Here is a 71,184-nt window from a genome sequence, read left to right as displayed (position 1 = left end):
TACCTTCTACTTCTCAACCACCACCACCACCACCTGTAACTCATCAATCATCTTCACAACCGTCTTCTATATCTCCACAACCACATCTTTATCACACACCAATACAAGTTCCACAACACACAACGCCTCAAAAACAACAACAACAATTTCCCCGTTTTTACTTTCCCTCAACACAACAGGAACCACAATCTTTTCAACCTTCTTTTTACAATTCCTTTGGTTTTCAAAATCGATTTACGATCCCGTTTCAAAATAGCAATAACTTTGTCTCTGACAAATTAGATGGAACAAATTATCTTGTATGGAAAGATCAGATATCCTTTATTCTTATCTGCACCAATCTTTATGGATTTGTTGATGGAACTGTTCAACCTGAATCTCCTATGGTGATGATAAATAATACTCAGATTGTGAATCCGAATTATCTTGTGTGGTTACAGATTGATAGATTTGTTGGATCTTGCATTAATGCTGCAGTTGATAGATCATTCTCTTTTGAGTTACTTGGTAGAACCACCGCTAGAGAAAAATGGATACATTTGGAAAAATTATTCAGTGATCAATTTCTTGCTCGAAAGTCTTTGTAGCGGTCTCAGCTTCACTCAATCAAGAAAGGATTTTCAACGGTTTATGATTTTCTTCATCAAATTAAAACAATTGTGAACTCTCTTGCAGAAATTGGAGAACCAATTCAGGACTCAGATTTGGTAATGTATACTCTCAATGGTCTTGGTAGAGAGTTTATTCATTTTGTTGTTAATGTCCAAACCCGAGAACCACCTCTTTCCTTCTCTGAACTCCGATCTCGATTAATGAGTCATGAACAATTCTTAAAAGAACAAGAGTCAGATTCATTTTCTCCACTGATTTCAGATCCAACAAACTCCGCTTTCTTTGTCAAGAAACAATATCCCTCATCCTCATACAATCCTGGTTTTCGAAAACCTATGCCTTCACATAATTCATCTTCAAATTCTCAGGCTAGTACTTCATATGCTCCTCCAGGTTTTCGCAAAACTGAATTTAACCCTAAACAGAAACAGATTATTGATCCTGATGAAATTCCTTGTCAAATATGCCTCAAGAAGGGTCATCTTTCGAATCGATGTCGATTTCTTTATTCTGCATCTAGAAATAGTTCAGCAACTCCACATAAATCGTTTCTTGGTCTTGATCTAAATACAGGTAGTGGTTCTTCTTCTTCATCTTGGTGTTCACAAGAGTTTGACTTCAATGTACAATTTCCTTCTGATACTGCTTATGAAAGTGGAGGATATTGGAGTCATAGCCAATCAGGACCAATCTGGATTCCTGATTCAGGAGCTTCTAGTCATATGACAAATGATGCTTCTATTCTACAACATCCTACACCTCACTCTGGCACTGAACAAGTTATGGTTGGTGATGGGAATCTCCTTCCCATTTCTTTAGTAGGAACTTCTACAATATCTACTGCTTCTAAACAGTTTAATCTACACAAAGTTCTTTATGTTCCTCATTTGCAACATAACTTAATGTCTTTGGCTCAATTTACTAAAGAGAATGAATGTGTGTTCTTGTTCTATCCTTGGGGATATAAAATCAAGTTTTTGAAGAGAAATCTTACTCTTGCTAAAGGAAGGATGCAGAATGGTCTATATCCAATGCTCTCAGGTCACTCTGCTACTCACTCATCTACTGCTGCTCCACTACATAGTGCTGCTCTTACTACTACAGTTGCTTCTTCAACTTTATGGCATTCAAGATTAGGACACCCTGCTCATAAGATTCTTACTAAGCTTAGTACTACTAATGACATCAAACTATCTGCAAAATGTATTTCTTTGTGTGTATCATGCCAACTAGCTAAGAATAAGTGTTTACTTTTTCATGCTAATGGAATTCTTTCTAGTACACCACTTGAACTGATTCACTGTGATATTTGGGGACCTGCTCCTGTGCAATCTAATCTAGGTTACAAATATTACATTTTATTTGTTGATGATTGTACTAAGTTTTCTTGGATTTATGCATTAAAGAATAAATCAGATAGTGTTTACTGCTTCAAACTGTTTAAATCTCTTGTTGAGAATCTCTTTGAAGTTAAGATTAAATATTTTCAGTGTGATGGTGCTCTTGAGCTTATAAAGGGACCTTTTAGAGAATTTCTTGATTCAAATGGTATTGCCTTAAGAATTTCTTGTCTTTACCTTCATCAACAAAATGGTTCAGCTGAAAGAAAGCATAAACATGTCACAGAGATGGGGAACACTTTATCTTTTCATGCTTATCTTCCTAAGAAATTCTGGTTTGACTCTTTTCTAGCAGCTGTTTTTCTTAAAAATAGACTTCCCAGCAAGCTTCTTGACTACAAATCTCCTTATGAAGTGTTATATAAATCTAAACCAGTTTACTCTCTTCTTAGAGTGTATGGATGTTTATGTTATCCAAACTTGGTGGCTTATAGGAAGGATAAGCTCAGTCCTAAATCAGCTGCTTGTGTCTTTTTGGGATACAACATTCATCATAAGGGCTACAGATGTATGGATTTAAACACTCACAGGATATATGTTACTACTCATGTTGTGTTTGATGAACATAAGTTTCCTTTTGCTACTTCACAAGTTCTTGCTCAAGCTTCTTCTTCAGTTATTCCTTCAGTTGAGGCATCTCCCATTGCTTCTACTTCACCAGCTGTATCACCTGACATTATTACTTCTTCATCAACACAGTCATCTAGTCATATTGAGTCAACTGGCATTGTTGATTCCATCACAGCTGAGTCTCCTACTTCTGTTATTACTCCATCACCTGAGTCAACTGGCATTGTTGCTCCTTCTTCAGCTCCCTCTGGTATACACACAAGATCTAAGTCAGGTATTCATTTACCCAAAGTTTTATCTAAAGATTTTGTAGTAAATACTACTCTCATACATCCAGTACCTCTTGTTCTTGCTACTTTGCTTAAACCACCTCCTGAACCAAAATCTTTTAAAGAAGCTATTAAGATAACTGTTTGGGTCAATGCTATGAAAAACGAGTACACTGCTTTGCATGAGAATGATACTTTTATTCATGTTCCCTATCATCCTTCCATGAATGTACTTGGTTGTAAATGGGTTTATAAGACAAAACTCAATGCTGATGGTACTATTGAGAGACACAAGGCCAGATTAATGGCTAAGGGCTATCACCAGGTAGATGGTATTGATTTTGAGGAAACCTTTAGTCCAGTTGTTAAGGCTACTACCATTATATGTGTCTTAAGTCTAGCTCTCTCAAATAACTGGAGTATGAGACAACTTGATGTGAGTAATGACTTTCTTCATGGATACTTAAAGGAGAATGTTTACATGGAGAAACCCCCTGGATTTGTTGATCCAGACCATCCTTCATATGTTTGTCAGCTCAAGAAATCCTTATATGGACTTAAACAGGCCCCAAGGGCTTGATATGAAAGATTTAGTGGATTCTTGCTTAAGTCTGGCTTCATCAATTCTACTTGTGATACTTATATGTTCATTTATCACAATAATTCAGATAGAATGATTCTTTTGGTGTATGTGGATGATATCATTCTTGTAGGCACATCTGACTCTCTCCTTTCATCATTTATTACTTCTTTAAAGTCTGAGTTTGCCATGAAGGATCTTGGACCATTACACTATTTCTTGGGCATTGAGGCTTCTTTAGATTCTTCAGCTCACAAGATGCTTCTTGCCCAAAATAAATATTCTGTTGATCTCCTCAGGAAACATGATATGTTAGGATGTAAGCCTTGTAAAACTACAGTTGGTTCTGGTCCAAGAGTTTCTGCTTATGATGGTGATCCTTTCAAAGATGCTGCCTCTTATAGAAGCTTAGTAAGTGAACTTCAATATCTCACACTTACAATACTTCACATTAGTTTTGCAGTAGACTATGTCAGTCAGTTCATGCACAATCCTACAGATGTTCATCTTCAGCTTGCTAAACGTATTCTCAGATATGTTAAAGGTTCTCAGGGTCAAGGTATTACTTTGGGATGTGGAAACTGCTCAGAACTTACTGCATACTGTGATAGTGACTGGGATGGTTGCCCTGACACAAGATAATCCACATCAGGATATTGTGTCTTTGTAGGTGGTAATTTGGTTTCTTGGTCTTCCAATAAACAACACACTATTTCTCGATCCTCAACTGAAGCTGAATATAGAGGCCTTGCAAATGCCGCAACTGAGATTCTCTGGCTTTCATATCTATTTGAGGAGTTATCTGTGCATTTATCTCTTCCTTGTCGCCTATATTGTGACAATCTTGGTGCTGGCAACTTGACGGCAAATCCAATTTTTCATGCACGAACTAAGCACATTGAGTTGGACTCTCACACGATACGAGATCTAGTTACTTCTGGTTTTCTAAAAATGTCTTACATTCACACGCTTAGCCAGATTGCTGATGTGTTTACAAAGGGCTTGTCCAAGTCTCAGTTCAGTGTCTTGAAGGCCAAACTGATGCCTGCAGTTCGTGCATCAGTTTGAGGGGGATGTTAGACTTGTAGTAATCCGTACTATGTACGGATTCCATCTATGCAGTTAATCCCAGCCTTAGGATTTAGTTAGTGACTGACAACTGTTTATATCTGTCATAACAGAAATAGTGACTGATCACCTTCTGTACCAGTCACAGGTGTTATTTCTTTTTCATTGATGACAAGTCTATATAAGACTTTGTCTTGTCCTTTGTTTTGTAACTTTCACTTCTTAATGAATCATACTTCTCACAAGTTTGGAACATCTTAGTTAAATCAGGACAAAGATTAGAATTATCACTCACATCAAGCTCTGTTAGTTGAGGAATATAAGGAACTGAACCTCGTAGTCCACAACCAGATAAGTCAAGAACAAAAAGTGAAGTTAAATTAGCAATCTGAAATGGGATTTTGAAACTCATTATGTATGGGCCACTCATTATATAATTGTGACTCATTTTGAGAACCGATAGACGAGAAAGATTGTGAAAATCACGGATGGGAAAAATTGTGGTAGACATAAAGCAATAAGAGATATCTAGATACTTTAGATTGGCAAGATATAATGTATGATCTGCAAAGTTCTTTTGCGAATTTGTGGCCGTATATAGATCAATACCCCTCAAACTTAACGCTTTCAGATTTTTTAAGCCTCTCACCCATTTTATAGATGATAATTCCACGCATGAGGTATGATAATGGAAATAATCCCCTGTGCAAGATAAATCGAGATAGCGTAGGGATCTTAAGTTGGTAAACTGTATTGAAATAGATGCGGAAAAGTTAGAATAAGAGAGATCAGTTAGATTGAGAAAGCTGAAGTGGGATTTGTGACTCCTGAAAATTGTTGAAGGCGAGATCAAGATACTTTAGGTGTGTAATATTGAAAAGGGAATGCGAGAATTTACCATGTAGTGCTTCTGTATATGGTGGTGGCATACCACAGTGATGTTCGTAGGAGTAAGTTTCAAGGAATGTGTTTCGTAGGTTTAGAGCTGGCAAACGGGCGGGGCGGGGCTGGCTTGTTACGGGTTACACGGGTTCGGGTTAACACGAGTCAAAACCCGCGGGTCGATATTCTTCACGGGTGGTCATTTCTTCAACCCGCGGCCGTAGCGGGTTAAGCTTGCGGGTTTACGGGTTAACCCGTTTACATTGCAATTTAATCAATAACTCAATCAGTTGAACCACAACTACACTGCATCTTCATCAAAACCATACATACGAATCATGTCGAATCATTGTTGTTCAGTTCATCAAATGTTTCACTCAAGTAATATTATATAATTAAAATGAACTAACTACTAGTTAAATTAACATTCAATTGCATCTCAATTCAGCATCACCAACTAAACAACTTCATCTCCATCATATACCCCATCACCAGTTCACTCTATAACTGCTCAAACCATCACTTCAATTCAAAATTAAACTCCACATCCCATGTATCTCAAGTCTCAACATGACCTGAACTGTAGCCACTTCCAATTTTCTTCCCCACAGACCCAATTCCAAATCAACTAACCCTAAATAGGATGAACCCTAATTTCTTACTCAATTCCTACATAAACTGAATTTAACCGCAAAGCATCTAACTATTCTTCAATTGAGAACAAACCCAAAACTAATTACTCAATTATCAATCAAAAAACACAAGAAATATACATTAGACAGAAACCCTAATTTACCTTTTCAAAGACTCGTCATTGAATCAACTTCAAAGCTTCAATTAACATCTACCCATGATTCTTCATCTATCAATAGATCCATAGTTCATTTTCTAAGTCTTCAGAACATCAATCAACTTTATAAACCCCAATTCAACTACAACAACATTAATACCTTCATCTCCCGAGTTCAATCAACTTCAGTTCTAAATTCATCATCTTATATTCATCATACTAAACACGTTCTTATGAATTTCTTACACGAAAATTAACTCAATTTTTTGAATTGAGATCGGCAGAAAGAAAAAGAAGAACTTGAGACCAGAAGAAAAAGAAGGCGAAAGAAGAAGAGAGAATAAAAATGAATTACTCTCGACTTTTGGGAGATATGGAATATGGATATGGGTAGACAGGTTCACGGGTTGTACCCGCGGGTTCACGGGCCGGGACGGGTTAACCCGTTTTCTCACAAGCCAGCATTTCTACAACCCTAACCCGGCTTGTTTAGCCACCAGCCGAGCCGGGTGCGGGTTTTTTACGGTCCGGACCGGGTAAATCCGCGGGTTTTGGCTTGTTTTCCAGCTCTACGTAGGTTGATGGAGATGACGTGAAGAGTCATGGGAGCACTCAATTCCATGCCAGCGGCAACAACTTTCGTGTTGGCTTCCCTCTTGCCACGAAGACAAACGGTTTGAAGGGTCATCCAAAGAGGATTTGAAATCTATAAGTGCTCTCCTCTCATGTTCATGGCATCCATGACTGGTTAGCGGGGATTCAGAGATGCTGATCAATGAAAAGATCAAGAAATGAAGACGGTTGAGTAAAAGATGAGGAGATATAATATGAGTACTCTTATTGAACAAATTCATCGTTAGTTGTCTGAAATTAACTGAATTAAACTGTTATCGATAAAGTATGCAGAAAGAAATCCAACTTGTTGAATAAATCTCAAATCAGTTAACATAGTAACATTGCTCATCATTTATAAATGCCTCGATGATTAATATATGTAGTCACTTCCTGTAGAAAATGATTATTTAACTTGTTAAATTCGTAGAAGTTGATTGAATATTCATTTATAGACTGTGATGGACTAAGCTTGACTTGGAAAATTGCAGCTGTGAAATTGCAGTGAAGCTTCCATTCAACGACTCGCGGCAGTTTACTGATTATAAATTTTGTATCATTTGACTATCAACATCAATATTAAGGTTTAGACCATTAACATCCAAATATATTAGAATCCCAGCTGTGAAACTGAGTATTAACACCAATCACTATATTCGTTTCAATTTTGAAGATTTGAAACTTACATTAGACCAGGAAAAAGGAATGGAGACTTTAGAGATTGATGATAAATTTACGGCATTGATTGTAAAAGATAAACCATTTTTTTTCTTTCTTTTTTGGTTAAAAAATGCACATGACCTGCAAACCTAGGGTCCTACTTTTCAAAGACAAAAGAAAAATTGAGTATTATTGCATTTCTTGCAGGTACGACGATAGTGACGAGACGAACCGCTCGCACGAACCTCTTGGAGGAACTAATGGCGTGCCATCCGAAGGACTAGACGTGATGGAACCAGGAGAGCTTCTGCCAAACAACATCTGTCCAGGAAAATGACAACCCGATAACCAATATCGAGAAGGACTAACATATAACTTTGATTCCGCCAAAAAAGATGCCTCATCCGAGGACAGAGATGAAATTCATCTGACTCAAAATGGAGGACTACTGAACCTAGTAGCTAACATCACAGTGAGAAAAGAGGACTCATCTAGCCATGACAACAATACTGCCACCCTTGAGGATATTGTTAGAGGATTGCTCGGTCGAACTCACAAGTGTTGCTATCTCAAGATTGTTGTCAAATTTTGTTGATCAAAACTATATCTTGATTTCTAATATACATTTAGTCAAGTCTCGGATTGAGATAGAAGTGTGTAATTGAGAATTGGATATCACTGCGTTCTACCGTTTGAAGGCGAAGATCAACAAGAGCTTTGGAGAACTTCAACATCAAAAGGTAAGTGAAGACTGAACCACCTGTTTCTCAAGTTTTTACCTTTCTATCTATGAGATATTTTCGCATGACTAAGTTAGACACTCATGATTAGCAGAAATTTTGAGTCAAGTTTATCTTGAATATCGTTCTCGAAATATGACTAACTAAGCTTAAGAACATTTTTTCGTACTTGATGAATTTGGTTAAAAACAATTTATTGTTTATGACCTAAATTATGATTCAAGATTTAATCAATTGAAAATAGCTTGGAACAGTGATATGTGTCATTGATGTTATTCGGGAATGTTTTGAATTGATTATTAAAGAGATATAGAACTACTGTTAATCTGGATAGATGACAATATGTATACCACTTCACATAATGAGAGAACTGTTATAAGTTCGTAGCCGCAATACATGTACCCAGTACACGTACCTGCATAGCTATAGTTCGCAACGACTTTTTGGTACGCATACCCGACATCCATACCACAAAAAGTCTGTTGACTCGTGAACTAGGAAAGGTATGCATACCTAGTATGCAGACCGAAAAAGATCTGTTGGTTTTAAAACTGAAAAGGTACGCATCCCAGTATGCAAAACCATAAAAGATATGTGAGTTTTCTGAACTCGTTCTTGTCTTAAGGGTACACATACTCGGTACACGTACTATGACAAAAATATTCGCGAACAGGTACAGTACACGTACTTACCCTATCGAATAGTTTCAGATGCATCAGAATTATTTCTATGACATGATTGGCAATTGAACAACTCTCTAAAAATACTATCTAGACATTTTTGATCATATTGTGACTCAAGAAAAGTCTTAAAGTGTTATATGAAAATGGTTAAGCATATAGTTCGATTAGCTAGTTTCGTCTAACCTTTCATGAAAAAGTCATTGTACACATTCTGTTATGGTGCATCCTAACCAGAGTGTATATTCTGCTATGTAAAGTCAAGTTTTTCATCTCACGGTGATTATTGATAGCTTGGATCCAAAGCTACCTTATCTTAAATTTAAAGAAACCTTGACCTTGAAAGTCCATATAAGGAGAACCTCTAACAACTTGGATTATTGAGTCCCTGACACTGTTCTTGTGTGTCCTAGTTGTAAACTAGAGTCGTCCTCTCCTTCAAACCCTTCTAGGGTTTAACGACTTAAAAGACTTCACCTAGGGATTCGTGATTCCAGGTCCAACTATTTTTATCTTGATAGTTCGTGTATCCTGATCTTTCTTTGATTGTTGAGCTTACTCCAACAAACAAGATTGATAGAAATCACAAAGTTCTTCATCTCAGACTTTGTGATCCACAAGTTTATACTTGTGAGGTGAATAATAATCTAGCATTACTAGAACTTATTTTCGTAATATGTTTAGTATTACTAGAACTCTCTTAAACACTTCTAAGGCTTCATTGATTACCTAAACACTTATGTGTATGTATCATCATTAAATTTTTAGGTGTTTAAATGAACACCAGATAACTTTCAGTTCTTTGACTGACTTTCCGAACATTCATTATAAACGGTTCCATAATCGAACCTACGTTTATACTCATTTATCGTATTTTGAAGACCGAAAGTGTTTGCTTGATTCTGAAATTATCTTAGCTTGAATTCTAACCTAACCTTGGTCTTTGAAAACTATAAATAGAGCATATCTGTCAACTGGGAAATTCAATCCCTGACACTTTGTGTCCTAGTTGATTCTAGAGTCGTCCTCTATTGACATGGGTTTCCCCTATTGAACATTATTAGGTCTACGACTAAAAGACTTTTCTTTGGGGATTCGTGAAGCCAGGTCCAACTATCTTTACCTCGATAGTTCGTGAATCATGATCTAAGTTTTCTATTGCCGAGGTTTTCGTAATCTTTTTCAGGCAAGATAGATAGTAATTACAAAGTTCTCTTCGTCTCAGACTTTGTGGTTTCTCAAGATAGATATCTAAAGACTGATCTTAGTTTATCTTTCGAAGATTTCTCTTGAGAGGTTTTAGAGCATTTATCGGTTGAACCCACCAAGCGTTGGTATGTCAAGGTTGGTTGTCATATTTTAGTATCAAACTTAATTAGAGTCGCTTGATTAAATGTACTAGAGTCAACTTCGTTTAGGTTAGACTAGAAAGTCTAGTAATGTTTATACATACAAGTATTACTCTAAAGACATGAAGATCGTGGAGACGTATCGACTACAATAAAGACATCATCTTCCACTTGAAGTTAGTGATACTGACTTGACTTTTTTCCATGTTTATCGTTGTTTTCAAGTCGTTTAAGATTGAAAAAAATAACATGTGAGGTTATATTTAATACTCTAGTATTAGACTTGGTCATTTTATTATGATCAAAGTGTCAAGAAAGAATATTTGATTACGAAGTATAATGTTTATCTTTTGAACTTCGTAAATGTGACATTGTTACTTGATTGTATATTGGATATAAATGTGATTTCATCCTATAAAACTATGTTTAATTACATATGTTTAAAGGAAGTACATATACGAAACTTTTTTCGTAATCAAAAAGAAATTAATAGCGTTTTGGTCCGGTTTTCATTGAAGATCTATTGAATGACCAATTCAAACCTAAGTAAGAACTTTAGTAGAACCAATCTTGAATTATGTTAAGAGTTATGGTAGATACGATCTTTACCTAGTTTGGGATAAGCGGTAGAACCGTTCTTGACTTATGTTGAGAGTCTTGGTAGAAAAAATCCTTACCTATATTAGGAGTCATGGTATAACCGATCCTAGATTTTGTTAGGAGTCATGGTATAACCCCTATATTTGGAGACTTGGTAAAACTGATCTTAATTAACCTATGTTATGAGTCATGGTAGAACCGGTCCCAATAGCAAAACTGATCATTTATATTCACATATTACTTTACGACTTTGTATGAGTTGGAATTAATTAGGGTTTGCTAAATCGAAAGTTCTAGATGTCGACATAATTTGAATATGAATATAATTCTTATGTTTTATTGTTCAAAGATATTATGTGATACTCAAGGTGATCCCAGTCCGGAACATTGTGAATATTTTAAATAAGATTTTCGATTATATGTTTTTTATTTTCCAGCAAATCAAAACATATCTCTTGGAAAGTTATATTAGTTAAGTTCAAAACTAATATTAGATATTTTATAATAAGAGATTTTGGAATTACAGGTTGGATATTAGTTAGAAATGTGAAAAACCGAAACTAGGTACTTATTTGCATATCTTGAGAATGTTTTCAGTTTTATAAATAGTTGAGTTTGCATTTCTTGCAAACTATCCTAAGAGCCACGCAAACTTAATTCGTGTTGTTTCTATCCTGAGAGAAAAGTATCCTAATTAGGCGAAATATCTTATGACCGCACGTTTAAAGACTTATGTGGGATCAAGAAGCTCTACCAGTACCATTTGTGGGAAACTATATAATTGCATTGTTATTTTAATTTTCGATTATTGATTTGATTGACTAAGGGTTGTTAAAACTTTGATTGCACCTAGTTTGATTATTCTTGAGATCATTCTCTTCTTCCATAAGGGTCAGTCAAACTAGATCAATGTATTGACGTGATATTTAGAACCGTTTTCATATCTAAAGACAACTTGTGATCATTCATTTGTTAACAAACTCTGTTCTGTGTGTGAATCGATCATACGTGGATTCAAGTTTGTGGTATGCAGGTAAAAAAGAAGGCAATTAAAGATTTGAAGACAATAAGATTTTCCTTATTGGTTTTCATATCTTGTGAGTTTTGTACACATCTTGATCAGCTGGGATCCGACTTAGATCCATCTTATCTTTGATAGATTTGATCATGTAGTCGTTAGATCGGAAACTATCACTTGGTGGTATTTTTCAATATCCAAATCTGATAGTTGTGAATTCGAATCTAAGTTAGTGATTTGGATTTACCTTACCTGCCAAAGGAGTTTACTAGTTTAAATGGAAGATCCTTTGTCAAAACTCAACAAATCTTTTCTCAAAAGATTATTGGAGTAGTTACCATACAACTTTGTTCTTTTACTGTTTGGAAGACGATCAAAATGAGTTTAGTACTTAAGACTTTACATCAGTAAAGAAACTCAAGATAGTGATTTCTATCTTGGGATTCACGTGCGTGACCAGACGGTCGTAGACGTAGGGATACTGAGGGAAGTAAGTAACTAGAGGTATATTACTTGGTCTCAACTATACGAAGTTGGATTTGCTCTTTGTATAACGGCTTAATTATGAGAGTATTCAAAACTATACTAGTCGAGGGTTTTTCTGCATTTGTGGTTTCCTCGTTAATAAAATCTTGCTGCATCATTTACTTTACTTTCGCATTATAATTGTTTTGCTATAATAAAGTAAATAACACTTGTACGTTAAATCTAATCACTTGACATTGACCCTATAGTCAATTGGTCTTGTGCCATATCTGTTTTCAAGTGAATACCTTGTTGTTGTATTGTCTCGAATTTTTCCATAGACGACCACAGTTGATATCAGACTTATAGTTTGAAACGAAAAAGCGTGTGTATTTGGGTTCCCTTGTAATTTCAAGATGCGGTTAAGAATCTAGGATTCTCTTCGGGAGTCGTAAGTTCCGAATTTCTGAGTTTTGCTAGCAGCTATTCCTAGACGGGATTCATAACCTCCACAGTTGGTCGATTTCCACCGGGTCTTTCCATTAAGTTCTTTATCAAGTTACTTCCAACTTCGACCACCTAGGTATTTACATCAAGTTTTTCTACCCGGGTCCTCTATCTAGGTCTTTAATTTCCAGAATAAGGGAAAACGAAAAGAAGATTTAACAAAATATAGGGGACTGACGGTCCACTAATCATGCCGATCAGTTTCACAGTCCAAGACCTATAACTGGCACCGCGCTCGCCTGTGCTAATCATTCATCATAAAATGAATGCTACAACCGAGACATACAACTATAGTCATTACATCATTCCCTCTTGAGAGAAACCTCAGTTATGGTCCCGTGACCAGTGTTTCAGAAGTGATGTTTTTACAACTGACAGAAACAAAAGAGGGTACTGTAAGAACCAGGCTCATGTATCAATCAATGGGTTCAGATTGCAAATGAATCAATCACACTGAAATCCTTTATCAAACATCGATCCAACACATCAAATGGTCCAAAGACCAAATAAGACGTATTACAACGAGTTCATCTGAAGCTATTTTACGCTGCCATGTATGAAACGATAAAATGGGATCAATTGGCAAGGGATCAATACATGGGTCATGTACCATTCTCTTCGTATGGATGTTCTCTATGACATATCCAAAATTCAGGTTGATCCGTGGGTCAAACACGGGACATCATCACTGCTGAATAATCTTGAAATTATCCGGGAACCTTTTGTTCCGTTCATTTGATCCCCTAAACGAGATCAAAACTCAAAAAGCTTCTTTGAAAATCTAGGAAATTTCATGGGCATGAAAAAGCTGGGGTAGTGAAAAAGCGGGGGTCTAACAAACACACCCAATATTTCACTTAGCAATCTGTATGGACTAACTCCAATTTAATTCTGAGAGCACCAACTAATAAAGCGAGCTCAATCAAGCCCAATTTAGTCCAGATTTGAACACCACACTGTATTAAGTCGTTACAAACACTAGCCTACTATCAAGCTAACTTCGGACTGGAATGTAGACAAAACATGTCATATCCAATAATGGTTAAGTATTCTAAACTATAATTTCAATCATTGAAACTTTTTTAGAGGATGACAATAGCCGTTTTCACACACTATTAGCATCAAAGCAATTTTCAAGTTATTGAAATAATCATAACGAAACATTCCAAGTCTACACCAAATGATTGTATCACACAAACCACGTAAGATGTTACTCGGCAATTTTCACATGATCATTTTTTGACTTGCGTCAAGAATATAAGATGAACTTGGTCGAATAGAAAGCTTACCAACACATATTTTGAGAAATATGTAAGCAAGTTAAACTCAGCTCGAAATCTCAAATGTGTATAATAAAAAACTATATCGTAACACGACTTATGTCTCAACATAGGAGATAGAGTAGAAATATACTTTCCAAGTGATAGATGAGTTTCAGTCTCCACATACCTTTTGTTGATGAAGTTCCACAAGCTCTCCTTAGTAGTTCTTCGTCTTCAAATGATGAACACTGTGAAATATAATGCTCAACTACACAATCTATATCCTAGTCCGAGACATGTATAAGTAGACTATAAATCAAGACTTATAGTTTTGATCACTAACATTGACAAACATGCTTGAGAGAGCAACGCATGCGAGTTCGACCGAGTAGTGCTCTAACAATCTCCCCCTTTGTCAATTTAAGTGACAAAACTATCAATACATATGGATTACAAAATAAATAAAACTTTGTAGCTTCTCATCCAGATGCTTGATATCCTTGGCATCTTCAACAAGACTCGAAATCTACGTCACTTCCAAGTATTCCATAATTCTAAACGTGTTCAACTCAACATCATAGTTTTTGAAGATCCGTAGCGATAACAATGAGAAAACAATTGCTCTTAATCATTGTTATACAGTGTCATAGTATCATTACACAACATCAAATTTCAATTATATCACAACTTTGACAATAATACTATGGTGATATGTATCACTCCCCCTTAGTCAATACTTCATCTCGACATGAAAACCACTCCCCCTTACATAATGATCCGTAAACCATATGTATTTGTAGTATGAAACTACACACTAATTCTCCCCTTTTTTTCAATATAAATTGGCAAAGGTACGAAAACTAGTGGGATCTTCATAAAATTTTCATAGAGATACTTCATGACCAAAAGAGAATAACATACCAACTTATTTAGATACAATCATATAGCCAAAGCTAAATGCATTCATCAAGGAGTTTATAAAGATACAAGATAACTCCTACAATATTCCATAGCCGCACTCCCCACAAAGATTTGGAAATTAAGCAAAATTTCAAAAAGAACTCCCCCCCCATAAAATGTCATTCCCGAAAGAACAACAAGAGCGACCTTACTTTTACGAGAAAAGAAGGATTTCTTTGGACATAGCCAAATCACATGAGAATCATGAATTTGTATCCAAAGATCACAATTGAATTAGCCACACAAATGATCAATTCAATTGGCCATGCTCGACATAAGAGAACTTACGTACCAACACAGTATATGCACAAAGATGTGGATCAGGGAAGGACCAATACTGCGGAATAAACAAAGATTTATTCTATTTTTCATCACTATTTGCACAGTGACATATAATAAACTTAATCTTTGTAAACAAAAGTTCATCCCATCTTCCATCAATACTTGCATAAAGACATAATAGGCTTAACGTTTGTTTGTCAAAAGTTCATTCTATCTTTTATCAATACTTTCATATCGACATATAATAGAGATAACTTTTGAACAAATATGGGACAGTAAAGGTTCACGGACATAAACAACATATCCCATAAAAATTTTCAATATATGAAACCATAAAGATTAATATTGCAAACATCATCTTCCAAATAACTTATTATTTAAACAAATAAATCTAAAAACATTGAAGATGAAAACGTTGGAGATAGCTATGTGTACTCACAATAATGGCTATTCCAAACCCTAATTATCCCTCTTAAAAAAACACAAGAATAAAATTCTCATAATAAATTTCCTAGACAAATCACTTAGACACGATCAAAAACCAAGAAACGGACAAGGGCGAGTTCATCAGATGCTTTCTTTAATTCCTTCTTCAGAAAAACTAGGTTCTTTGATGCAATTTCAAGATGTTCACACACGACCTCAAAATCTTGAATAAGATTTCCATCCAATTGAAGAGGCATCTGGATTGGAAGATCTTTTTCATGATCAATTGCTTGTAATCAAATAATGGGGATGGGATCATCATCAAGTTCAAAGTATTTAGCATCATCAAAGTTGTCTTCCTTTTTGCCAAATGATTGTATCTCACAAACCATGTAAGATGTTACTCGACAATTTTCACATGATCATCTTTTGACTTGCGTCAAGAGTATAAGATGAACTTGGTCGAAGCGAAAGCTTACCAACACATATTTCGAGAAATATGTAAGCAAGTTAAACTCAGCTCGAAATCTCAAATGTGTATAATAGAAAACTATATCGTAACACAACTTATGTCTCAATATAGGAGATAGAGTAGAGACTTTCCAAGTGACAGATGAGTTTCAGTCTCCACATACCTTTTGTTGATGAAGTTCCACAAGCTCTCCTTAGTAGTTTTTCGTCTTCAAATGATGAGCGCTGTGAAGTCTAATGCTCAACTACACAATCTATGTCCTATACCGAGACATTTATAAGTAGACTAGAAAACAAGACTTATAGTTTTGATCAGTAACATTGACAAACATGCTTGAGATAACAACGCATGCGAGTTCGACCGAACAGTGCCCTAACACCATGCCTTTTCAGGTTCAACAGAGCAATGCTCTAAGATTATTTTCTAAATTTAATTTTTTTTTGTAATAAGAGAAAACCCGACATCACAGAATACACTTGGATTGGTCAAATATGTTTTAATGTTATATTATGTGCCTACTAATGCGCTTTCATCAACCTCTCAAAGTAAGGGTTTTAGAAATGAGTGACTCCTTCCTAGTGAATTAGTGTGGCCAAAAAATCTCAATTTGGGAGTATCTCCCATTTTCGTTTAAGTTCTACTTCAGTTGAAGTAATGCTTGAAAGAAAGTACTATAGGTAGACAATATGTCATATGACTCTGGATGACATTCGGTTTGTCCCATAAATTTTTTATTCGCCGAATCAGAATGGCTTCTTAGTATGTGATCTGTGATAGGCCCCGAAGATATTAAATTTAAATGCAAAATGGTCCCCGGCAGCGGCGCCAAAAACTTGGCAGGTCCGGAAAGTGTATAGAATAATGATGAGATGGAAACGGGCCTACAGTAATACCGCAAGTGCACGGTCGTCGGTTGTAGCTCGTGCAAGTACGGGTCGATCCACAGAGATCGGGTGTGTTTCGGAAGTGTTTTAGCTAATTGGGTTCCTAAGTTTGCTTTGGGCTTAGAAGCCTTTTGGAAATGTTGGGCTTAAAGTGCTAATGGGTTTGTTAAAATGAACTGAGCTTGGGCTCAGTTATCTTTGAAGTGCAAATGGGCTTTGGCCTTAAACTTAGGTTTTTGATTAAGCCCACAGTTAAGTTGGATTGGGCCTTAATGAGTTTGGGCTTTGGTCTTTAAACAACTGGGCTTTGGTTGAACCCACAGTTGACTGAATTGGGCTTCAGTTTGAAGTGACTTGGGCTTGGTAATGAATTAGGCTTTGGGCTTTAGCTGGACTTCGGACTTGGGCTGAACTGTGCTTCAAAGAATTGAGAGTGAACTGAGCTTTTGGGCTCAGTTGAAGCAGCAGTCTTTGGCTTGGCCTTGGAAGGCAGCAGCAGTGGAAGGGAGGCAATGCACAGCAGCAGAAGTGCAAGAGCTCAGAGAAAGATGATTGGCAGCAGCAGCTGCAGAGAGGCAAGTAGCAGTGCAGCAGGCACCAGTAGCAGCACACCAGGAGAAGTGGCAGCACAGGTGCTGCACAACAGGAGCAGGTGAACAGCAATGCAAGTAGTGGCAGGAGCAAAGACCATGCAATAAAATGTGAAGAAGCAAGGACAATGAAGTAAAGAAAACTACCAAAATAGCAAAGAAAACAAAACAAAGAACATCAATGACAATGGAGGAAAACTAAAGTAACAAGGAAACAATGGAGGAAAATGGAACAAACCAAGGCTGTTTTAGCCAAGGGCAGTGGAGATGGGAAGCTAACAGTGGTGGCATTCTAAGGCAAATCAATGGAATGGGAGGAGAATTAGCTTGCTATGAGCACTAATTTCCTCCCATTGCACAATCACAACAATGCAACAGAGTTGAGCAATTACATGGAGTGGGGAGAAAATTAGCTTGCTATGAGCACTAATTTCCCCCCACTGCTCAATCAAAACAGTGCTTTAAAGCTCTATCCTAGCATACCATCATTTCTTAGCAATGAATTAAACATAACAGTGACATTTTAAAATTGCACATTGACAGTAACAAGATACTAACATGAACATTAAAACAGGAAGTACAAACATACACATTAACAGGGTATTAACATGATATGAAACTAAACATAACAGGAATACTAACATTCACATTTTAACATTAACATCAACATTTGAACATAAACAAATTGACAAAACAGCAACAAACAAACATGGATAGTGACCTGAAATTTAAAAGTGAATAGTTAACAGAACTTGGAAGTTCTGGATGTGGGCTAGTCCCAGCATGAAAATTACACACACCCCATAGCATCTATTTATACATACAGACCCAAATTCCCTAAATTACCTAATTCCCCCAAAATTAGGGTTTGTTCTTCCCCAAATTGAAAACAGTACATAATTAGGGTCTGTGAAAAGTTAACCCTTACCCTGAAATTGTCTCCTCTGTCGAAACCCATCTCCCCTCTGCTTCTGTCTCTTCGAGCAACCCCTTTTTTGGTCTCCTCTGTCGACTGTGGTGAAACCCTAGTTTTATCTCTCTCTTGATTGTAGCACCTAGTGTGTGGGGATGCTAAGAACGAGAAAGAGAGGCAACTAGGGAAGGGTTTATGGTGTCTGTGGTGAGTGTGGCGCAGGCGGCGGTGGCAAGGACTGGTAGTGATGGTGGTGGCAGGAGAGGTGGTTGCAGAGCTCTCTCTGCACACGGTCGGGAGAAAGAGAAGAGAGAATGTAATGTGTAGTTCTCGATGGTTTTTAGGGTATGGGATGTTCTGGTGTGAGGCGGGTTCATCAAGAGATGATGTTTCACGAGCTGGGCCGTGGGATGTGTAGTTAATGGATGATCTAACGGCGAGATAGGGATAAATCTTGAGCGACCGTTAGATTACGAGATACAACGAAACTGACGGCTCAGGATGGAGTTAGGTGCTGTAGTGTTAAGCGGAAGTATCGAGATTTGATGATCAGGCAAAGAAGCGACCGTAGGATCTAAATGTGATCTAATCTGATGGCTTGGAATTTAGGCACTATGCTGTTTTGCAGGAGCTTCAGATTTTGATGCGCGATGAAGGAGCGACCATCGGATGATGAGATGGATCCGATCTAACGGCTGAGAATGGAGGCGGGTATGGATATAGAAAATGGGTTTGGATAAGATTTTGGGCCTTGGGTATGCCAATCCCATATCTTCTTTAAGAACAATTCTTCCTCCTTGAGCTCATTCCTATCTTTTTGGACGTGCGCTCCATTCTTTGCGGCTTCCTTACGTAATTCCTCCCGGCTTTTCACTACTTTTCTGCTCTTTTCCGCTATGATATTCATCCAAACTTTATTTATTACCTAAAAATGCAAAATTAAGTCAGAAAAATATTTATTCTTGAAAACAATGAAAATACAGAATATGGGATAAAATGTAGTTAATGCACAAAAGATGAGTTAAATGCCAACAAAAAGGGATAAATATATACAATATTTGGCACTCATCAAATACCCCCAAACCTGAATTTACTTGTCCTCAAGTAAAACAAAACTAAGGAAATCCTAACTATACCACTGTCGCTGGTCTCTCGAATGCATTTAGCGTATGCACTAAGCCTTTTAAACCACTAAGTGTCCCTAGTGGACGAGTTGAAGTCTCGTGAAGGTTTACCAGAGGTGTGCCTACAAAACCTAAGGACAAAATATAAGCTCAGATTCCATCAAACGTGACATGTGCAAAACAGTTAAGCTCACAGCAAAATGGAGATGTCAATCTAGCTATCGAAGGCACAATCCTAGCACTGATAACAAAAAAAGACATGTGATAAGAGTGTAAAGTGTATCTACACATGTGTAAAGAAAGATCTGAAGTTATGACTACTAATCACCAAGAGATAGTTTCTCAGGCTAAGAACTGAGGTCGAAATCTAGCTAGCTGTCCGGACTTTACGAGAATTGTGAATGAGTTGGAGGTATTTCACAATTGCTCGCGTTGTACATCAATGGCATACACCCTCCTTGCTTATTACAACGAAACACAAAAGAACTCTTTACATGACTCTTATTTACATTGACTATTCTCTTTTATTTTTGGAACAAGAGATGATGGAATTGATAAATACTTGAATTTTTTTTTTTTTTTTTTTTGTATTTTTTATTTTTTTTTTTTTTTTTTTTTTTTTTTTTTTTTTTTTTTTTTTTTTTTTTTTTAGAACTTGAAATTGATTTTACAAAGGTACTTTTGATACATACAAAAGGAAACAAAAAATTACATGACACTTTGCAAGAGGTAGCCCTTTTTGATGCACCCAGTTAAATTCGATGGTTGTCTTTCTTAATGTAACCTCCACCTTCTATCCCAACCAACCAAAGAACAAGCTAGTCAAGTTTCGTTCAGTATTCTAAAGTGATTGGCAATCGTAACTTCCTATCCAACACCTTGAAGATCGAGGCCATACATGTATTGGTAGATCGTGCGCGTGCAAATTTCTTATCACTATGTGAATTGTGCTAGAATCAGGGTGCCTAAATATCTAGACTAAGACTCCTAAAAAATACATATTTGCACAAGAGTCAACATTTCAAGGTAAATGAGCTCCATTTTTATGATTTTTCATTTTTAATTTTTTTCAATTTTCAATTTTTCAATTTTTTTGGAATTTTTCAATTTTTTCAAAAAGAAGAAGGAGTTCGTTTTCAATTATGGCATATTATCGTGGTATCTACTCTATACCCCCGAACCTAAACTAAACATTGTCCTCAATGTTTCAAAATATGGAAAGAATTAAAATGCAACATATGGAAAAGGAACATGTTGAGTAGAGTAAAAGGAGAGAGAATACCCGATTGTACGGCGAAAGCTCGATTAAAACTCCGTTATTCAAGGCAAAAATCCAACATATTTCAACCGAGATCATATTGGATTAGCAAAATATATACAAAAGGAACAAAAGGGTTTTTAAAATTTTATCTACTGGATTATATACAAAAAATTCACCATACACTAACAATCTAAAGAGTTGAGGATCAACCCAAAAGAAAAAGTGTAGAGACAAAGGAAGTTTCAAAACACTAAAATTGGACTTAAATGGGAGTGAGAGTGAAAAACCGAATGAATCACCCCTAAACCTAAATTGTTCAACAGGTTTACTTTTAAGCACAAAATTTTTTAATTTTAAGGGTTCAGGATTCAAAAGGTCTAACTCATAATGGACTGTTTTCGGGATGGGCAAACATGCAATTTCCAACTGTGGCTCTTTAAAAGTGTTATATTTTGAAGCAAAATAGTCCAAGAGGACTTGGGAAGCACACAGTTCCAATCCTAGATTAGGAATTTTCAGAAAAATTGGTTTGACAATATGGGTACAAACCAAATCTAGGTTGGGTGGAAGGCCATCAGATTGTGACTTAGGTAGGACGATAGGCACATCATTATCAATCAAATCAAAATCTCCTAACTCATCTACACATGTCACATCATGCTCACAATCATCAATCAGTTTAGCAAGTTCACACTCAGAATCATCAACAGATTTATTCTCGTGTATCGGCACATCAGGGGAAACATCACATGGAATACTAGAAGAAATATCATGCATTAAGGTCGGGGCAGAGAAGCCTAATGTATTTGAACCCAAAGGTTCCATAACATTTTTAGTATAAACATGTTCTTCTAGCATAACATCATAATCATCATCATCATCATGATAGGCATTTTGCAATCTAGGATAATTTTCAATCCTAAGGTCGGAGTTATTACAAGAATAAAACTCTAATTCATGGGGGTGACTCATATCATGTGGTGTTGTTCCTGTTTCCCTAACGGATTCCCATTGATGGGTTTTCTCTGCAATCTCGGCTAAAAAATTCCATGCATCATCCACAGATTTATCAATAAACTCACCATTACACATAGACTCAACCATGGTTCGAGATTTAAAGTCTAGTCCCTCATAGAGGATGACGACAAGTCTCCACTTCTCAATTCCATGGTGCGGACATTCACTCAACAAATCATTAAAACGTTCAAAATAGTGAAAAACAGTTTCCTCATCCAATTGGACAAAACAATTGATACTTTGACGAATAGCGATGGTCCTATGATGTGGAAAGAATTTTTGGAAAAATTGATTAGTGAGTTGTTCCCAAGTGGTGATTGATTGTGGTCTCAAACCGTAAAACCATGTTTTGGCCCTTTCCTTTAAAGAAAATGTAAACAAACGCAATTTCAGAGAGTCTTCGGACATATGATCAGGTTGCATAGTCCGGCAAATTTGTTCAAACTCCCTTACATGAGTATAGGGGTTCTCAGAATCGAACCCTCGAAATATAGGAAGTATTTGTATCATGTTTGCATTTATTTTAAAAGGGTTATTGGTTTGAGGTAATACAATACATGATAATGAAATTTTTACTGATGGATACATGTATTCATGGAGAGCACGAGGTTGGTCCATTTTGAAATGACACAAAGCCCACTATTTGGTTTTAAATGGGAAAATTTTGGTTTTTGATGGGTTTGGATTTTTGGGAAAAATTTGGTTTTGGTGGGATATATAAAAATTTGGTTTAAAATGGGAGCAAGTAAAATTTTAGATATTTTTTTTTTTTTTTTTTTTTAAAAAGTAAAAGTAAAATTTGGTTTTTGAATGGGAGCAAGCCCACTGTGCAAGCCTCTAATGAAATGGAAGGAAGGCTGCGGCCCCCAATCGGTTACAAGCTCAGCTGGGTTTAAACCCAGAGTCCAAAATATAAGTCCAATGGAAAAATTTAAACAAGCCCACACAAAATAAATACAAACCCACAAATTAAACAACAAGCCCACAAATAAATTATTACAAACCCAAAATAGAAAAATAAAAAGCCCAAAAAAATTGGGTTAATTATTACAAGCCCACAAATAAAAAATTGGAAGCCCACAGGTTGGGTTCTCTCAATTGAATGGGTTTAGGCTTACCTTTTTAGCACAGCCCAGCTGCTCTGATATTGTTGCAAAAACCCAGTTGGGTTTTGGTTCTTTTCCTTAGTGGCGTCCCAGCAGAGGAAAAACAGGTTCAGAATCAGCAGGTCCAATAGCAAATGAAATGAAGCAGATGCAGATGCAAATGCTATGAAATGAAATGCAAAATAGCTAAGAAAAACACAGATAAAACACAGCACCCCCGGCAGCGGCGCCAAAAACTTGATAGGCCCCGAAGATATTAAATTTAAATGCAAAATGGTCCCCGGCAGCGGCGCCAAAAACTTGGCAGGTCCGGAAAGTGTATAGAATAATGATGAGATGGAAACGGGCCTACAGTAATACCGCAAGTGCACGGTCGTCGGTTGTAGCTCGTGCAAGTACGGGTCGATCCACAGAGATCGGGTGTGTTTCGGAAGTGTTTTAGCTAATTGGGTTCCTAAGTTTGCTTTGGGCTTAGAAGCCTTTTGGAAATGTTGGGCTTAAAGTGCTAATGGGTTTGTTAAAATGAACTGAGCTTGGGCTCAGTTATCTTTGAAGTGCAAATGGGCTTTGGCCTTAAACTTAGGTTTTTGATTAAGCCCACAGTTAAGTTGGATTGGGCCTTAATGAGTTTGGGCTTTGGTCTTTAAACAACTGGGCTTTGGTTGAACCCACAGTTGACTGAATTGGGCTTCAGTTTGAAGTGACTTGGGCTTGGTAATGAATTAGGCTTTGGGCTTTAGCTGGACTTCGGAACTTGGGCTGAACTGTGCTTCAAAGAATTGAGAGTGAACTGAGCTTTTGGGCTCAGTTGAAGCAGCAGTCTTTGGCTTGGCCTTGGAAGGCAGCAGCAGTGGAAGGGAGGCAATGCACAGCAGCAGAAGTGCAAGAGCTCAGAGAAAGATGATTGGCAGCAGCAGCTGCAGAGAGGCAAGTAGCAGTGCAGCAGGCACCAGTAGCAGCACACCAGGAGAAGTGGCAGCACAGGTGCTGCACAACAGGAGCAGGTGAACAGCAATGCAAGTAGTGGCAGGAGCAAAGACCATGCAATAAAATGTGAAGGCAAGGACAATGAAGTAAAGAAAACTACCAAAATAGCAAAGAAAACAAAACAAAGAACATCAATGACAATGGAGGAAAACTAAAGTAACAAGGAAACAATGGAGGAAAATGGAACAAACCAAGGCTGTTTTAGCCAAGGGCAGTGGAGATGGGAAGCTAACAGTGGTGGCATTCTAAGGCAAATCAATGGAATGGGAGGAGAATTAGCTTGCTATGAGCACTAATTTCCTCCCATTGCACAATCACAACAATGCAACAGAGTTGAGCAATTACATGGAGTGGGGAGAAAATTAGCTTGCTATGAGCACTAATTTCCCCCCACTGCTCAATCAAAACAGTGCTTTAAAGCTCTATCCTAGCATACCATCATTTCTTAGCAATGAATTAAACATAACAGTGACATTTTAAAATTGCACATTGACAGTAACAAGATACTAACATGAACATTAAAACAGGAAGTACAAACATACACATTAACAGGGTATTAACATGATATGAAACTAACATAACAGGAATACTAACATTCACATTTTAACATTAACATCAACATTTGAACATAAACAAATTGACAAAACAGCAACAAACAAACATGGATAGTGACCTGAAATTTAAAAGTGAATAGTTAACAGAACTTGGAAGTTCTGGATGTGGGCTAGTCCCAGCATGAAAATTACACACACCCCATAGCATCTATTTATACATACAGACCCAAATTCCCTAAATTACCTAATTCCCCCAAAATTAGGGTTTGTTCTTCCCCAAATTGAAAACAGTACATAATTAGGGTCTGTGAAAAGTTAACCCTTACCCTGAAATTGTCTCCTCTGTCGAACCCATCTCCCCTCTGCTTCTGTCTCTTCGAGCAACCCCTTCTTTTGGTCTCCTCTGTCGACTGTGGTGAAACCCTAGTTTTATCTCTCTCTTGATTGTAGCACCTAGTGTGTGGGGATGCTAAGAACGAGAAAGAGAGGCAACTAGGGAATGGGTTTATGGTGTCTGTGGTGAGTGTGGCGCAGGCGGCGGTGGCAAGGACTGGTAGTGATGGTGGTGGCAGGGAGAGGTGGTTGCAGAGCTCTCTCTGCACACGGTCGGGAGAAAGAGAAGAAGAGAAATGTAATGTGTAGTTCTCGATGGTTTTTAGGGTATGGGATGTTCTGGTGTGAGGCGGGTTCATCAAGAGATGATGTTTCACGAGCTGGGCCGTGGGATGTGTAGTTAATGGATGATCTAACGGCGAGATAGGGATAAATCTTGAGCGACCGTTAGATTACGAGATACAACGAAACTGACGGCTCAGGATGGAGTTAGGTGCTGTAGTGTTAAGCGGAAGTATCGAGATTTGATGATCAGGCAAAGAAGCGACCGTAGGATCTAAATGTGATCTAATCTGATGGCTTGGAATTTAGGCACTATGCTGTTTTGCAGGAGCTTCAGATTTTGATGCGCGATGAAGGAGCGACCATCGGATGATGAGATGGATCCGATCTAACGGCTGAGAATGGAGGCGGGTATGGATATAGAAAATGGGTTTGGATAAGGATTTTGGGCCTTGGGTATGCCAATCCCATATCTTCTTTAAGAACAATTCTTCCTCCTTGAGCTCATTCCTATCTTTTTGGACGTGCGCTCCATTCTTTGCGGCTTCCTTACGTAATTCCTCCCGGCTTTTCACTACTTTTCTGCTCTTTTCCGCTATGATATTCATCCAAACTTTATTTATTACCTAAAAATGCAAAATTAAGTCAGAAAAATATTTATTCTTGAAAACAATGAAAATACAGAATATGGGATAAAATGGAGCGTTAGTGCACAAAAGATGAGTTAAATGCCAACAAAAAGGGATAAATATATACAATATTTGGCACTCATCAATCTGGATTTGAGAATAAATAAATAAATTGGACGACAAACTTCTGCCATTTAGGTAATTTTTTTCGCCAAGCGGTATTCAATCTCCCATCTAGTGGTAAAACCATCGACTGCACTACCCTTTGTACTAGCTCATGTTGAAAATGACTCGTCACATGTGTATTTTTTTAATTGAAAGGATGTAATTTTATTAATTAGATAATATATTACAACATGCTATCAATTTTTTTCTTATTGAAAACATTACATAAATCAACGGACTTAAGAACTTGTTGTTTCTCATGTGCAGACATGTATCGGAGATGTTGTATCCTAGTTGTCTTTTCCATTGATTTCGCCGCTGTATTATGTTTCCGGTTAATATAAAGAACCTGCAATTGAGGAAGACTTCCAATAAAGATATCTCATTCATGATATTATTTTTTGCTTGCCTAAACGCTTTTGTATTTCGTTGTTAACGATCTCTACTAGTTGTTTGCAATATGTAGCTATGGTTTCACTTGATAGCATATTGTTGCACAATCGCTTGCAATTAAAAAAGCTTGAGATTCTGCTCGTAAAGCGGAAATAGCCCAGCTCGATCCTACCACAGTGTACATAAACAATTCTTGGTCTATCGAGTATAATACGAAAGCATATCCCACTGAGAGGTCTTTTTCTTTAAAAGAAACATCAAAAAATATGATCCAACCTGTTTTATTGTTAGACCAAGAAGTTTTAATTGAACTCGGTGAATAAGGCTGATTAATGTGAGGCGGAGAATTGTAAGGGCTGACATTTAAAAGATTTCTAATTTGTTATATCAATAATCTTGGATTGAGAATATTTTTCAAAAATCACCAAGCATCTATGTTTCAAATGAACCGCAATATAGTTGTTATTTTGGTAGATAAAGACAAATACTTAGAAGATGAATTAGACACACACTAATGGAAATAACTGGAAAATTTTAATTTATCTAATCAATGGAGAATGAAGACCAAATTGCTCTAGCAAAGGTGCTCTCTCTGAACAAATGATACCCATCTTCCAGAATCTACGAATTACACATAGGACAATCCGGAGAAACACATGCGAAGCAAACTTACTTGAAGTTGGAAATACCTTTTGCACTAATTCTATGAACAACTGAGATTTTTCAATTCTTCTACCATAAAAAAGCTTATGTTATTATTGGGAGATTAATTTAGTAAAAAATTAATAATTATTAATTTATAACTAAACATCTCTGATTTTTATGGTAAATGGAGTTTAAGACTCGTACAAAACTTTGGCTGACAGCCTAGCAACAAACTGAGCTCCAACACCTTATTGAATAGCAACACCTAATCTATGAAAAATAAAACTACCTACTCCACTACTAGCATCTTTACAAGCTAAACAATTTTTCAAATGCTTAAAAAAACACAAGGTATCCTCATCAAGTTCCCCCAAAGTAGAGAAAGCTAAAACGCCTAAACTATAGCCATGTGAAACACATTTGTCCAAATATTTAGTACGTTTACGTGAAACGACATTTGAAATGGTTTTTCCAGGGACGAAAGCACGAAAACCTTCTCCAGTGAAGGGTGAGACACCCGTGATATTCATACAAACATCTTTACCATTCTCCCAATTTAAAACAAGGATGTCTGCAGGATGTAAATTTTTGTCAACATCAAACAAAAACCCAAAAAAAAACTTCCTTACGAGCGGGTACACCAGTCTTGTAACAAATTTATACACTTTTTTTTACAGAAAAAGAACCACAAGAACAATCTAATTCTAGGACTCACTATGTCACATCCTCACAACTTTCGGTCACAATGCCCATAACATCGGTCACGTGATGTACACCACGGACCATGCGTATGATTACGCAGGAGGCAGCACACATAGTAAACACAGGTTGGCCGCCATGGCTTTCTGAAATTTCCAGATAGTTTCATTTCTTCCAAAGACGTACAATTCCAGATAGTAGTAGGTACTTTCAACAACGCTGGCAGAGCAACGAAAAAACCTAGACAGAAGAAAAGAAGAAGAAGATAATCAATCTGATCTTCTAGGGTTTCTCCGGAACTACAGAATAACTACTTTCATGGTTACCAAATACCCGAAATATCTCTGAGTATTGATAAAAGTACTGAAATTTGAGTTGGGTGATTAGTTAATTATTAAAGAAGATGATGAGATCCAGAATTTCGAAATTATTCGGTTTTCTGGTTATCTTCTCATCATTATTTCAACTTGGAATTACTGCTGCTAACACTGGATCTACAAAGCCACAAGCTTATGTGACTCTTCTATATGGAGATGAGTTTTTACTTGGTGTTCGTGTTCTTGGGAAATCTATTCGTGATACTGGATCCAAAAAAGATATGGTGGTTTTAGTCTCTGATGGGGTCTCTGATTATGCTAAGGATCTCCTCCAGGTATTCACTTTATTTTTGAATTTTGAAATAATTTCTTCTCTATTACTTCTTAAGTGGTGAAGACAGCTTAATTAGTAACTAGGTTATTGCTGGACATCTATCTGGTTAACAAATTGAAGTGGCCTGTTCAAAATTTTGATGCATTGAGTTAGAGCTGATGGATGGTTTAATGTGGAGTTACAAAACCATTTTAGTTTGTAGATTGAACTTACAAGATAGCAACACTATGAACAATGTTACCCAGTTAGAATGTAAGACGACTAGGGAATGTGATCTTTGGTTTGTTTTTACAGCGAAATGTCTATCTGTTGTTTGATTATAGAATGGGATGTATTTGAAGCTTCAGTCTTATTGTTCTATGTGTTTAGTGAATTTGATCATTCTAGGTTTGGATTTGTGAATTTTCTTATTAACACTTGTTGATTTGAATTATTGGTCTAGGCTGATGGTTGGATTGTGGAGGTAATAAGTTTGTTGGCTAACCCCAACCAAATACGGCCTAAAAGGTTTTGGGGAGTGTATACAAAACTAAAAATATTTAACATGACAAAGTATAGCAAAGGTAACTATTTCCTCAATATGTTATTTGCTTATATTTTGAGTTTCATTTTCTTTGTTTGTATTTAGTGGTATTTTTGTTATACTCACAGTGTACTATTGTGCGCAGTGGTGTATCTTGATGCGGATACTATTGTGGTCAAGAGTATTGAGGATCTTTTTAAATGTCAGAAGTTTTGTGCAAATTTGAAGCATTCAGAGAGGATGAATTCAGGAGTCATGGTTGTGGAGCCATCTGATAAAATTTTCAAGGATATGATGAGCAAAATTACCACATTGCATTCATATACCGGAGGTTTTTCTCTTTCTTTTGCTTTGTGTACATTGACTGCCTTCACCACACTTGGGCACATCATACCAGAGGGTGTACATACACCAACACAGTTATTTTCCGTCTTTAATTTAATCAATCCTTAGTTTCTTATTTCTACAGGAGATCAAGGGTTTTTGAACTCGTATTTCACTGGATTTGCCAATGCACATGTTTTTGAACCGAACTTATCGCCAGAGGTGATGAAATCTAGGCCAGTGCCTGAAATGGAGCGACTATCTACCTTATATAATGCAGATGTTGGTCTCTACATGCTGGCTAATAAGGTCAGAACTTACTGATAATTTACGGATTGAAGCTACAGTATTACCGGACTTGTATACATTAGTTGTTTCCGAGCTCCTATTTTGTAGTTTTGAGTAACAAAGAATCGAATATGATCATCAAATTCCTTTTATGTTTTCTTTTTCAAACTTATCCTTCTAGTGTTCTTGCGAGACAACACAGCATGGGAAGCATGGCCATGCTGCGTCGTTATACTTCTGGTGAAGTTTTATAGGCCATGCTCACATGATATTTGTCACGTTTCCTTCCTTTATCTGCGAATCAGATGTGCCCACCGCTTAACACGTTACCTTAATGATCCAACAAATGGAATTAGATGAATTATGAGGAAAGGGTACAACCGGCAGCTGTAATTTCTGTAATTGCATATGAAATGGTATTAGGCCATAGTTTGGGTTTAAACAGATTGACCAAAACACAAACAATTTCTTAGTTAAGGATTTTGTAGGGAACTAGGGATATTTTAGTAGTACGAAGAAGTATATTTTGTTCTTATTACTGGTGTGCACAATGCTTGATGATAATTGTCATTATATCGTTACCCTGATAAGAACTTTGTCATCTTCTTCCCATGTTAGCTGTGCACTTACAGTATTCGGCTCAAGATGATTGCTCTACAGGCTCTATTTTGTCCCAAAGAGAAAAATAAAGATAAAATGATGATTGCCCATATTATATTAATCTGAGCATTCACTTTTGGCACCCTTTTTTTTTTTTTTAGTTAGGCTTTCAAGTTTCAATGCCCCAGCTTCTCATTTGCTATAATTTTCTATTGCAGTGGATGGTGGAAGAAAAAGAACTCCGTGTTATCCACTACACGCTTGGTCCCCTTAAACCTTGGGATTGGTGGACGTCGTGGCTTTTAAAACCGGTTGACGTCTGGCAGGTATTTGCTTCATACTTTAACATTGTTCTTGTTTGCATGTGTGATGGCATACTGGACTTGGAGGGTTGTTAGTCTGTAGCATTAAAAGGTGTAGGTTAGTTTGTGCTTGTTATGTGCGTGATGTGACTGTGATGAGAGGTGGCATATGTCTGGGGATGGTTTCCTGACATCGTACTAGGAATGTTTTTGAATTAACAGTAGACAACTATAGCAAATAGGACCTGCTTACACACGTTTGGAGCATATGTTGTCTAGAAAGAAAATAGACGAGGAACTGTTTTTGACTTCTTAGCTTTCTGGTGCTACACAGAATGTTCGGGAACAGCTCCAGGAAACACTTCCAGGAACAGGAGGTGGCAGCAACCCTAATGATGATCGCGTTGTTAAATTTCTTTTTCTGCTTCCTTTACTTGCTCTTGTTTTCTGCTTCTATCGGTCTTTCGCTAAGGTTGGTTGGCTTTCTTCGTTTTTAAGTTTCTGAGCAAATACAGAAGACATGGGATTTTGGTTTAAACAAATGCTTATGGTTTATCCTGCAGATGCAAAAGGACTTTTTTGTTTCTACAAACTCGTTGTGTGACAATATTAGACATGTCTACTATAGATTCAGATCTGGTGGCGGTCTTGCTTATTCTGCTGTTGGTGTTTCTCCCACATCTATAATTAGCTCCAAGGAACAGGTAGTCCTTCTCTTTCCTGTCTAGCGAATGAGATATACGATTATACGTCATTGTTAATCTCTCCTTGGTTTCAACATACTTCCAACTCCTAAACAATTTTAGCACTGGAACAATATACAGGGCCTGGTAATACTGAAGACCAAGGCAGTCTAGCTCAAACACTCTAAACTGCAGTCAGTCAATAGCAACTGACCCCAAGAGCACAATTAAGTCCGCTTGGTTTAGCTGGGACGTAGATACCAAGAAAATTATGAACACCATAGGAGTTTGTCGATACTGAGGACTTTTCTCGAATAGTGATTTTCTGTGCTTTATTTTGGCCTGGCATTGGGTCCAAAGTTCCATTATGGTCTATTAATTCTAAGGCCAGTGTAGTGCATGATAGGTACATTATTGATCTCGTGAAAGTAAATATCCGCTATGTATGTGTAATGTAAAAAACTCTTGTTTTTTATGTCAACAGTTTCCTATTGGGTCACACCCGCCTGCTTATTTGGGGGGACTGTCTGTATTGGTTTGCTTCACGGCTGCTCTAGTGTCACTTGGACTTGCATTTTCACTTGTTCCTCGGCAAGTGATGCCATGGACAGGTTTGTTGCTGGTGTATGAGTGGACGTTCACAATATTCTTTATAACATTTGGAGGATATCTTCATCTAATTTATAAGTGGGGGAAATCCGCATCAGCTCATTCAGGAGCTCTTTCTACCAACTCTGAGTCTTTTGCTTATGAAGCTGGTAAAGGTATGCTTTCCGTGCGTATTTTACTGTTAACAGCACACCCACATTCAGTTTGCTCGTAAAGATTTCTTGTCTTGATAATACTTCTTCCTGGTACAGGTCATCAACGACATGTTTCTGCCTGTGATGCTGCCTCGTGGTACTATGGGTTAGGGATGGCATTCCTAGCAGTTACTGCTCCTTCATTGCCATGCCTATTTGGGATAACTGCACTTTTTCCAAGGTAATTGACTAATTTTATTAGAATAATTTATACATGCATAATTGTCCTGAAAGATTCATACCATGTACCAACCAATTTGAGTTCCACTTAAGCGGAGAATGAACTTAGGGGATGTGAAACTGCTTTGTGATCCTTCGGCAGTGCTGGTCTGGAAACTGTCCTTCTAGTGGGCACATACCATTTTTGGTCAGGATCAAAGAAATTAGAATCTTGCCTACCTTCGAAAGTATGTTTCCTTAAGCTTCTGTCACTGATCTTCGCGAGAAATACGTCCCAACTGCACGATCTAGTTTTAGATGTGTTCTGTAGTTTTGTGCGATTACAAGAACCAATATAGAGAAAAAGCCGAGGCTTTCACTTTCTTCAGTACTAGTGGTGGCTTACTGGGTCTTCTCTTCTATTCTATTCTTCAGTGCTTGTGGTCATTAAGTTTCATTTCTAAACACATTGGGGATTTTGACAGGTTGGGATTAATGGTTGCTGGTGGAATAATTTTGGCCTCTTTTATGACATATGCCTCAGAGCACTTGGCGATCAGAGCATTTTTGAGGGGCTGGGAAGAGCGGGATGCCCCTCGGACAAGAAGTTTTTGTTTAATATGTTAAATGTACAAACTAAGGAACGATGGTCGCCGTTTCGATTTTTTTTTTTGTAATCTATCTTAATTGCTTTCTTGCTTGTTTACTTTCACTTTTGTAAAATATTACAGGTCTTTTAGGAAGTTTTTTATAACTTTCCTAGATATTGCTGTAGGCCAACAACTGAGATCAGTTTTTAGTTGTTATTTTTCTGATCCAAAATTTCTGCCTCGATTTGTAAAGCTTTTGGGGTGTGATTTCGTTTTTTGCAACTTCGTTTCTTATTTGCAAAAAGTAACCGAGTTATAAGTACGAGCCTTTATTTTCATTTTCCATCTAGTGGTTCTGTTTCCAGGACTAGGACCTCTAAAGTCCAAGCTAGACTTCAGAGATACTAGTCATAGAAATTAAGAATTGGCTCTGGGTCAACTCTCTTAAGAAGTCTCTAGCTGCCAGCCACGACCATTCATGATCGGCAACATTTGCCAATGGGGTGCCAGATACCGGGAGGGTATCAAAACCCGGTACCGGAACGGTGAGACAACGGTGGCTGTGCCGAATTGCCCTATGATTGAACCGAAACACGAAAAAAGGCAAGGCTCGTCATGTTTTTTCACAAAGATACTAAAAAATCAAAGAATAGAGGGAGGACTGAGGAGGAATTGTCTCAGTCTCAGTCTCAGTCTCACCCACTCTCTCTTTTCATCCCCAACCCAACCCATATTACCTTAACTAGGATTCTTACATTGTCCGCCGTATTCAGGAAATTTGGTAACATCATTATTTCCAGTTCATTTGAAGATTGAGAATTTAAGAGGGGTGACCTGGGATTTCAGGAATTTTTTTGTTTGTTGAAGATGAGTTGTTTGAATAGTTCGATCAGTGGTTATGTTTCTCCAGTTGGAGATCATTCTCGATTTTTTAATGTTGGAAAAGGAAGAAATCCAATTCGATTTCAAAATTTTCATAAAGTTTGTGCATCTCTTAGTGTTGAAGAACCACTGACCTCTACAAACTCAACTAACAATCTAGGGTTTAGGAATAGTAAAGAGATTATGGCAGCGGAAGCAAATCTTCTTGTTGGGACTTACAATAGAGCTGCAGTTGTGATTGCAAGTGGAAAGGGGTGTACATTATATGATGTTGAAGGGAAAGAATACTTGGATATGGCCTCAGGTATTGCAGTCAATGCACTTGGACATGGTGATGAAGATTGGGTAAATGCAGTCACTCAGCAGGCTAATATTCTTACTCATGTCAGTAATGTCTACTACTCAGTGCCTCAGGTAAAGACTCATTTGATGGCTGAAATTTTTTGTTTTCTGCGTAACATTTTACGTTTGATTTTAACTGATATTGGGTTCAGCTTATAAATGTTCTAAAAAGTTTGATTATTATCTTCATATTCAATTTGCTGCATATGTGCAATGTTTGCTCAAGTATAGCACTGTGTCGATGCAGTTGGAACTTGCAAAGCGTCTAGTGGATGGTTCTTTCGCTGATCGTGTTTTCTTTTGCAACTCTGGAACTGAGGCAAATGAAGCAGCTATTAAATTTGCGAGGAAGTATCAACGGTTTTCAAACCCTGATGAGAAACAGCCAGCTACGGAATTCATTTCATTTACTAATTCTTTCCATGGGAGGACAATGGGTGCTCTTGCTCTGACGAGTAAAGAACAGTACAGGTTGCCATTTGAACCTGTTATGCCTGGAGTTAGTTTCTTAGAGTATGGTAATATGGAGGCTGCAAAAGAAGCAATTCAACGGGGAAAAACAGCGGCAGTCTTTGTGGAACCCATCCAGGGAGAAGGGGGGATATACAGCGCAACAAAAGAATTTTTGCAGTCACTGCGTGACGCATGTGATGCTGCTGGATCCCTCCTGGTATTCGACGAGGTACATCATCTATTTTTTGCATTACCTGTTGCCGGCCTTCTCTTATTTCTCCTACCAGATTCAACTATACATATACCTGTTTACTGTCTTCTGTTTTACTCAAAAAGTATATATAGAGAGTATGCTTGATTCAAGGGGTGTCCTTATTGCCATTAGAATTTTGCCTCAAATCTAGTCTTGGTGCAATAGTCACTCGGGTCCTAGATAAAGGTTCTAAGTAAGAAGTGTTGTGATCAGAGTGACATGGTCAGAGCAGATAGGAGGAAAGATCTTAGATTCTTTGGGCTAAATGGGGAATTAATAGTGGTGGTAATATCTGTAGCTTTTATCATCAGCTTAAGTAGTTCTAGTTCTTTTTTTCTTGCTAAAAAAGTAACTCAATTGTTGTATCAGGATCCTAATGCTCCTACAACAACTATTTGTTTGGTTGTGAATTCACGCCTGACAACCTAAAACCTGTTTAGATTTTTGTGAAAAATGTACTGTATTTTCAGTAATTAGTCTCGCTTTCTTCCCTTAAACGCCAGTCATGTGTAGTTTTACGTCATGTTTTCTTGCAGAAAATTTCTGTCTTCAACTCTGAAGCTAATTATGTTTCTGGTTTCTTAGGTTCAATGCGGATTAGGCCGAGCTGGATATCTTTGGGCACATGAAATATATGGTGTTTTCCCAGACATAATGACACTGGCCAAGCCTCTTGCTGGAGGTCTTCCTATTGGTGCCGTCTTGATGACAGAGAAAGTTGCTTCTGCCGTAAATTATGGTGATCATGGAAGCACCTTTGCTGGATCCCCACTCGTCTGTAATGCAGCTGTGGCCGTGTTCGATAAAGTCACAAAGCCTGGGTTCTTAGCTAGTGTCACCAAGAAAGGGGAATATTTGAAAGAAATGTTATTACAGAAACTGGGAGGAAACAAGCATGTGAAGGAAATACGTGGGACTGGACTTATTGTCGGGGTTGAGTTGGATGTGTCTGCCGCACCTCTTGTTGATGCTTGCCGCAGTTCTGGTCTTCTAATTCTAACTGCAGGGAAAGGAAATGTGGTAAGAATCGTCCCTCCTTTGGTTATATCTGAACAAGAATTAGAACTTGGGGTCAACATTTTGTCTAAGTGTATGTCTGCAATTGATGAAAGTTAGTGGATATATAATAACATGCTCTATGCACATCTTCAATTTAAGGTAGATTTTATGTGAAAATTCTGGCTCTTGATTTAGAGAGTTTGCAAGTTAATGTTAATCGCCTTACTGTAGTCAAATTACTGGTATTCTGTTGTGCAGCACTTGATTTCTTAGTTTTATCTTTATTTTTTGCCGACTAGAACAAAAGCTAAAGAGAAATAGAAATAGAAACAGACTCTGAGATCAGTACTCTAATAGTTATTATTACATCATGCCTGATACATGTAAGCTGAACCAACTGCAGCATTATGCAGATCAGATTTATTACTACTACTGCCTTACCTAAAACCACTTCAAAATGAGCTAATACATGCGCATTATATATGCTTAAGCCGAAGCTCTAACCTGAGATCTAGATCCTGGGGTAAGTATCATAGTCTCTTGTTCTCTGTTGTACTTCAATCTATTGGCTTCTTCCCTTGAGATCTGATAAGCATTCATCAACACATTTACTGGCATTGCTCTTAATACGGAAGTCTTACCAACCAGTGGACTTGTCATAGCATTGTCGTTAGTCTTGAAAGATACCCATTCAAATCCTTCATTTCCAGCCTGTTTAACCACGGCGAAGTTCTGAGGAACAACCAACATTTGACCTTGGTTGAGTTGTCCGTCAAAGACTTGGCGACCTTGGTTACCTACAATCTGGCACCTACAGCTTCCTCTGGTGACGTACATCACGCTGTGGGCGTTCAAGTTCCAGTGTGGTGCCAGTAGAGCATTCTGCATACAGAGCGTCATGCATGGTGTGAGCTAAAATTCTTCCCACTGGATTGTAAAATTTTCAATGGTTAAACGGAATAATGATGTTTTTACCTGGTAAAGAACTCCTCTCTCGGCGCTCATTTGAAGGTTGTTAAGGATGGGTAGCTTCTGACTGTTGAGAGTTGTGATTCTTCCACCTTTTTCTGAGTAAATATCAGCCCTTGTTGGATTGGCTATGTTCTGCTTGAGTCTCATGCTGCAAATAGTTTCCTCTAACCCATTTGTGGTCCTGTAACGTTGTTCTTGTTCCTCTTCTTCTTCTCCTTGTTGTGGCCTGATTGCATGAAGCCCGCCTTCAACGAAAACGATGTTACCTCTCTGGTCATCTTGTCCTTGTAGTCTCCTCGCTGTTTCAGTGCTCACTCCAAAAGCCTCAGCCAAAGTTTCAACATTGAAGCCATTGAAGATGTTGTTTTCTGGGACATCTTGTTGTTGGCCTCTTGCCTGTTGACGCTGCTGTTGTTGTCGTTGTTGGTATGAGGTCGTTTGTGTTTGTTGGCTTCCGGCCAATTGAAATTTCTACACACAGATATATGTGTGTCAGATATGTGTATGACATAATTCATCACTAACAATTCAAAAGGATTGATCATTTCATATACCCTGAGTTGGCGATCGAGCTGGTTAGCGCTACTGCTTGTGTCATGAAGGGAGACGGCAATAAGCGGGGTCTCGCCCTCGTTATACAACCAATGAGTTACTCCAGCAGGTAAAGCCAAGATATCTCCTTGTCTAATGCTACGGATCTTTTGATGTTGATCTCTAGCACCTCCCTGTTGCTGGCTTCTTCCTCTTAGTTGCTGCACAGATTGTCGAATTGAGTGGAAAGTTTCAGGACAGCCAGGGATAAGAGCTCCAGACATACCCCTACCTGCAACAGTACATTCAGTTTTAAACACTGCCAGAAATTACAGTAAATGTTGAACTCAAATGTAATATCAGGGAACATACCTTGAACAATGTAGACAAGTCTTGGTGCATTAACAAAAAACGGCAAGAGAAGTCCATTAGGCTGGATAATATATCGAGCAGGGGCGACACCAGCACATTCGAACTGTTCGTTATTCTGGTCCCAAAACTCTGTAACACCAGCTTCGGACTCAACACGGCGGTTAGGTTCTTGTGCATTTATGTTCTCAATGCGACACTGGCTTTGGCCTTGGTAATGGCGTGGCTGTTGCTGCTGCTGCTGGGTTTGCCATCCTCCTCCTTGCTGTTCTATCTGACCTAGACAACCATTCAACACAAAAACAAAGCAAAAACCAAGACAAACTAAAGATGAGGACTTCATCCTGAACTAGCTAATAAGCTTAATTTGTTGAAGGGATGGGATTTCAGTAGGAAATGAGATGTGTTATTAGCAATGGTTATTTGCTGTTATTTATAGGAGAGTAATGGGTTTGAGAGTGCGACACATTTCATTTGTTGGTGAAAGATTCCTCCATTTTCATGCCATGTTGCAGGTATGCATGACTATCTTCGTGGTTTTCTCTGTGCAGTTGGTTCTGAAAGGTGAAAAAGTTTGTTGGTTTGGATTTTGAAGTAAAGACAAAATTGATTGGTGGAAGTTGGAATCGCAAAATTCTGATTATGCTGGTATGGTGAAATGTACTCAAAATTGACGCATGACAGTGGTTTTTTTTTTCCATGATCACCAGGAACAACATTTGGAAGGTCAGAGTCAAGGTACCAAATAATGCGCACGAGTAATAGACTTCAATATGCACAATAACTTTTTGGCAAATAAAACGTATGCTGGCCGCCGGTCCTGAGGGGTTCAGAGTGTGCGACCGCCGCCTCAATTTAGGCCTTTCGTATTACCAATAGGAAAGCCCATTCAGGGCCTCCTGCCTTTCTCTCTTGTCTCTAGGTGTTAAAAAAATGTGCAGTTATATTAGAAAGCGCAATTGGGGATACTTTTATTAATTGGGGATATAAATTACTATTCCCATCCAATAGTGTCTGTTAAGGGGTGTTTTTGGGACGAAAATACTAAAATACCCTTTGGTTAATTAAAAACATTATCAAAAGACTATAATATCCTTCCATCTAAATTAAAATCTAAAACTAAAAATCAAAAAACCAAAATCAATATCCCCCGTCTGTTCCGTCATTCTTGCTAGTTAGGGTTTTGAAAGAAAAAAAAAATCTTCATCCTTAACACCATCGTTCTTCATCGTCGATTCAAAAATATCTTCGTCGATTACCCGAATTTATAACCACGCCTCAATGGAAGAAACCCAATCCCAATCTGCAATCAAAATCAAAATCAGTTGCTCAACAAAAACAAGAACAAAGACTTGCTCGGATTGCTCTTGAGGAAGAAGAAGAGGATTGAGACCATTAAACTCTCAAAGAAATGGCTTCTGTGAGAAGGTAAGTGATTCTGAAACGTTTTACAAGTATTTTAATCGATTTAAAGCAATGAGATTAGGTTAGAATCGCGAACCCTAACTCAAATAGTTGAGTTACAATCAATTCCAGCATTGAAATAAGTATGAATACAATGCCGGTACTGGGTTACGACATTGAATTTAGTATGAATACCATATGTCGGTAACGTGTTTCGGCATTGGATTTAATATGAATACTATGCCGGCTACAAAAATAAAATCACTAGGAACTGAATGTTTAATCCCGACATTGATATTGGGATGAATACCCCGTCGGGAATTAGTTACTGCATTGTTTTAGTTTTTTATGTGTATGCCGGAAATGCTCTTTTGGTATGCATGAATAACCTAGGAATTACCTAAGACTACTGGCATTGTCAGCATTGTGTCCCGGCAAGGTCGAGTTGTCGATAGACAATGCCGTTTTTCTATCTCGACATGGACGTTTTTCGTTAAGCAATGCCAGCACATGTGTTTCAATTCCGTTATTCAACATATCTATGCCAATTGTTGTTTATTTATTTCGTATGTCTATTTATAGACATAAGCCAAGGAAGCAAAAAAAGTAAAAACTAAAGATGTTGACGTTAAGAAAAGAAAGAAGAACGCTCTTTCCACTCCCGAGTCTCTTCCTCCCTGAGGGAAAGAATTAGGTCGCAATAAGCATTGGGGGCGGGCTCTACAAGAGGGATTGTGTCCCGGCAAGGTCGAGATGTCGACAGAAAATGCCATTTTTCTGTCTCGACATGGATGTTTTTCGTTAAGCAATCCCGACACATGTGTTTCAATGCCGTTATTCAACGTATCTATGCCAATTGTTGTTTATTTATTTCATATGTCTTTTTATAGGATAAAGCCAAGGAAGCTAAGAAAGCAAAAACTAAAGATGCTGACGTTAAGAAAAGAAAGAAGAGCGATCTTGCCACTCTCGAGTCTCTTCCTCCCCGAGAGAAAGAATTTGGTCGCAATAAGCGTTTGGGGGCAGGCTCTACAAGAGGGAAGTTTGGAAGAATAGGGACCATAGTGAAATAGTAATCTGTGAACATACTAGAGAATCAAATGATGAGCACGATGAAGAGGAAGATGATGAGGTTGATGATGAGGTTGACCCAAGTCAACAAGCGAGCCAAAGTGAAGTTTTAGAGGAAGTCGGTGGGCCAAGTCAACAACCGACACTAGGTGAAGGATTGAGAAAAGGTGAAGGTGAAGCAGAAGAAGAACAAGAAAAGAAGAAAGTAGTCAAAATAAAAGGTTCAGACCTTCTTCATCCTAATGACATGTTACCTGACCTAGGTGATAGGAAATTTAGGCGCCAAGCTTCCGGTACAATACCACTATTTAGCTACAAGGACACGTGGGCTCGTACTATCTATCAAACATATGTAAGAAGTTTTATCTTGTGCATATGTATTGTTTTGTATGTTTTCTTTCACCGTCTCCTATTTATGTATACTTTATATTTCTTTCTATTTATGTAAAATATAACAGTCTCCTAATTGTAGGATCATAAGGAAGTTGTTCGTGTTTGCTGACACCAATCCTCGAGTGATTGGGATTTGGCTAAGGAATGTGAAGAGGTCCAATAATTAGTAAAGGACTCTGGGCTATATCCTTTGGTTGAGAATTTTGTGGAGTATGATTCCGTGACAGTCAATTGCTTCGTTGAAAGGTTTCATGGTGAAACTGATACCATGCACTTCCAATTTGGTGAGATGACCTCGATACCTGATGATGCTCAGAACATTCTAGGCTTATGGGTTACCGGTAAATCAGTTGCAGAAGGAGATAAATGTCCGGACCTAGAATGGTCGAAGTTACACGATTTGACTAACAAGTTGTTTGGATGGGACTATGAAACTTCTATACAAAGCTTCTGTGTATCTAAGAATTGTAGGACAAAGACAATGAAACTGAAGATGCTTAGGGAGAGGTTTAGATGGACGGAAGAGAAACAATTGAAGGATGATTGGGATCCCACTCAAATTCGTTATACAGCCGTTGCGTACTTGTTGTTCATCTTGGGAACTAAGGTATTCCCTAACACCGGTGGGAACAGGGTGAGTGCAAACCACCTACAATACTTGGATCTATTGGAAGATGTCTCTGGCTATTCTTGGGGCACCATGGTAATTGCACATTTGATGACGGAGATGAGAAGGGCCTCTAAGGCTGTTACCAATCAATTTGTCTGGAATTTCACTCTACTCCAGGTAATTTTGTTTTTAAACTTATGTTTTTATATATTGTTTTCATATACCGTTACTATTGTACATAAAATAACTCCTTTTTATATGTATCATTCTACATCGGCGTAGGCCTGGGCTTATGAACACTTCCCAACATTGTTCACGAACTACAAAGCCTTGACGATAAAAGAAAGTTCTGACCCCGGTGAGCCTAGAGCTCAGAGATACGAGTTAAACAACACTCTGAAGCCCGGTAACAATCGTGCTGACATATATGAGATTGGCTATGGACGCGATGACTACCAAATAGGTTGTGTTCGAGCCTTACAAGGAGGCTAGATAAAACCACCACTTTTGAGGTTTGGCAACGTTTTATATTACAATGGGCCGTTGTACCACCCAAAGGGATACATAATGGCTGATCCTCGACGTGTGATGCATCAACTTGGATATAAGAAACAAACTAGTGTGCAACAACTTACGTTTGAAAGGTACTTTGTTGACTATCCTCGGAGCCTTTCAACTGCCTTAAGGTTGAAGGTAAAGTATACTCCATATCCAGAACCATCACATTGGAGGGATAGGGAACCATGTCGTTTGGTAGATATGAGTAATTGGGAGATTGCGAAAAACGGTGATGAAGTCGGTCCTGACTACATGAGGTATTACTTGGACTACTCACATCCTTTTGTTGTGCGCCTGGATAACGTTGAAATTCCACCCCAGAAAAACCCTCCCGTTCCAACTCCTACAGAGGTACCACCTACAATTGCCAGACTTCAGAAGACCGTTGGATTGCTAGTTAGTATTTTTAATTGCTTAGTCATTTAATGTATACATAATCTTATATTAGTATATATATACTAATTATGTGTTGGATGTATGAAACTAGCGACGTCGGCTTGACAAGTTGAGGAAGATGTTTGGTTGCAAGAACGAGAAAGAAGAGGTGTTATCCCCTGAAGAAATGAAGGAAGTCGAGAAAAAGCTTGATAAAATGGAAGATCCAAGTATAAAAGCTCTGTTCGGGGAAACGAGGAAGGTGGCCTCCAAGAAGCAAAGGACCAAATGATATAAGATTTATATTTGTGTTTCTTCATTTGGAATTGGTTGTTAAGTTTTGCACAATTTTGAACTTGTTTTTGTTTGTAACTCATGATGAACTCTTTAATTGTTTGGTTTACGTTTGGTTTGTGGTAGCCGGATTAGAACATTTAAACACAATTCAGTTGTTTGGTTTATGTTGAACATGTTTAGATTTTTAGAATTTTTTTTTCTAAATTTTCTTTACACAATTGGATATGCGCCGGCATTGAAATGTTTATATATTGCAACGCCGACACTTATTCCGGCATTGTTATCCAATTTATGTCGGAAATATGATTTTTAAAACTTGGGGAATTATTTTGCAGAATATCAGCATGGTAAATAATATCTGTCCATGCCGGCATTTTGTGCACCCTTCTTAAATTTAGGTTTTCAGAATACCGGCATTGGTTTGGAAAAAACTACTATGATTATAAATAAGTTATGAATGCTCTTTTTATTTCATTCCTGGATAATCTATTACAATAAATTTGAAACTTACTAAAACACAAGTTGAATGCACGTGCACGTCGATAAAGGTATTTTTACAACTAAATCAATTTGTTGCTAATTTCTCGTGTAAAATTTGAAAATGTTCCATTTTTTTTTCAAACTTTAGTTCTCTAGTATAAGTGTACGTGTGGATTGCACATGTTGATATGTTGCTTCAGAACTAAAACATGGACTTGGGCCACTTGGCTTAGTTCACAGGGTCTCTAGCCAACAGTTGTTATTTTTTTGATTACATGTTCCACACGTGTAAGTGGAATAAAAAAAAAAAAAGAAAAAAGAAAACCCTTCTTTTCAAGAGAGGTAGTGTCAACGTACTGCTAACCTCTTTCCTTCTGCAACTAAAAGCAGTTCCTATGGAATGAACAAACTCAGAGTTTGTTCATTTTGTTCTCACTATGAAATGAACAAATATGAAAAATGGATGTTCAAATCAACAAATCTGTTGCTTTGAACATTGAGTCGGAACATCCAGCGCGCGTCTGTGGTAAGGTCGCGCGACGTTGCCAAAAACGCTGGCGTTGGAAGAATCAACACGCGACCATGCCAAAAACGCCAGCAACATTTTCATTGACGCCCGCAACCCTTGGATTGATGCTAAGTACAATCCTGATTACTTTACTATTTTTTGATCTTATTTTATCTCACTTTATCATATTTTATCTCACTTTAATCCTATTTTATCTCACCTAAATATTATATTTTATTTTTCATCTTTATCCTACAAAACATTTTATATTAAAAAAAAATACTGGTGGGATCCTAAAAAATCAAATCTGTTCATTTTGCCCTGCTTTATCATAGTGGAGAAACCCGTTTGGCCATCCACGTGGCTCAATAAAATTCAGAGTCTGAACATTACCGTAGGAATTGCTCTAAGTTCTTTGTTTGCTATTATCTGTTCTTTTTTTGCTCATTTCAGTAGACCAATTGTTGTGATGTATATCCATGATTTACAAAAAGTGACACATTACTATCTTGTATATACATTGGTTTTCTTTAATGATGAATTTATTAATGGATATCACTGTTTAAAAAAAATAAATTCAGATTTAGAACCTTATTTTAGGTTTGATTCTAAGTTTTTTTTGTCTTTATAAAAAAAAATTGAAATCAATAATGAAATATGTGTTTGAATCAGATGTATCAGGTAAAATAGAGAAATCATGTATGTAATGATTCTATGTTCAATTTTATGAATACCCAATAACCAACAATTTTTAGTTTTTTTATCCAATTATAAAATCGTACGATCTGATTTTCAGATTATAATTGAGAAGGTCCGTTTTGCAACCTTAGAAATTGGTTTACTGAATTAGGTTGCAATTCTAGTCGTTTACAGAAGAGAGAGAGAATTAAAAGAGAAGAAGAATCTTCGATCGAAGACAAAGAGAAAGGAAAGTGTTTGGTTTTTGGTTAAGTATAGGTGGTAATTTTGTAATTGTGTGAATGAGTGGGATCAGATGGCTGTAATAGGAGTTGTACTTAATCCAACGGCGGGAATGAAAAATACGTGTGGGACGAAAAAACGTGCGGGAGGCGAAAATTTGTTAACGTTTTCGGAGATTCCTAGCCCCTATTAAAAAGGGAGGAGATACTAAAAAAAACGTCACACCCATCAATAGGCTTGCATTGGTCTAAGATGATCTCCTATTTAGTATCCCTTTTCAATAATTACGGCACTTTTGAGCCTTTCGCGAATATCTTCGAAGATAGAGTTTGGAATCTCTGTGCCAAGAATCATCTTCATTGGTTCATCTGCTTGTTCAACATATTCTTTTTCCTTCATATAACACCCATCACACCCACCAATAGGTTTGCGTTGGTCCTTGTATTTTTCTCTTATCTATTTATGATTATACATAATTATAAACAGATAAATGATTTTAGTACAATTATCTATCTCAAGAACGTGCACATACCTCAGCTGGTCATCCCCGTTTCCCAAAGTTTCATGCGCTCCAGGAGGTCTCAGGTTCGAGTCCCCAACGACGTAATGTTGCAGGAATTAACATGGAAGGTAGAGTTAGCTTGCCCCCTTGTGACACAATCTCAGCCCCCCATCCGCTTCGACTCCCTTGTCTAGGTTACCCACGAGGCTCGCTGGTAGGATAGCACCGCAACCCGTTCAATTAATATAGTTGTACGTTGTTGGAGCTTAGCTTGTTAGGCTTCCAACTAGTTAGTGTAATCCTCTTTATCTAATAAATAAAAAAAGTTTTTATAATAAATTTTCACAAACACCTTTCTCAAATAATTGATTATATTTGAAAGGTGCTCTCAAAAAAGAGAGGAAAAAACAATGATTTAGGATTTTTTTTCCTAAGTCCCCTATTGTTTTTAGCTCTCTTTTGATAGTTCAGAGAAATAAGAAGAAAAAACCCAACTCTATTTTATTAAAAAAAATTTGATTATAATAATTTTTAAATTTTTTTTCTAAATCTGAAAATAATGGATTTTTTCAATTATGATTAAAATAATCAATTATTATAATAGTTACTAAACACATACATAATCCATTATATAATGGATTCCGGACTGATAATCCATTATAATAATGGTTACCAAACAACCTCATATATGTTATTGATTCTTCAGGGGACTGCTATCGACTTCTTTTGGAGTAGGTTCTCTTGATCAAAATAATGCTGCTAGGGAACTGTCTTTCCATTCGGCGTGTAGCTCAAAGATGGTTGGTTGGGAACCATGACTAGTACCACTTTATCTAAAAAAACAATAAATTACCGGCTACCGACATAAATCAAATTTCCCACGTCTTTAGGTCCACGCATAACTCAATAATTGATTTTCGGCCAAAGTCTTTGTGGTAATTAAGAAATTATTCACAAATTTAAGGCTAATTCACAAAGAAATTTTCATATAAGAAAAAAACATCTCATATTCAATTGGATCTCAAATCAATTTCATACATAGAAAAAAGAAGAAGAATAAAAAAGTGTAAGAAACAATGTCATATTTTGGAAGAGGAGGAAGAACAAATGTTGATGAAGCAGTAGATGATTTTGATGAATTTGATCCAACACCATATGGAGGTGGTTATGATCTTGCACTGGCATATGGTCGTCCATTAAAACCATGTGAAGAAACATGTTATCAGATTTCATCAACATCAACTTCATATGGAGGTGGAGGGGATGATAATGGAAGATCTAGTTATTCTCATGATTCTGAAGCTAATGCTTATGGTGAAGAAGTTTGCCAAAATGAGTATAGTAGTTACAATAGACCTGCATCAAGACCTCATCCTACTTATGGTAGTGGTAGGGCGATGCTCCTCAAGTTGTTGAGGAGAAATTTGGTTATGGTGATGAAAAAGTGCTTTTGTATCTAGAAATGCTATACCTACTAAGACTATTCTTAGTTCTAGAATGCCCATGAATGTTGTTGACTGTACCCGATGTTCTCATCCTAATGGGTATATCGTGCATTCTTTGATTTTTCGCCATTTTGCTAGTCATGTCTGGCCCCTCTTCTTCTGTGTGTGGTAATACTCATGCCTTTATTGATAAATATTTCCTTGATTGGTTGATGTACTAGTTAGTTGAACCCGCTTCTAAGATTCCTGATGAAGCTCAATGTTTGTCTGTCACTATCCCTTGGTCTCTTTGGAGTAGTAGAAATAATTTGTTTTTTCAAAACTCTAAGGAATTGCAGTTTGATGTCTTAAGTAGATCTAGAGCCATGCTTCTGACTAGGAAACCTAAACTCCATATCCCCGTTTCTATCTCTGTTGTTGACTCGAAAAATGGATGCCTCCTCATATAGAATAGAAAAAATGTGAACACCGATGGTTCCTTTGATGATATTTCCCTGGACAATGGTGCAAGCTATGTGATGAGAGACTGCTCCAGAAATGCTTCCTTTTGTGCTTCAATAGTTTTTGAAGTTGAATTTGCTGAAGAATCTGAAGCTAGAGCTATTTAGGCGATTTTGAAAAAAACTGTGCAGCAAAAGCTTACTCATATCATCATTGAAAGTGATGTTAAGGACCTCATCAACCAATTTTCTGCTGGAGAGTTTGATGGAGATTCCAGAACGGATGTTATCTTTAAAGACATTCAGTTTTTTTCTTCTAGCTTAGAAGCTTGTCTTTTTACCTTTTAACCTAGAATCTGTAACTCTGTTGCTCATGAGCCTACTCAATGGGCTAAAAACAACAGATCTTCTATGTACTGGTTTGTGCGTCCTATATGGCTTAGGCATGTTGTTGAAGGGGATCATTAGCCTTTTTGAAGACCCTTTGCTTATTAAAATAAAATAAAAATTAAAGAGGATATCAATGTGGTGTATTGATAAAGTCACTAGCGGAGAAATTAATATCAATGACCCGAGTTCAAGACTCTCTCTCCACCAAAATTAAATTTCGAACCAAAAATTTTTATGGGCCAAAAACAAATAAATAATGCTGCTAGTGCTCGGTAAACTGCCCTTCTAGTAGGTACTACTAGGTGTCTAGCTCAAAGATGGTTAGGCTTAGTCTTATGGGAGAGTTTGGAAACTGCTAGATTGGCCATCCACGTCAGCTTGGGCGACCTCCTAAGTCCTATGGGCTAGATATCTAGTTGCGAGATTGGCCATACACGTCATCAGGGAGCGCCGAACCATTCGGCGTTTTGAGCACTTTTTCTTAGCGCCGAACGGTTCGGCGTTTTGGTTAATTTTTTAGCGTCGAACGGTTCGGCGCTTTAAATCTCAGCCGTTAGATTTTCTTAACGCCGAACCATTCAGCGTTTTGGACACTTTTTGAGCGCCAAACCATTCGACGTTTCTATCTCGCTGCTAGTGAAACTGCGAGCAAATGCTAGGAGAGAGAAGTAGGCAGATTGAGTGTTAACTCTTTCCCAACGGTTCTTTCACATTTTGCAACACATTTTGGCCAATCTCTCCATCCAATCTCTCCCATAAGACTTAGCCTTAGTTGGAAGTTGAAACTTGGAACCATGAGTAGTACCACTTTAACAGACCTATCCATTGCCGGCTACCGACATGAATCAAATTTCCCACGTCTTTAGGTCCACGCGTAACTCAATAATTGCTTTCCGGATAGAAAATTCAAAAGTCTCTGTGGTAATTAAGAAATTATTCATAGATCTAAGGCTAATTTCACAAACAAAAGTTCATATAATAGAAAATCATCTCAGATTCAATTGGATCTCAAATCAAATTATCCACACAGAGAAAAAAGAAGAAATTGTAAGAAACAATGTCGTATTTTGGAAGAGGAGGAAGAACAAATGATGATGAAGCAGTAGATGATTTCGATGAATTCGATCCAACACCATATGGAGGTGGATATGATCTTGCAATGACATATGGTCGTCCATTAGAACCATGTGAAGAGACATGTTACCAGATTTCATCAACATCAACTTCATATGGAGGAGGGGATGATTATTCAAGATCTAATTATTCTCATGATTCTGAAGCTAATGCTTATGGTGAAGAAGTTTGCCAAAATGAGTATAGTAGTTACAGTAGACCTGCATCCAGACCTCATCCTACTTATGGTGGTGGCGGTGCTCCTCAAGTTGTTGAGGAGAAATTTGGTTATGGTGATGATGAAAAACCAAAACCATATGGTCAATCAGGTTACGGTGGTGGTAGTGGTGGTGGTGGATCTGAGTATGGAAGGACTAATTATGGAGAAGATGAAAGTGGTGGTGGTGGTGGTGGGTATGGGTATCAGAAGAAGCCTAGTTATGGAAGACAAGAGGAAGAATCTGGATATCAGAAGCCTAACTATGGAGGGCAAGAAGAAGAATCTGAGTATCAGAAACCTAGCTATGGAAGACAAGAGGAAGAATCTGAGTATCAGAAGCCCTCTTATGGAAGGCCTAGTTATGGTAGGCAAGAGGAGTCTGAGTACCAGAAACCAGGCTATGGCAGGCAAGAGGAGTCTGATTACCAGAAACCTAGCTATGGCAGGCAAGAGGAGTCTGAGTACCAGAAACCTAGCTATGGGAGACAAGAAGAGGAGGTATCTGAGTATCAGAGACCTAGCTATGGAAGACAAGAAGTGGAATCTGAGTATAGGAAGCCTAGCTATGGAAGGCAAGAAGAGGAATCTGAATACAGGAAGCCTAGCTATGGAAGACAAGATGAGGAGGAAGTGTCTGAGTATAGTAAGCCAAGCTATGGAAGGACTAGCTATGGTGGTGGTGATGAGGAGGAACAACCAAGGAGGTACAAGCAGGAAACTAGCTATGGTGGTGGTGATGATGAGGAACAACCAAGGAGGTACAAGCAGGAAACTAGCTATGGTGGAGGAGATGAAGAAGGATATGGCCGCAAGAAATATGTGAGTTTTGATTTCAGATTACTTGGAAATTTTCTATTCATGAAATGTTTGCTTGTGCTTTTTTTCGCTGTTGGTATGTTTATAGTGCCTGCATTTTAGTTAGTTACATGTCAAATTGTAGAAATGATCTTTAATGCTAGTTGATGTAAGAATAAGAGGTTAGCGATATCTTAGTCAAACTAACACTTAGGTTTCATATTTCACGTGAGTCACTTGTATTTCAGAAGCTTAGAACTGGTTGATGCATAGATAGGGATTAAACTGGAGCTAATCCTTACCAATTAGAAAATTGCATGACCTGTGGCTCTGTTCATATGATAATAGTTAAATAACTTCTACAATCAGCTGTGGGGCGAATTAGATCAATTTTTGTTGCTTTTCAGTTCTTGTTCAATGAACTACTGAAACAAGATTGCACTGGTTATTCTTAACCTGGTGCCTTAGTTGCATAGTTTGAGAATGGAACATCGTCTATCAACGGTCTTTGTCATTGTCAGCAACTTCACTAATGCCAGTAGTTTAAGAGTCTTAGGGACCTTTCCTATTAATATTCGATGTTACTCTCGAACATGTCGGAAATTATGAAGATATATACACATTGTATTGATATTGGATTAGAACTGTACTTGATCTTCACTCTTTCTAAAAATGCATATTTTGATTGTGTGTTTATAATTTGATGAGTACATCGTTTGAATGATGAGGTACACTTATGGAACACCTAAAGAAGAAATAAAGATATGATGTAATCAAATGCTTTCGTCTTTTTACATGAATCCACCGTGGTCATTATACTGATAACAATCTATAATTGAATTTGCATCATGGTATTTGTTGTCAATTCTCCGTTCCGTTCCGTTCTTCTTCTTTATATCTTTTGTTACTCTCCGTTCCGTTCTTCTTCTTTATATCTTTTGTTCCTAATATAGTTTAACTTCCCGTTCTTTCTGTTACTAATATAGTGTTTTGTACATGAAATGGTTAGGGAGGAAACAAATCTGATGACGACGACGACGATGATGATGATGAGGAAAAGGAGCGTCGTCGTGGGCACCACCACCGCAAGCACTATGACGACTAAGTGGACTTAAACAAAGAACCACCTCGCCCTTTACATATAAATGAGCTAGGGATGTATACCTTGGCTATAAAATAAAATGTGTTGGTCATTGGTTCTTTGATATTCCGCTTCTAAAAGTTTTGAAATTGATGTTTGTGTTTTCTGAAAGCTGTTTTGCTTTTCAATAATGTCCTGAACTTAATGGGCTCCTGTGTGTTTTATGAGTGCTGTTCACCTTTTCTTCTATCAATGAGAATGAGGATGGCACCATGTTGCTGTTTCTTTTGATAAGCCTAAATTCAAAGTATGGTTTCATTTTCTAGGTTCTGCACTGAATTGAATGTTTGTTCTTGACAAGAGGATCGTGAGTAGACCTCTGCCACTGATCTTGCTTATCTTTGCGAGAAATGCGTACTAGCTACACTATCTAATTTTATATGTGTTCTGTTGTTATTGTGTGATTGTAAGAACAGATTGGTGAAAAAGCTAAGGTTTTATCACTTTCTTCAGTACAAGTGGTGGCTCATTGGGTCTTTTCTCTTCAATTCTTCGGTGCTAAACACATTGGGAGTTTTGATACTTGACAGGTTGGGATTAATGGTTGCTGATGGAGTAGGTTTGGCATCTTTTATGATATATACATCCGACTATCAGAGAACTTAGCAATACGAGCATTTGAAGAGTCAGGGAAGAGCGGGAGGGATGCTCAAGTTTTTTGTTCACTGTGTGTTAGAGTGTACAAACTACAGGTGATGGTCGCTGCATCGCTTTCTTGGAATCTATCTTAAATTCTTAATTGTTCTTTTTTTTTTTTCTTGTTTACTTTCACTTTTGTAAAATATTAGAGGTCTTTAAGGAAGTTTCTTTTACAACTTTCCTAGAAATTGCTTTAGGGGAACGAACAACTGAGATCAATCTCTAGTTTGTGATTTTTCTAAGTTTCCAATCCAAAGCTGTGTGCCTTTTCTGTTTGTAAATTTTTCTACCAAAATTTGTTGTATTTTTAGCTGTCAACCTGAGTTGTCCAGTGGAGTATAGCCAAGGAATGCATGGGCTACAAAGATGGAGGAGGAGGGCCAAGAAGACATCCCAAAAAGCAAGCGTGGATCAGACGCACCGTCCAATCTGGATATGGTTCTAATTCCAATTGAAAGAACCTTGGGGCACGAATCTTTGCTCCCACTTTTTCTTTTTTGGTCCTTTTTTCATTGTAATTTGGTCGTTAATGAAATAATTACAAAGAGACACCAGACATTACCACGGGTATATCACCGTGGATTAGAGGAGGCAGGCAACTTTAATTTGAATAAACTCTTCCTTTCGGACTCACTATAAAACAGAATCTCTTCAGTCTTTCGGTACTGGTTCACAGTAAACACACCTCTTTCCCTGTAACTTCATTTTCTCATCTCACGAAGAGACAGCCTTATCATCCATCTCTCTCTCTCTTTCAGCCATGTCTATCAGAATGGTAACCATTCCTTAATTCTTGTATCCGGTTTCGTTAGATTTGACTACTGAACCTCTGATCTTCATCTTACGCATTTTTTTCATATTTTTTAGAAGATTTTTTGTATTATGGCAGAGATTATTCATTATTGGATAGTTTTATGTTTGATTTTGCTTAATCTTAGGTATTTTAGGAATATGTGTAGGCTTTATTAAGGTTTTTGATGAAAATTATTTGCTGATTAGGTTTTTTTGTTGTTGTTTTGCAGTCAAATGCTTCATCTGGTATGGGAGTATCTGATCACAGTAAGGATATATTCATGGAACTAAAGAGAAAGAAAGTACATAGATATGTGGTGTTTAAGATTGATGAGAAGAAAAAAGAGGTTGTAGTTGAAAAAACTGGAGGTCCAGCTGAAAGTTATGATGATTTCACTGCATCTTTACCAGAGAATGATTGCCGTTATGCCGTTTATGATTTCGATTATGTCACCTCTGAGAATTGCCAGAAGAGCAAGATTTTCTTCATTGCATGGTATGGTTTCTTTCTCTTCTTTTCTATGTCATTCTTAATTTGTTTATTTGTTGATGTTTGTTTTAGTAAATTGAAGTGAGGGAAGGGGTATTGTTATGGTATTGAAAGAGTGTATTTGCATTTGGCTTTGTGGTGAATGGTGATTAGGTTTTCGTAAAATTTCATTCAAGTTTGGAAATAAGTAGGTTGTTGATGGTGGGAGCTTACTAATTCTATTTTGTGATGTCAATCAGGTTTACATAAAACTAGTCTTGTTTGGATAAGTTAGGTTTGCTTGTAAATTGACTGGTTTCCTTGATCTCAAAGAACTATATGTAGCGTTACACTCTTAGTGGTGATAGATAGTCCTGCTTTGAATAAAAGAATATGCATATGGGCAGTAAAATTGCTATTGATTTGGATTAAGTTTTTGTCCGTAAGGTGAATTGAAACCAATAGATAGGTAAGGACGTTAGACGGAGTATGGAACCCTAAATGTACTAAACCTTGACGAGGTTGCCTTATTGTAAAACTCTAGATTGATCTATCTGCTTCAGGTAGGCTTCCATTTCCTGACAATTGGGGTTTGAGGATTTTTCAATTATATTTTGGTGTTGTTCTTTCTTTTCTCGAGGAAAGCACCTCCTGACTGGAATCATAGGCAGTTTCCAATGGAATATGAGTTGAGTGACTTGTTGGTGTATGGTCACTGTTGTTCGGTTGAGATGACTTTAGTACTACTGTAGTAAGTCATGTCGAAAGGTTTCAATGAAATATCCGATAATTTCTAGGTGTTTATCATGCTGAAAGGTATGCTGATGATAAACATCATTGCCAAATTTATATGGTCCATGACCATATATATTTTATTGTTGGAGGTGATATTCATGGTTTTAAATTTTGATTATTTTGTTTCTGAGTGTTTAGGCTTTGGAGGTACCCCTGTAAGCTGCTAGTCATCCCTTGTTCAGAAGGTCTTGTTTGGTGAGAATGTCACTGGCCTGGGATGGCAATATACACTGTCACAATAGTTCTTAGAAAATCTTTAAGTCCAAAAAGTATTGCGAAAGGCAAGTTAAAACACTCGTGTAGTTATTGAAGTTTCATGTGGCTCCAGGTTTTTTAGTTCTTGTTCTCTTCTGTTAACCTTTCATAGTCGTGGTGAGCCTTGACATTATGTTCTCTCTGATAAGCTACTTAGAAGTGTTATCAACTTGACTGATAGTCGGAATTGGGTGAACCAATCTTACCTGCATTTCATCGGATAATTTCTCATGGTAATTTGCAATTAGTGTTGATTCATGACCATGTTATGTACCTGTGTTAAGCTCAAAATTCCAAACGTTGTCGCACAGGCAAAATTTCGACTTAGAATACCCATGTTTCACCGTACCTAACCATTTCCTTTGCACCCAGTGTTTAGTTAGAAGAGAAAGCATTCTGAATCTCTGATGTTGTTTTACTCCATATCTAGTTTCTTTTGGAAGTTTCTTGTAATTTTCACCGGAGTTCACCAAAACTGGATAGATATTATTACATATTAGATGTATTGTTGCAGCCTGCGGCATTGGTATTCAAACAATAATATATACAAATGGCTTTTACTGAGAAATTTTGTGATCATCTGACTCTTATCTTTGCTGTTTGATGTGTAAATAATATGTTGCTCAGGTCTCCCTCAGTTGCTCGTATTCGATCCAAGATGCTTTACGCTACATCCAAAGACAGGTTCCGACGAGAACTTGACGGTATTCACTACGAAATTCAAGCAACTGACCCTGATGAAATGGAACTTGAAGCACTGAGAGAACGTGCTCATTGAGGATCTATCTTAAAATTTCAATTGTAAAATGGTATTGTGGTGACGAATTAAATTGAGGTTAGGCATTATCTGATGGATGCAAATGGAAGTGACATTTCACATTAGTTGATAATGAATGACAGGGTCAGTATAGAAGCTAATAGGAAGTGGTTCCGGAAGTCATGGTATTGAGTTTTCTTACTGCCATGAAGTCTTATCGATTTATTACTGTTGAAATGAATCTACAATATATAGTTATCTATTTTCTAAATAAAAACAGTGGGTTGGCAGACTAACTAGATACGATTATTTCCTTACTATATTTGTATACTGGGTGTAATGTTGAGTTTGAATTGAAATTTGAGATATGGCAGGGTTCGTGTGATCCATTTAAGGCCTAATGGCCTATAATGTAGTTTTCTTTAGCCATGCCTTGTATAAGACTCCATAGTCCATATGCTTATCAAGTCCTACATCACTATAAATTGAATAAAGAGTTTCCTTTGGCACTTGGGATAAAGCAGCTTCAATGTAGCTTTTGTACTTCTTTTACTTCAGTAGATTAAAGTGTATCACTCGTCTCTAAGATTTCCTGGCTCCCTTAAAGACTGTGAAAGGCAGATTTTTAGCTGTGGGCATATTTGCACAAGACTCGCATAAAAAAAAAAAAAATAATATTAAAGAATAGGTCATGATGATGTTTTTACTTACAAAACAAATGCAAGCATGATGAAATGGAGTACAAAGAATAAATAGGAAGGCTGAAATATTAGAATCTGAACACACCAATACTTATTTCACATAGGGAATACGAAGGCTACTAGATACTACTACTATCCTAATTTCTCTAAAATAAAATAAAAAGCTAAGCTGTTTCTTCTTCGTTCTCTCCAGACATCTCTTCAAGTGATTTTCCTTTAGATTCAGGAACCAACAGAGTGCATAACATACCCAAAAGGTTGACAAAACCCAGCACGATAAGAGCATTCTTCACACCGATTCCTGCAGGATAACCAGGATCTGCTTTCTTGGGATCTTTGTCTTGAGCCAAATACAAGAAACCAAATGCACCAATAATTGCACCTGCTTTGCCTGCAGCAGCCGAAATACCGTGGCAAGTAGACCTTAATCTCGCAGGAAAAATTTCAGCTGGGACAACAAATGTAGTACTGTTGGGGCCGAAGTTTGCAAAGAAGAATGTGAGTGCATACATGATAACAAATCCTATTCTGTTATCTGGTTGTGTCCAGTGGTGGTATGGGATTGCAAGACCGAACATGAAAACTGTCATCATGAAGAAACCAACCAGCTGAATCCAAAACCTTCCGATGTGGTCAATGAAAGCTACGGTGAACCAGTATCCAGGAACAGTACTGCATAGAGCAATGAGGGTCTGTGCTCTAGAAATCCAGAAAACTTCGTCGAGAGCATTCATAGTTGATGCTTTAGGAATCCATCCAATTGCACTGAAAACATCTTTCTGAAACAAATTCTGACTGTAAAATGCAATATCAAGCAAAAACCATGTACTGGCAGTTCCAAACAAATGAGCTCCGTGTCGACGAACAAACTGCATCGAGAACAAACCAAATGAATTTGTCTTCTCATCTCTTATTGTCTCAACCTTCTCTGGCTCAGCTTCAATCTCGGTCTGTAAAACTTTGGACATATCTGCGGCTGCTTTCTTAGCATCCTTTGCAACTAGCGCGGTGTAACGAGCAGTTTCAGGCATTTTTGAGCGCGAATAAAAGGTCATTGCAGCTGGTATTGCCCCAAACATCAGAATTATACGCCAGACGTAGTCAGCTTGAGGAACCGTCGAACCAAGGGCATCAACCTCATATGGAGGAGCTTTATAAACAGATTTAAATATAGAAGAAATGACGATGGCAAACACTCCACCCGACAAAATTCCAAATCCTTGCATGGCAAAAACAGCAGCGATAAAGGCACCACGAGTTTTCTTGTTGGAGTACTCAGACATGATGGTGGCAGATAATGGGTAGTCACCACCAATGCCAAAACCCAGCCAAAATCGGAAGAAACACAGAGTCCCCATAACTGTACCCGGTGTGTGACCAAAGGAAAGACCGGATGCAATAGAAGCAACCACCATTATACCTAGGGTCATACCATAAACTTTTTTACGGCCCATTTTGTCACCGAGCCAACCAAAGAACAGTTGTCCAGCAAGAGTACCGAATAGAGCAACACCATTAACAGCAGCTGATATGTTTGGTGGTAAAGAACCGGGTTTCGGAGAACCATCGACGTGATAGTAGATCCGACCAAGTAGCTTTGTGACAAGTGAAATGCAGAACAGATCATATGCATCTGTGAAGAAACCCATACCAGCAATCACAATTGCAGTGAAATGATACCATTGTGTTTTTGCAACATCGAGTGCATTCAGAACCTCCAACTGTGACTTCTGTTCTTTAGCCATGCCTTGAAATGCAAAGTAGAAAGATAATCTGCAAATCTGAGCAAAGAAAAAAGAACAACTAAGTCAGCATTTAATATGAGAGCCATTAGAGATGTGAAACATGGCAGAGTTTGACACATTGTAAAGCCCAAAATAGAGTACCCACTCTTTACGGATTAAAAAGTCACAAGTCAAAAAATACCGACAATAACAAGGAAATCAAAACGAACCCTAAAAATGGGAGAGAAATTACCACCAAATCAAAAACATGCCCCAAAAAAGATGTAAAGGTTAAAAATGAAAAAGAGAAGGTAGAAATGAATCACTTCCATGTCGATGCTATAAATGAAAAAAACTTGATTCTTTGCATATCAAGAACGTGTGGTAAATGCACATAACAAGGGATAGAAACAAGAGTGATTGATTTTCTTACGTTTTGATTATCTTTCTTCTTCTTCTTCTTATCTCCAAAACAGAATCACAATGTGTTCATAAACAGAGCTTGTTTTCCCACTTTTATCTATCTGAAACATAAAAATCAAAGAAACTACATCATCAAAATGAGATAGAGCCAAATCGCAAGAGTGCATGCAGCATGCATACAGATGAAAAACCTTAAAAGCTAAATATACACGGTAGGTTTTACTGCTGCTTTCGACGTATGACTTTAGATTACTTGTGCATGGGAATCATACTAATATACGTATTACTTGAAGAGAATAGTCAAAGGAGAAGAAGAAGAAAACAAATAAACTAACCTGCTTCTGAAAAGTACAGAGAGAGGGTTGAGGTGAGGTGAGGTGATGGAAGGAATTTGGGTCTGATGTGATGTGATTATTATATACTTGAGCGAATTTACAACAGATTGGAGAATATTTTAGAGCATATACTCTGGTAAAACTGTCAAACCGATTTTTCATCTTTCATTGAACAGAACGCGTTACTAAATATATGGCATTACCTATTATTTAGGTGATTTTCCAACTGAATCATCAGTCCAAAAGGTATATACTCTTTCTTCCAGAATATTATACCCTGATTTGAATCAAAATTGGACACCAGATACTTTTAAGTCGGAATCCCGCTACACCGCCAAGTTATCCCAAGAGGTCTGGTCATTGAGTACTTATAATCTGGTCAAACCATATTGACCAAAGTTTGACCTTCCGCGATTCGTCTATTATGATGCTAGCTAGCGGTGATTTAGAGAAAAAAAATACTCCAATTTTATGGCTAACTCATCATGGGACAAGAGTGCTATAGCTTTAGCCTTTAGATCGTTGGCCAATGCTACGGTCCCATGCTAACTCGCGCTTTTGGGGCGAGAACTTGGGCGCGGACTTTAACCTTATGATTAAAGTTTATTGATATTCTTTTTGTCAAATGTTGTAGCAATTTCATGTAAAACAACGTCAATGTTCAAAAATCAATCTGACTCTTTTTTTTCTTTCCATAAACCATTTAGAAGGAAATATCTTGTTCCAATCCACCATTTAATCAACGTACACGTAGGGGCGTAAATTTGGGCAGGCCGGGCCGCCCGACCCAAAAACTAAGACAGGCCGGGCAGGCCAGGCTTAATATTTGTGAGCCCGTAAACAAATTCAGGCCGGACAGGCCGGGCACAAGTAGATAATTTGCTACCCAAAGACCGCCCAAAGCCCGCTTTTTATACGGGCCGGACAGGCCACTATTTTGAATTTTTTGTTTTTAAAGTTTAAATTTTCAAATGAACGGTATTAAATACAATATCTTTTCCTTTCCAACATCGCATATCGTAAGTGATAGTATTATTTTATATTTAAATTACACTGACAAATTTTTAATTTTAGCCTATAATAAATAATTAATTAGAGTATAATAAACTTTCTAATAAGAAAATATATTACCATTAATGTTTTGAAAAGGTTAATTATAAGTAAAAAAATAATTATATATTTTATTTTTCTTGACACAAAATTGACAATTATAAAATTGTAACTTTTAAGTCTTTTTAAGAGGATATTAAATGATTAATGGCATATAGAAGGCTTTCAGGCCGGGCACCAGGCCGGGTATCAGGCCGGGCATCATAATTAATCGCAAAGCCCGAGACCGCCCAATAAATTAATCCAGGCCAGGCCGGGTGGTCCATGACGGACCATAACAGGTTTTGGGCTACTTCGGGTACAGGCGGGCTCGGACGGATACAGGCAGGCCGAGTATTTTCGGGTATTATTTACACCCCTACGTACACGATCTCATCGCTTTTTGAACAGGGCTTGTATATATTACGAGCAGACTCTAGATGTTACAACACTGAAGATTTGGGCAAGCGTTCTATGTAATTAAGCTTGAAATTGTTATAAATCTTTTTGGCCAGCAGTATTTTTTCATTGTTATTTTATTTTATTTTATTTTATTTTTGAAGCATGTAATTCACTTTTATACTAGTAGTACACGAGTACATGCACTATTGGCTATACACAACCTATAACAAAAATTATGAGAAAATATTTGTGAATCAAGGGATTTTATTTAATACTCTATCCGTTTCAGAAAAAGATGATATTTTCAGCTTTAAATTTGGATTTTTAGGCAAAATGAAGAAAAATGAAAGTCTCAGTTTTCCTGATGCGAAGGTAATAACTAACACTGCATATATATATATATATATAACCACAATCTTATTGGAAAGTATCAAAAAAAACAAAACATATACTCTGAAATTATCAAGCAAATGATCGTGAAGGTTGATCGCGCCAGTACTAGATCTAGTTCCGACTAACCTAGCATCTCTTAATCTTATTAACAAAGTAACATTAACTAGCTAGTTTCTTTTTTTTTTCTTTTTGATCGGTGTAAAGCTAGCTAGCTAAGGAATACATAAACAAATTCATCCCCATACCAACAATAAACTCTGACACATTTTAGTTTTAATCCCAAGGTATACAGATCCCTTCAAAAACACCATTGCATTTCCCTTCATCAAAGCAACAAGGATCAAAAAATCCACAACTATCGCCGATGCGGTAACATCTTCTATGACAAACCCCCGAGAAAAGAGAGGAGTAGTCAAAGCCTCTACCACAACATTCATCGAACGCCAAGATCGAACATGATCCACCCTCAGGTATACAATCTGAATAAACAAAATGAAAAAATAGGGAAAAGATCATAACAAGCACAAAGAACAAAATCGTTACCTTTGTAGGTGTAAATAATCCACAAATTCAGGTGGGACAATCCTAGGTAGTGAAGCATCGATAACAGATGAACCGCGAAGCACCAAATCATCTTACTTGGCCTTGGCGCGAGAAAAGAGATATCAAAGGAACCCGTGAAGACAATACGTGTAAAGGTCGGAGGTGACTGAAGAGACAGCCATCGAGTACAAGAGCAATAAATGCATTGACGAAGTAGTTGAAGAGATAAGAAGAATCTGGTCAAAGTGAGACTCGGCTAAATATATCAAGGGAGACATCGACAACATTCATTAAGTAGAGACATCGGGCAAAGGAACATCAGGAGAAGGTATTCTAGGCTCGGCCCAGAATCTCGGGCCAAACTTTATTCCTAACTCGAGAAGGACATCAAGAAAGATGGACCACAACTTACACTGTAATTTGAGTGTATCATCACTTACGGCTATAAATAGAGGGCTATGTAGAGAATTGAGAGGCAAGTAATCAGTGAGGGAAGAGAGAATACCAAGAGCTTGAGCGTGAGACTTGTGAGCTTGTAAGAAGAGACATCCTTTGTAACCTTGAATCTAGTAATAAAGATCATCCCTTACCCCCGTGGACGTAGGTAATCATACCGAACCACATATATCTTGTGTTCTTGTGCATCTCTTGCTTGTTTACTTCGTTAGGTGTGTGTATGTGTTTCTTTGAATGTAGTTGTAGGATTTTCCACATCTACATTCTGGCGCCGACTAAGGGGACCGTGTAACATCTTTCGATACCTTGCATCAAAGCCATTAAAGAGAGATTCACAAGCTCCTAAATGCATCTTTTGATGTTAGTTGACGCTAAGTGAAAGACTCTTATGGTTGAGAAATATGAGTTGATGGATGAGTCTTTAAAAGTTTTTTTCTTATCTTTCTTTATTTTTCGAAACTCGGTGTGTTACTTTCGTTTTCATTTAACTTTCGTCGAGTTTGCAAAGTTATGATTTAGACTCGTGTCAACAGTGGGAGCTGTTTTGCTCTTGTAAAACAAGATTCTCGTTGCATATTAATCAAAATTTTCTTTATCTTACGATTTCGAGTCAAAAAAAAAAAAAAAAAAGCTTGTGAGGTATGCTTTTGAAAAGTTTCTCTTTACATCAAAACCCTTGAAATAGTTTTGATTAAGAAGTCAGGTTTAAGTTTTGATCGGTTGTGTTTTCTTTTCTGACTAAAACGAATGATCAGAAGGATTTGAAAATCCCAAAAGAATTGTATTTTATGTTTGGTAGAAGCTGGAAAAAACATCACCTCGCTGGTCGTGGGTAACTTAATCACAACAGTAGCAGCGGTAAAATCAACTCGAAATCGTTGGTTTAGGGTTTTCCAAAAGCTATGGCTAGAAAGGATGCTATGAGCACTTTGACAATAGTCTCATCTTAACCCTGTCACAAGAGCCCTACAACATCATCACAAAGCCAAAAGGAAGAGAAAACTCGTTTGGACAACTTGTGATGTTGAGACACCGACAGATCGATTGACGGAGGTCATCACCACAAATCTTAGTCAAGAAAGAAATTTTTCAACGAAACGTACGGATAATTAATGATTTATGGCATAAAGAATGTTAGGACAAATGATGATTAACGCATAATAAAAGTACCGAAAGAGACGTAACAAAACAATATCTCCAAAGATTGTCTTATTTGTCAAAACGACCTTTTTTGTTGAGTTCAGCAAGATGAAGTAAAAATGAATCGTACTTGGCTGAACTTTTTCTTTTTCTGAAATTCAGAGTTGTTGTACTTCATCCTTAACCTTTTCAAAAACAGTCCAAAGTGAGGCGCTGTCTATTTTTATGACGTAGGTAGGGAAGGGCGAGCCGAAGAGTATCAATCATACCCGAGCCGATGGAAAGTACTTCTGGGACGGGCAGGATCTTGAGGAATCGAACTGTAACAGGAACTAGCGCGCAGGAAGGAGTAACAGACTCTCGACAACAAAAAAATCGACATCATCAGCAAGGAGATTCCCGACACCGGGTGGAGGCATGACAACTGTTAATAAGGAAGTCGACTTAGGCCGAGACGATGAACTCACCCCGAGAGAACTAAGAATTGACCCGAGCCAAATGAGACAAGGGGAAATGATATACGGAATGACTGCATCGGACACAGAGGAAGACGAGGAAGCACGAATAATGCGAGAGGACCGTAGACGAGCTCGGCAACGTGCAGAGTATCAGAGGGATTTGTAACAAGAAGGCGAGAGGCTTAGGTGAGTGCACCTAGAATTGCAACCGCTCCCCCCGTAGCTCCTCATGTGGAAACACCAGCTCCACCACCCAATATGGTAGGGAACCAAGGAAATGGTCATTCCAGTCACGAGAGCACCGACCTGACACTGCTGGCAATTCTGGCCAATCAGAGGAGACAAGAGGATATGATGAGGGAATTACAGAGAAGGAACCTAGCGTTGGAGCATGAAAACTATCAACTTCGGAATCAGAGATATGGGTCACGAGGGTCATCGAGCCGAGGAGCTTCCAGCAGCCACACCCTATCAGGACGAACTCAAACTCCGCCCTTGGCCCGAGGACGTACACCCGACCCCAACCTAATGAGAAGCGGGTATGGTCCACCCGAGAATTCTTCAACCAACGAAGAAGTGCATAATGGGAGATCCGAGGCGACGACGGAGGCTAAGCTCAAGAAACTTGAGGAGATGGTCAAGAAATTGGCGGGAGACGGCCATGACGACAAGTTGGCAGAGGTTCTTAGTGAAGCACAGAAAACTCCTTTCACCAAGGAACTTGAACGAGCACTGTTCCCCCCAAAGTGCACACTTCCAACCTTCCCATCCAGGTTTGACGGCACCGGCGACGCAGGTGAGCACATCAAGATGTACAACATGTCCATACTACAATAGAAGAACTATGACGTGGTTATGTGTAAGTTTTTCCCGGCAAGCCTAGAAGGCGAGGCGAAGATCTGGTTCTATCCCTTGCCCGATGAGTCTATTGGAAATTATGGCGTTCTAATGGAAACATTTCTCGAAACGTACATGCATAAGAACATTTCTCGCCCAAGGGTGAACAAACTGTTCACACTGGCACAAAGGTTCAGGGAACCTTTAAGATCTCTAACGGACAGATGGAGGAAGCTGTGCACCGATATCGGAAAAGTACCAGTCGACCAACAGATTTTCGGATTCGAAAATTCATTGGGAAAATCCGACCCTATTTGGATAGCTATGTATACTGAGAAACCACATACATTAAGGGAGATGAGGAAGATGCAAGAGCATTACATCTCCTTAGAGAGATACAAGAGGGAGCGCAGGATAGAGGAGTACAAGAAGCCAGTGCGTCGGTGGAACCTGTTTCTCGAGAAGACCCAAAATGATCAGAGAAAATGCCGATGGCACCACAGCAAGGCTCAGGCAAGAAGGAATGGGTTGAGAAAGGAAAGAAACCTCGTCATGAACCAATGACGTACACGCCTCTGAATGCACTATTAGAGGAAATATTCAAGGAAGTAGAAAAGCGAAACGACATCAGATACCCAAAGACAAGGGGAGTCCAGTTTTCCGAGACAAGAAACCATCCCGAGTTTTGTCATTACCACCAGTACCGAGGCCACTCGGCTAACAACTGCCGAGAGGTAAAAGACATTGTTCAACATTTGATCTGAGATGGCTACTTAGACATTTTGTTAAGACAGCGCCGACATCGACCCAACAACCCGATGCTCTCGTGCATCAAGTGAGGATCGACCGAGGAACTCAGTTCACCTGCAATACCATTTCACACTCGGCGACCCAAAGATTCGACTTAGGGGGCAATATCACTTCTAGAATCTGCAAGAGGGATCAGACGGGAAAAGAGATCCTTAGTGTAGCTAAAACTTTGCCTATGGAACCCTGGATGATGCAGCCGATCACCTTCTCAGCCAAGGACATCCCATCAAATGGACAAGCACATGGAGATCCCTTAGTAGTTACCTTACTCATCGAGGAGTCGTGGGTGAAAAGGATACTGATGGACAGTGGGAGCTTAGTCGAGGTCCTATTTTACGACACGTTCAAGAGGATGAAGTTATCAGGTGAGGTTTTGATCCCTTTAACTTATCGGATCTACGGTTTCAACGGTACAGTGACCGTGCCAAAGGGGGAGGTCACTTTCAGAGACTCGGACGGACAGGGATACTTGGACACACTTACCACCTTTTGTGTAGTGGATGTCGTATCGCCCTATGAGGCTATCCTTGGTAGACCTTGGATCGCGGGTATCAAAGGTGTGGTATCGGCATACCATCAGAAATTAAGGTTCCCATCTTACCGAGGGGTTGTGGAGGTATTAGGCGATCCACAGGCTGCAAGACAATGTATGCAGCTGGATATTCAACAAAATGAGGAAAGGCGGTCAAGACAGCGCCGAGAAAAGAACAAAGCTAAGGAGGATAAAGCAGCGGAAGAGTTAGAGAAGGTACTCTCACAAGCCATTGCGGCCTACGAAACAGGTGAGCAAGAAATTTTGTAGCAATCAAAGGAGGCGATGTCGGTCGAGGAATCGAAGCCTAACTTCTCGGCCTTAGAGACTACCCGACAAATCAACTTAGGGACCGAGGAGGAACCTAAGATAGTAAAAATTGGAACCTTACTATCAGACGAACAAACAAAACAACTAATAACCTTGTTAAAGGAACACCTGGATGCGTTCTCCTGGAAGATGCATGATATGGAGGGAATCGATCCTGAAGTATGCTCTAATCACTTAAGAATAGATCCTAAATTCAAACCTATCCGAAAAAAAATGCAGAGGATTACACCCGAGTTGCAGGCAGCGGTAGAGGCCGAGTTAAAGAAGATAAAAATAGCGGGGATCATTCGGAAGGCTCAATACCCCCAGTGGGTATCTAATATGGTGATAGTCCCTAAAAGGAATGGAGGGTCAGAATATGTATCGACTTCAACGAATTAAATAAGGCCTGCCCGAAGGATAGTTTTTACCTCCCCATCATCGATCAATTGGTAGAGTCCATAGTTGGGTACAAGGCGATAACACTAATGGAAGGATACCCAGGATATAGTCAAATTCCCCTAGATCCCGAGGATCAAGAACATACGTGTTTCTTCACACCTATAGGGCTATATTGCTACACCAAAATGCCGTTCGGATTGAGGAACGCCGGTGCCACTTATAAAAGGTTGGTGGAGGACATGTTTGAGGACAAAATACATGACACCATCGAAGTCTATGTGGACGATATGTTAGTCAAAAGCAAGGTGGCAGACAATCATATTGATGATCTTAGGGAAATATTTCGAACCATGAGAAAATATAAGATGCGAGTAAACCCGGCCAAATGCACCTTTTTGGTTACCTCGAGTAAGTTTCTGGGATACATAATCACTGATAAAGGTATAGAAGCCGATCCAGAGAAGATCAGTGTTGTGTTGGAAATGTCGTCCCCGGGGAAAATCAAAGATGTACAAACGACTAAACGGAAACTTGGCAGCACTAGGCGATTCATCTCACGATCCTCAGATAAATGTAAAGATTCTTCGGGACGTTAAAAGAAAGGAGAAAATTCAAATGGAGCGAGGAATGTGACGATGCATTCCAAAATATTAAGCAACATCTCGCAAGCCTACCAGTTTTGCAAAGACCCGAGACCGATGAAGTGCTTACCCTATATCTCGGGGCAACATGTTATGCCATAAGCGCAGCAGTTTAGTCAAGAATTTGGGAATGAAGAGAAGCCTATGTACTTCATAAGCAAAACCATGAACCCGGCAGAGAAAAATTACACCAGAATTGAGCAGTTAATACTAGCCTTGGTATTTGCAACACAAAAACTTCGAACGTACTTCCAGACCCACAGAATTCGAGTGCTTACGAAGTCTTCCATAGAATCAGCGCTCGACAATGCAGCGAGGTCAGGACGGATTTCTAAATGGAGTGCTCAAATCAAGCAGCTCGATATCTTCTATGAGATGAGAACAACAGTAAATGCACAGGCAGTGGCCGACTTCTGGAAGATTTCCCTTTAGACGATGAGGAAGGAGTTGAAGATATCTCGGGAATGAATGAAGACGAGAAGACCCCTCCGACCTCCTTGAAACTTGCAGCCCGACATGATGGGAAGTCTTCATCGATGGGTCGTCCAACAAAGATGGGTCAGGCCTAGGGCTAGTCTTCACCACACCAAAGGGGAAGAAGATGGTTCATTCTTTCAGGCTAGAGTTTAAGGAAACAAACAATGTCACCGAGTACGAGGCCGTGATACATGCTTTACAAATGATAGTGGAAATGTGGATCCACGACGTGAGACTGACCATCGACTCCCAGCTAGTCATTAGGTAGATACTGGGCAGTATGCTATACATGATCCAGTATTGTAGATATTGGGAGCTCGCCCAATTATATATCGGCCAGATACCAAACATCAAATCCGACATATTTGTAGGAAAGACAATCAATTTTATTCCAAGATTTTTTTACTCCATACTCGTGCATCACCCACACATCAATTTTAACTGATCCCCAAATACAAGCTATACAAATGCAGTCTCCCCACACTCCCAAATTTGAGTACATTTCCCCTTGAAAATCTATAGGTGGCATCCCATTTTCAGGCAATGGCATATCCACCATTGTCTCAGTGCTCATATTAAAGTGACATAACATCGGACGAGTTTTTTCGGTGACAATACTTCCCAACCAATGAAGAGCTTCTTTGAAAAACACACCATGAATCCTTTACCAGCACTATAATATTGAGATACTTCTTCACAGAGAACACAAAATGAGTAATTGACAATTTCCATGAATCTGATTTCACAGTGTAAACATAAAATCTGAACCATCCACCTTCTTTAAAATCAAATCAAATATTATTACAGTCACGAGAGCACCGACCTGACACTGCTGGCAATTCTGGCCAATCAGAGGAGACAAGAGGATATGATGAGGGAATTACAGAGAAGGAACCTAGCGTTGGAGCATGAAAACTATCAACTTCGGAATCAGAGATATGGGTCACGAGGGTCATCGAGCCGAGGAGCTTCCAGCAGCCACACCCTATCAGGACGAACTCAAACTCCGCCCTTGGCCCGAGGACGTACACCCGACCCCAACCTAATGAGAAGCGGGTATGGTCCACCCGAGAATTCTTCAACCAACGAAGAAGTGCATAATGGGAGATCCGAGGCGACGACGGAGGCTAAGCTCAAGAAACTTGAGGAGATGGTCAAGAAATTGGCGGGAGACGGCCATGACGACAAGTTGGAAGAGGTTCTTAGTGAAGCACAGAAGACTCCTTTCACCAAGGAACTTGACGAGCACTGTTCCCCCCAAAGTGCACACTTCCAACCTTCCCATCCAGGTTTGACGGCACCGGCGACGCAGGTGAGCACATCAAGATGTACAACATGTCCATACTACAATAGAAGAACTATGACGTGGTTATGTGTAAGTTTTTCCCGGCAAGCCTAGAAGGCGAGGCGAAGAACTGGTTCTATCCCTTGCCCGATGAGTCTATTGGAAATTATGGCGTTCTAATGGAAACATTTCTCGAAACGTACATGCATAAGAACATTTCTCGCCCAAGGGTGAACAAACTGTTCACACTGGCACAAAGGTCAGGGAACCTTTAAGATCTCTAACGGACAGATGGAGGAAGCTGTGCACCGATATCGGAAAAGTACCAGTCGACCAACAGATTTTCGGATTCGAAAATTCATTGGGAAAATCCGACCCTATTTGGATAGCTATGTATACTGAGAAACCACAGACATTAAGGGAGATGAGGAAGATGCAAGAGCATTACATCTCCTTAGAGAGATACAAGAGGGAGCGCAGGATAGAGGAGTACAAGAAACCAGTGCGTCGGTGGAACCTGTTTCTCGAGAAGACCCAAAATGATCAGAGAAAATGCCGATGGCACCACAGCAAGGCTCAGGCAAGAAGGAATGGGTTGAGAAAGGAAAGAACCTCGTCATGAACCACATGACTAGAATGCACTATTAGAGGAAATATTCAAGGAAGTAGAAAAGCGAAACGACATCAGATACCCAAAGACAAGGGGAGTCCAGTTTGCCGAGACAAGAAACCATCCCGAGTTTTGTCATTACCACCAGTACCGAGGCCACTCGGCTAACAACTGCCGAGAGGTAAAAGACATTGTTCAACATTTGATCTGAGATGGCTACTTAGACATTTTGTTAAGACAGCGCCGACATCGACCCAACAACCCGATGCTCTCGTGCATCAAGTGAGGATCGACCGAGGAACTCAGTTCACCTGCAATACCATTTCACACTCGGCGACCCAAAGATTCGACTTAGGGGGAAATATCACTTCTAGAATCTGCAAGAGGGATCAGACGGGAAAAGAGATCCTTAGTGTAGCTAAAACTTTGCCTATGGAACCCTGGATGATGCAGCCGATCACCTTCTGAGCCAAGGACATCCCATCAAATGGACAAGCACATGGAGATCCCTTAGTAGTTACCTTACTCATCGAGGATCGTGGGTGAAAAGGATACTGATGGACAGTGGGAGCTTAGTCGAGGTCCTATTTACGACACGTTCAAGAGGATGGAGTTATCAGGTGAGGTTTTGATCCCTTTAACTTATCGGATCTACGGCTTCAACGGTACAGTGACCGTGCCAAAGGGGGAGGTCACTTTCAGAGACTCGGACGGACAGGGATACTTGGACACACTTACCACCTTTTGTGTAGTGGATGTCGTATCGCCCTATGAGGCTATCCTTGGTAGACCTTGGATCGCGGGTATCAAAGGTGTGGTATCGGCATACCATCAGAAATTAAGGTTCCCATCTTACCGAGGGGTTGTGGAGGTATTAGGCGATCCACAGGCTGCAAGACAATGTATGCAGCTGGATATTCAACAAAATGAGGAAAGGCGGTCAAGACAGCGCCGAGAAAAGAACAAAGCTAAGGAGGATAAAGCAGCGGAAGAGTTAGAGAAGGTACTCTCACAAGCCATTGCGGCCTACGAAACAGGTGAGCAAGAAATTTTGTAGCAATCAAAGGAGGCGATGTCGGTCGAGGAATCGAAGCCTAACTTCTAGGCCTTAGAGACTACCCGACAAATCAACTTAGGGACCGAGGAGGAACCTAAGATAGTAAAAATTGGAACCTTACTATCAGACGAACAAACAAAACAACTAATAACCTTGTTAAAGGAACACCTGGATGCGTTCTCCTGGAAGATGCATGATATGGAGGGAATCGATCCTGAAGTATGCTCTAATCACTTAAGAATAGATCCTAAATTCAAACCTATCCGAAAAAAAATGCAGAGGATTACACCCGAGTTGCAGGCAGCGGTAGAGGCCGAGTTAAAGAAGATACAAATAGCGGGGATCATTCGGAAGGCTCAATACCCCCAGTGGATATCTAATATGGTGATAGTCCCTAAAAGGAATGGAGGGGTCAGAATATGTATCGACTTCAACGAATTAAATAAGGCCTGCCCGAAGGATAGTTTCCCCCTCCCCATCATCGATCAATTGGTAGAGTCCATAGTTGGGTACAAGGCGATAACACTAATGGACGGATACCCAGGATATAGTCAAATTCCCCTAGCTCCCGAGGATCAAGAACATACGTGTTTCTTCACACCTATAGGGCTATATTGCTACACCAAAATGCCGTTCGGATTGAGGAACGCCGGTGCCACTTATAAAAGGTTGGTGGAGGACATGTTTGAGGACAAAATACATGACACCATCGAAGTCTATGTGGACGATATGTTAGTCAAAAGCAAGGTGGCAGACAATCATATTGATGATCTTAGGGAAATATTTCGAACCATGAGAAAATATAAGATGCGAGTAAACCCGGCCAAATGCACCTTTTTGGTTACCTCGAGTAAGTTTCTGGGATACATAATCACTGATAAAGGTATAGAAGCCGATCCAGAGAAGATCAGTGTTGTGTTGGAAATGTCGTCCCCGGGGAAAATCAAAGATGTACAACGACTAAACGGAAACTTGGCAGCACTAGGGCGATTCATCTCACGATCCTCAGATAAATGTAAAGATTTCTTCGGGACGTTAAAGAAAGGAGAACAATTCAAATGGAGCGAGGAATGTGACGATGCATTCCAAAATATTAAGCAACATCTCGCAAGCCTACCAGTTTTGCAAAGACCCGAGACCGGATGAAGTGCTTACCCTATATCTCGGGGCAACATGTTATGCCATAAGCGCAGTTTTAGTCAAGAATTTGGGAATGAAGAGAAGCCTATGTACTTCATAAGCAAAACCATGAACCCGGCAGAGAAAAATTACACCAGAATTGAGCAGTTAATACTAGCCTTGGTATTTGCAACAAAAAACTTCGAACGTACTTCCAGACCCACAGAATTCGAGTGCTTACGAAGTCTTCCATAGAATCAGCGCTCGACAATGCAGCGAGGTCAGGACGGATTTCTAAATGGAGTGCTCAAATCAAGCAGCTCGATATCTTCTATGAGATGAGAACAACAGTAAATGCACAGGCAGTGGCCGACTTTCTGGAAGATTTCCCTTTAGACGATGAGGAAGGAGTTGAAGATATCTCGGGAATGAATGAAGACCGAGAAGACCCCTCCGACCTCCTTGAAACTTGCAGCCCGACATGATGGGAAGTCTTCATCGATGGGTCGTCCAACAAAGATGGGTCAGGCCTAGGGCTAGTCTTCACCACACCAAAGGGGAAGAAGATGGTTCATTCTTTCAGGCTAGAGTTTAAGGAAACAAACAATGTCACCGAGTACGAGGCCGTGATACATGCTTTACAAATGATAGTGGAAATGTGGATCCACGACGTGAGACTGACCATCGACTCCCAGCTAGTCATTAGGTAGATCACTGGGCAGTATGCTATACATGATCCAGTATTGTAGAAGTATTGGGAGCTCGCCCAATTATATATCGGCCAGATACCAAACATCAAATCCGACATATTTGTAGGAAAGACAATCAATTTTATTCCAAGATTTTTTTACTCCATACTCGTGCATCACCCACACATCAATTTTAACTGATCCCCAAATACAAGCTATACAAATGCAGTCTCCCCACACTCCCAAATTTGAGTACATTTCCCCTTGAAAATCTATAGGTGGCATCCCATTTTCAGGCAATGGCATATCCACCATTGTCTCAGTGCTCATATTAAAAGTGACTATAACATCGGACGAGTTTTTTTCGGTGACAATACTTCCCAACCAATGAAGAGCTTCTTTGAAAAACACACCATGAAATCCTTTACCAGCACTATAATATTGAGATACTTCTTCACAGAGAACACAAAATGAGTAATTGACAATATTCCATGAATCTGATTTCACAGTGTAAACATAAAATCTGAACCATCCACCTTCTTTAAAATCAAATCAAATATTATTACAGTCACGAGAGCACCGACCTGACACTGCTGGCAATTCTGGCCAATCAGAGGAGACAAGAGGATATGATGAGGGAATTACAGAGAAGGAACCTAGCGTTGGAGCATGAAAACTATCAACTTCGGAATCAGAGATATGGGTCACGAGGGTCATCGAGCCGAGGAGCTTCCAGCAGCCACACCCTATCAGGACGAACTCAAACTCCGCCCTTGGCCCGAGGACGTACACCCGACCCCAACCTAATGAGAAGCGGGTATGGTCCACCCGAGAATTCTTCAACCAACGAAGAAGTGCATAATGGGAGATCC

General features: G+C 38.6%; 7 protein-coding genes across 7 annotated transcripts; 4 read left to right on the top strand and 3 right to left on the bottom strand.

Annotated features, from left to right (window-relative positions):
• Window positions 1–27,925: 27,925 nt before the first annotated feature.
• LOC113296865 (inositol phosphorylceramide glucuronosyltransferase 1-like) lies at window positions 27,926–32,950 on the top strand. Its single transcript, XM_026545221.1, has 10 exons — window positions 27,926–28,438; window positions 28,880–29,000; window positions 29,106–29,291; window positions 29,430–29,593; window positions 30,391–30,498; window positions 30,809–30,946; window positions 31,038–31,178; window positions 31,642–31,921; window positions 32,018–32,141; window positions 32,605–32,950. Exons 1-10 carry the CDS (start codon window positions 28,190–28,192, stop codon window positions 32,744–32,746), a joined length of 1,653 nt encoding a protein of 550 aa, XP_026401006.1. The 5' UTR covers window positions 27,926–28,189; the 3' UTR covers window positions 32,747–32,950.
• A 418-nt stretch (window positions 32,951–33,368) lies between these two features.
• Window positions 33,369–35,883, top strand: LOC113296864 (acetylornithine aminotransferase, mitochondrial-like). The gene is made up of 3 exons (XM_026545220.1): window positions 33,369–34,005; window positions 34,181–34,615; window positions 35,225–35,883. The coding sequence occupies exons 1-3, from the start codon at window positions 33,577–33,579 to the stop codon at window positions 35,753–35,755; spliced, it is 1,395 nt and encodes a 464-aa protein (XP_026401005.1). The 5' UTR covers window positions 33,369–33,576; the 3' UTR covers window positions 35,756–35,883.
• Window positions 35,884–35,956: 73 nt separating this feature from the next.
• Window positions 35,957–37,973, bottom strand: LOC113296863 (11S globulin subunit beta-like). Its single transcript, XM_026545219.1, has 4 exons — window positions 37,514–37,973; window positions 37,165–37,433; window positions 36,614–37,081; window positions 35,957–36,520 (listed from the first exon to the last, which is right to left on the bottom strand). Exons 1-4 carry the CDS (start codon window positions 37,851–37,853, stop codon window positions 36,125–36,127), a joined length of 1,473 nt encoding a protein of 490 aa, XP_026401004.1. The 5' UTR covers window positions 37,854–37,973; the 3' UTR covers window positions 35,957–36,124.
• A 9,932-nt stretch (window positions 37,974–47,905) lies between these two features.
• LOC113296861 (uncharacterized protein At5g39570-like) lies at window positions 47,906–50,438 on the top strand. Its single transcript, XM_026545217.1, has 2 exons — window positions 47,906–49,056; window positions 50,042–50,438. The coding sequence occupies exons 1-2, from the start codon at window positions 47,962–47,964 to the stop codon at window positions 50,135–50,137; spliced, it is 1,191 nt and encodes a 396-aa protein (XP_026401002.1). The 5' UTR covers window positions 47,906–47,961; the 3' UTR covers window positions 50,138–50,438.
• Window positions 50,439–51,384: 946 nt separating this feature from the next.
• LOC113296862 (actin-depolymerizing factor) lies at window positions 51,385–54,309 on the top strand. The gene is made up of 3 exons (XM_026545218.1): window positions 51,385–51,587; window positions 51,835–52,100; window positions 53,751–54,309. The coding sequence occupies exons 1-3, from the start codon at window positions 51,573–51,575 to the stop codon at window positions 53,899–53,901; spliced, it is 432 nt and encodes a 143-aa protein (XP_026401003.1). The 5' UTR covers window positions 51,385–51,572; the 3' UTR covers window positions 53,902–54,309.
• A 230-nt stretch (window positions 54,310–54,539) lies between these two features.
• Window positions 54,540–57,200, bottom strand: LOC113296860 (probable inorganic phosphate transporter 1-7). The gene is made up of 3 exons (XM_026545216.1): window positions 57,064–57,200; window positions 56,739–56,829; window positions 54,540–56,362 (listed from the first exon to the last, which is right to left on the bottom strand). The coding sequence occupies exon 3, from the start codon at window positions 56,324–56,326 to the stop codon at window positions 54,746–54,748; it is 1,581 nt and encodes a 526-aa protein (XP_026401001.1). The 5' UTR covers window positions 56,327–56,362; window positions 56,739–56,829; window positions 57,064–57,200; the 3' UTR covers window positions 54,540–54,745.
• A 13,193-nt stretch (window positions 57,201–70,393) lies between these two features.
• LOC113294480 (F-box protein CPR1-like) lies at window positions 70,394–71,029 on the bottom strand. The gene is made up of 2 exons (XM_026542873.1): window positions 70,897–71,029; window positions 70,394–70,809 (listed from the first exon to the last, which is right to left on the bottom strand). Exons 1-2 carry the CDS (start codon window positions 71,027–71,029, stop codon window positions 70,394–70,396), a joined length of 549 nt encoding a protein of 182 aa, XP_026398658.1.
• Between the last annotated feature and the right edge of the window lie 155 nt (window positions 71,030–71,184).

The sequence above is a fragment of the Papaver somniferum genome, chromosome 7, assembly GCF_003573695.1.
Source record: "Papaver somniferum cultivar HN1 chromosome 7, ASM357369v1, whole genome shotgun sequence".
Taxonomy (NCBI): domain Eukaryota; kingdom Viridiplantae; phylum Streptophyta; class Magnoliopsida; order Ranunculales; family Papaveraceae; genus Papaver; species Papaver somniferum.
The sequence above is the reverse complement of the archived record's forward strand: the minus strand, read 5'-3'. Positions and strand labels throughout refer to the sequence as shown.

Coding starts and splice junctions, on each gene's coding strand:
- LOC113294480 (XM_026542873.1), bottom strand. CDS start 71,029: ATGACCCTCGTGACCCATATCTCTGATTCCGAAGTTGATAGTTTTCAT. Junction 70,810..70,896: donor AGAATTGCCAGCAGTGTCAG/GTCGGTGCTCTC, acceptor CTGTGAAATCAG/ATTCATGGAATATTGTCAAT.
- LOC113296862 (XM_026545218.1), top strand. Junction 52,101..53,750: donor AAGATTTTCTTCATTGCATG/GTATGGTTTCTT, acceptor TATGTTGCTCAG/GTCTCCCTCAGTTGCTCGTA.
- LOC113296861 (XM_026545217.1), top strand. CDS start 47,962: ATGTCGTATTTTGGAAGAGGAGGAAGAACAAATGATGATGAAGCAGTA. Junction 49,057..50,041: donor GATATGGCCGCAAGAAATAT/GTGAGTTTTGAT, acceptor TGAAATGGTTAG/GGAGGAAACAAATCTGATGA.
- LOC113296860 (XM_026545216.1), bottom strand. CDS start 56,326: ATGGCTAAAGAACAGAAGTCACAGTTGGAGGTTCTGAATGCACTCGAT.
- LOC113296865 (XM_026545221.1), top strand. CDS start 28,190: ATGATGAGATCCAGAATTTCGAAATTATTCGGTTTTCTGGTTATCTTC. Junction 29,292..29,429: donor ATTGCATTCATATACCGGAG/GTTTTTCTCTTT, acceptor TTATTTCTACAG/GAGATCAAGGGTTTTTGAAC. Junction 31,179..31,641: donor TAATTAGCTCCAAGGAACAG/GTAGTCCTTCTC, acceptor TTATGTCAACAG/TTTCCTATTGGGTCACACCC.
- LOC113296863 (XM_026545219.1), bottom strand. CDS start 37,853: ATGAAGTCCTCATCTTTAGTTTGTCTTGGTTTTTGCTTTGTTTTTGTG. Junction 37,082..37,164: donor AGCTCGATCGCCAACTCAGG/GTATATGAAATG, acceptor ATCTGTGTGTAG/AAATTTCAATTGGCCGGAAG. Junction 36,521..36,613: donor AGAGAGGAGTTCTTTACCAG/GTAAAAACATCA, acceptor CTCTGTATGCAG/AATGCTCTACTGGCACCACA.
- LOC113296864 (XM_026545220.1), top strand. CDS start 33,577: ATGAGTTGTTTGAATAGTTCGATCAGTGGTTATGTTTCTCCAGTTGGA. Junction 34,006..34,180: donor TCTACTACTCAGTGCCTCAG/GTAAAGACTCAT, acceptor GTGTCGATGCAG/TTGGAACTTGCAAAGCGTCT. Junction 34,616..35,224: donor CCCTCCTGGTATTCGACGAG/GTACATCATCTA, acceptor CTGGTTTCTTAG/GTTCAATGCGGATTAGGCCG.